At 42.9% G+C, this 72,089-nt stretch overlaps 1 protein-coding gene and 1 long non-coding RNA gene across 3 annotated transcripts; both read right to left on the reverse strand.

Moving 5' to 3' along the window:
* Positions 1 to 1,383: 1,383 nt before the first annotated feature.
* LOC119935593 lies at positions 1,384 to 8,575 on the reverse strand. The gene is made up of 3 exons (XR_005453389.1): positions 8,498 to 8,575; positions 1,958 to 2,058; positions 1,384 to 1,460 (listed from the first exon to the last, which is right to left on the reverse strand). It is a non-coding gene; the product is annotated as an uncharacterized LOC119935593 (long non-coding RNA).
* A 23,816-nt stretch (positions 8,576 to 32,391) lies between these two features.
* On the reverse strand, positions 32,392 to 47,379 carry LOC119935866 (glycophorin-A-like). Of its 2 annotated transcripts, XM_038755417.1 has the most exons (7): positions 47,327 to 47,379; positions 42,787 to 42,888; positions 39,538 to 39,570; positions 37,493 to 37,575; positions 35,323 to 35,401; positions 33,662 to 33,700; positions 32,392 to 32,741 (listed from the first exon to the last, which is right to left on the reverse strand). In XM_038755417.1, the coding sequence occupies exons 1-6, from the start codon at positions 47,361 to 47,363 to the stop codon at positions 33,663 to 33,665; spliced, it is 372 nt and encodes a 123-aa protein (XP_038611345.1). In that variant the 5' UTR covers positions 47,364 to 47,379; the 3' UTR covers positions 32,392 to 32,741; position 33,662. The 2 variants fall into 2 exon arrangements, with proteins under 2 accessions (XP_038611345.1, XP_038611346.1); XM_038755418.1 differs by lacking the exon at positions 33,662 to 33,700 and having other exon boundaries at positions 32,705 to 32,741.
* Positions 47,380 to 72,089: the final 24,710 nt, after the last annotated feature.

Below are 72,089 nucleotides of genomic sequence, written 5' to 3' on the forward strand. Positions count from 1 at the left end.
GAATCCCAGATAGATGCAAACTAGAAGACCTAGGAAATGCAGTGAGGATTTTTCCAATGCCGAAATGTGGTGGGATACATTCCTCCCCACCGCCCACCAGGATTCTCCATTTTCATTCGTAGTAATGACAGCACATAATGTAATCACAGGATTTATGATGGGTACAATCTAAATGTATAGACATCATCCTTAGTACAGTGCTCTGCACACAGTAAGCACTCAATACGATTGAATGAATGAAATGGCCATGGTCAACTAATTAAATGGGCAGCTACCCTCCCTTCTGAGTACATGCTTATACCCTCAAAGCTAGTCATTTAAAATAAGAAATAATCCCTATTAAAATGGCTCATAAGATATAGCTAGCAGAGCTAGAGAAGCAGCGTGGCTCAGTGGAAAGAGCATGGGCTTGGGAGTCAGAGGTCATGGGTTCTAATCCTGACTGCGCCAATTATTGTCTGTGTGACTTTGGGCAAGTCACTTCACTTCTCTGTGCCTCAGTTGCCTCATCTGTAAAATGGGGATTAAAACTGTGAGCCCCACATGGGACAATCTGATCACCTTGTATCCCTCCAGCGCTTAGAACAGTGCTTTGTACATAAGTGCTTAACAAATACCATCATTATTATTATTGTTATTACACCTAAAAAAAATTGTGAAGATTTTTCGATATACCAAAAATGACCTAGTTTCTGTTCAAGGAAAACTGCATGTTTATAGTGGAAAGTGTTTAAAAGAAGCTATCTGGAGAACCTGAAGGACCCTCCCTTTTTTTCCCACTCTTTCCCTCTCTCCCCAGCCCCCCAATCCACTCCTCCTACCCCTACAAGTATTTGTTTTATCCTGGGATGGGCAGATTTACTGCAACCCCAGCTGTAAATGGCTGGTTACCCCCATCCACCACAAGTGCCTCCCTGGCACTCTCTGGAGGGCAGAACTTTCTCAAGCTCTTTCTGCCCCAAACCTTTTTCCTTTGTGTAATCCAAAAAAAAAAAAGTAATTTTAAATTAATTTCATTCTAAGGTCATTAATGTGATTTATATAGTAAAATAGTGCAGGACAATTTCTAGTCCAGATTCCTTTGGCATTTTGCTACTATTTCTATAATTTCATTAAAGATATAGAACGAATAAATATCCTTGTTATTGTAACACTAGGTAAAAGTTGAGATTTTACATATATTTAGACCAAGGAATGTAGAAATTGAAGTTTCTGTGGTGCTTTCTTTCCGAATATGTGCATTCACTGGATTTTTCCTCGTTAGAAGCCGATAGAAAATAAACCACAAAGCTTTACAAATTTTGTAAGATGACATGTAAAAAGGTACATTCGTGACCCTCGGTGGTTATGCAAACATCCCTAAGACTATGCCGTGGTTTTTCTCTTGTCTTACGTTGTCGAGTCGTTTTCAACCCCCAGCGACTCCATGGACGCGTCTCTCCCGGAACGCCCACCTCCATCTGCAGTGTATCCATAAAATTTTCTTGGTTAAAAATATGGAAGTGGTTTACCATTGCCGCCTTCTGCGCAGGCAACTTGAGTCTCCGCCCTCGACTCTTTCCCATGCACAGAGAGTTTCGACTTGTAGCTGATTGCCTTCCACTCGCTAGCCACTGGCCAAGCTAGGATGGAATGGGTATGCCTCTTCTTAACTCTTCCCTTCTCCCATAGTGAAGACTGGTGGAGTCCTGGAAACTCTCCCAGTGCCATCCTGAGAGGGTTTGCTGTAGATTTACCTTACAGTCAATTCTCACCACTAAGTCTTCCCACCATTGCCCCCTAAAACAACACTGCATTAGGAAATCGCTATACTAACACTTGAATTCCTTTTTTAACAAGGTAAACTATGCATTCTCTAAATAACACAATGATCAAGCAGGCATTCAGCCATAAGGGACAGGTCCAGTTGTCTGTCTCAGATGACGCAGGTCATGCATTTGTAGGGTCAAGTAAGCACCGTAGTTTTCCAGTCAGTCTTCCAGTTTCCAACAGAATCAGCCTCATTATCTTAGCTGAGCTCTTCCTTGGATATTAAAGCATCTTTTATGTTTGAGTTTTCTGCACAAAAAGTAGGAAGAAATAAGAAAGCATCGTAAGTCTTAGATTTAAACAGGATAACGAACAAATGTTTTGTGTGTGTGTGTGTGTGTGTGTGTCTAAAAGTTTCATCATCATCAATCGTATTTATTGAGCTTACTATGTGCAGAGCACTGAACTAAGCGCTTGGGAAGTACAGATTGGCAACATATAGAGACAGTCCCTACCCAACAGTGGGCTCACAGTCTAGAAGGGGGAGACAGAGAACAAAACCAAACATATTAACAAAATAAATAGAATAGATATGTACAAGTAAAAGTTGTACAAGTAACAAGTCCTGTTATGGGCAGGGATGATTTTTACCAACTCTCTCCTCCTGTACTTCCTACATTGATCTGTACACAGTAAACACTCGATAAATATGACTGATAGAAACCAGCGCAAATGAAATTAATCTCTTCTTCTGGATTTGGCTGGAGAATGAACCTCTTGCTGGGCTGGCAGCAGTCTGTAGACCAAATCTTGCCTCTCGCTGTCCTAGACCCTTCTCTATGGGTGGCTGCGGTTGGGGTTTCTAATCCTTGGAAGCTGATCGAACAGGGCTTTGCTTTACTGTTTCAGCAGAGCAGGTTTCAGCTCTAGCTGGCAACTTTCATTTGAGCCTGCACTTTGGCTGGGCAGCTTGCAGACTTGTGGAAACCCTTAGTATCATATTTGGATTGAATTCACAAATCAGTATGGCCTCTTATTAAACTTGATCAGGTAAATGGAGTAGGGAGGGATTGAATAACTTCACCCCAGGCCGAGAGGGGGTCAGATATCAAATATACCCAACCTAGGATAGAGGGGAGATGAAATATAAAAACATGCATTGAACCATCTGCTGAAGGCTCTAGGGAATAAGTACGAGTCCTGTAGAAATTAGATGTGAGCCAAATGAAAATGAGGCAGTAATAATAATAGTATTAAGTGCTTACTATGTGCTAAACAGTGCACTGAGAACTGAGGTGGAAAGAGGCTACTTGATTGGATGCCATCCCTGTCCCATAGAGCTAACACTGTAAGGCTGTAGACTTATATTTAAAAATCTCTTCTATTTTCTGTGTGTATAGTTTACATGGGAATTGGTTTACATGAGAAGCACCGTGGCTCAGTGGAAAGAACACGGGCTTTGGAGTCAGAGGTCATGGGTTCAAATCCCAGCTCTGCCAACTGTCAGCTGTGTGACTTTGGGCAAGTCTCTTAACTTCCCTGTGCCTGTTACCTCATCTGTAAAATGGGGATTAAAACTGTGAGCCCCCTGTGGGACACTCTGATCACCTTGTAACCTCCCCAGCACTGAGAACAGTGCTTTGAACATAGTAAGCACTTAACAAATACCATTATTATTATTATGGTTGTGTTTGCATCCTAACGTGCTCAATACACACTATTGATTGATGGGATGTAGGCAGGTACTGTGCCTTCCAGGTGGAGATAATGAGAGAGGAGCAGGAGGTGAGGATGAGGGAGAAAGGAAGTGGCTGGGTTGTTTGTCTGGAGGTCAGCAATGCAAGTGCATAGAATTGTGTGCTCCAGAACCAAGAGTTGAGGGTTTGTGAATAGCTGTTTGGGGGGCACTGAAGAACGGCTATTTTTTTTTTTTTAAAGAAACAAACAAAAAAACCTCTCCCTCTAAACAGTGGTTTCTCCTAGCCTAGGTCTTTGCCTTCTTGCAGCTGACAATTGACTGTCTGTTAATGCTATCTTAGGTAAACCCACAAGTTTTAGGAAAAAAACCCGAATCCTCAAGTAACCTACTGGTATGACTGCCCAGGAACCCCTTTACGCTTCAGCTAAACGTGAATTTTGCCAGCAGGTTTCAGCTCTGGCTGGAATCTGTTTCATTTGAGCCTGCACTTTGGCTGTGCAGTTTGCAGACATGTGTATGCCCCTAGGCAGTTCAGGAACAGCTCAAGTGACAGCTGCTTCCCAGTACCACCACTCCCCTCCTGGCACCATCAGCGGGGCTGGACTCTGAAAGCTGTAGATTTCCACAAAGAACCTTCTTGTGTGCTTTTTTGCTGCCACTACATTACATAACCCGTAATGTAACCTGCATCTTTTGCTTTTGGGTCAGCAAAGGAGCAATGAACACTCTTTACTACTGCTCATGGCCACCCCAATTCCAATTCCAAATGGTGCTCTTCAAAGGAGATTCTAATCAGGAATGAAGATAATCTACCAAGAAGTTCTTTCCAGAAATTCACCTTGCCCAGTGCTGACTAGTTTTGATTTTTTTTTTCTCCTTCTCCTTAATAGAGGCACCACAATGCCTTTAAAGCCCATCCCTTTAGGAGAAAAAGACCACAAATGTGTATAGAGATTTCAGATAGGTTATTAACTGATAATGGACTTTCTGGGTCACCGATAGAGAACCAGCAGTAACATAAAACATTCGATGCGGCTTAGTGGAAAGAGCACGGGCTTGGCAATCAGAGGTCGTAGGTTCTAATACTGGCTCTGCCACTTGTCTGCTGTGTGACCTTGGGCAACTCACTTAACTTCTCTGTGCCTCAGGTAACTCATCTTTAAATTGGGAATTAAGACTGTGAGCCCCATGTGGGACAACCTGATTACCTTGTATCTGCCCCAGCACTTAGAACAATGTGTGGCACATAGAGCTCTGCAAATACCATCTTCATCATCATCATTATTATTGTTATTATTCACTATTGCTTCTTCCCCAGAACAGAAGGAAATGGAGGGAGCTATTTCCTAACTTGGATTCTTTTGGTTTCAACAGAACTTAAAAGAAGGCTTGGGTCCTATGAGGATTTGGGTGAAATGCTGAATTAATTGTTATTCAAATGAAAACAAAAAAGTATCATCACCATGAATCCTCTTGGCTTAAGCCCCAAGAATGTAAATGGCAAAAATAGAAATGTACACTGCTTAGGCCTGTTGCGTTCTGTCACCTTAGAGAGAGTTCTGGCACCAATGATGATAAAGCCAAACATGCCTTCTACATACTCAATAACTGTTTTTTTAATCTTTGGTTCCTAATTTTTGTTTGCATCTGTATTCCTAAACAAATGTTTTAATAATAAAATAGTTGCATAGACAATGTGCTGACCAATTATTATCAGAAACACTGGCTACTCACAGAAATAGCTTAGTCATTAAGTAGGAGTTAGTATTGAAGAAATGCAACATTGAGAGCATAAACAATATTGTTACTAGTCAGTCCAGTGATCCACTGAGCCTAGTATACTATTTCTGATAATGGCACCAAAGTAAAATGAAGAAACAAAGTGGTTGTTGATTTCTTGTATTCCAAGGAGCAGTGTGGCTTAGTGAAAAGAGTGTGGCCCTGGGAATCAAAAGTCTGGGTCTCTATTTGTTGTTGAATTGCACACAATAAGTGCTCGATAAATATGATTGAAAGAATGAATCAGTGGTATTTGAGTGCTTACTGAAGGCAGAGCACTGTTCTAAGTGCATGGGAGAGTACAATACAGCAGAGTTGGTAGAGACATTCCCTGCCCACAAGGATTTACACTTGTTGCATGCAAAATGATCCCTGATCATTGCTCTGCATAGTAAGTGAGATGCACACATGATTCGGACGGTCTCAGAATGGTCAGACACCACACCTTGGGCGGTGATCAGTGTCAGATCCCGAAGACACTTTTTAGGTTACATTTATACCCAAACAGTAACCCCCCTTCTTGCCCCTCCCCTATATGCACTTTTCATTCATTCAATCATATTTGTTGAGCACTTTGTGCAGAGCACTGTACTAAGCACTTGGGAGAGTATACAATTATAAACACATTACCTGCCCACAACAAGATTACAGTCTAGCAGGGGAGGCAGACATTAATATGAATAAATAAATTACAGATATACATAAGTGCTGTGGAGCTGGGAAGGGGGATAAATGAAGGAAGCAAATAAGGGCAAAGCAGAAGGGAGTTGGGGGGAAAAAATGATAAAAGCCTAGTCAGAGAGGGCCTCTTGGAGGAGATGTGCCTTCAATAAGACTTTGAAGCAGGGGGAGAGTAAGTGTTGGATATGTGGAGGGAGAGAGATCTGCAGTGAGATAAACAAGACTGAGGTACAATGAGAAGGTGAGCGTTAGAGGAGTGAGGTGTGTGGGCTGGGTTGTAGCAGGAGAGTAGTGAGGGGAGGGTAGGAGTGGGCAAGGTGATAAACGATGAAGAAGGGTTCTAATCCTGGTTTTGGTAATCGTCTTCTGTATGACCTTGGACACATCACTTAATGTATTTTTGCCTCAGTTTCCTTATCTGTAAAATGGAGAATAAACACCTGTTCTCCCTCTTACTTACATTATGGGACAGGGATATACCAAATCCAACGGCTCCTACTCTGTTTTAATCCTCCTCGAACTTTCAGCTGCCTTTGACACTGTGGACCGCCCCCTTCTCCTCAACACGCTACCCAACTCTCCTGGTTCTCCTCTTATCTCTCCAGCAGTTTATTCTCAGTCTCCTTTGCAGGCTGCTCCTCCCCCTCCCATCCCTTTACTGTAGGGGTTCCTCAAGGGTCAGTTCTTGGTCCCCTTCTGTTCTCTATCTACACTCACTCCCTTGGTGAACTCATTCGCTCCCACGGCTTCAACTATCATCTCTACGCTGATGACACCCAAATCTACATCTCTGCCCCTGCTCGCTCTCCCTCCCTCCAGGCTCATGTCTTCCCCTACCTTCAGGACATCTCCACCTGGATGTCTGCCCGCCATCTAAAACTCAATATGTCCAAGACTGAACTCCTTATCTTCCCTCCCAAACCCTGGCCTCTCCCTGACTTTCCCATCACTATAGACAGCACTACCATCCTTCCTGTCTCACAAGCCGGCAACCTTGGTGTCATCCTCGACTCTGCTCTCTCGTTCACCCCTCACATCCAATCCGTCACCAAATTCTGCTGGTCTCACCTCTGCAACATTGCCAAGATCCACCCTCTCCTTTCCATTCAAACCGCTACCCTGCTGGTTCAATCTCTCATCCTATCCTGACAGGATTACTGCATCAGCCTCCTCTGATCTCCCATCCTCCTGTCTCTTCCCACTTCAGTCTATACTTCATGCTGCTGCCCAGATCATCTTTGTGCAGAAACGTTCTGGGCATGTTACTCCCCTTCTCAAAAATCTCCAGTGGCTACCAGTCAAACTACGCATCAGGCAAAATCTCCTCACTCTCGGCTTCAAGGCTGTCCATCACCTCGCCCCCTCCTACCTCACCTCCCTTCTTTCCTTCTCCAGCCCAGCCCGCACCCTCTGCTCCTCTGCCACTAACCTCCTCACTGTGCCTCATTCTCGCCTGTCCCGCCATCAACCCCCACCCCACGTCCTCCCCCTGGCCTGGAATGCTCTCCCTCTGCCCATCCGCCAAGTTAGCTCTCTTCCTCCCTTCAAAGCCCTACTGAGAGCTCACCTCCTCCAGGAGGCCTTCCCAGACTGAGCCCCCTCTTTTCTCTCCCCCTCCCCATCCCCCCGCCTTACCTCCTTCCCCTCCCCACAGCACCTGTATATAAGTTTGTACAGATTTATTAATCTATTTTACTTGTACATATTTACTATTCTATTTACTTTGTTAATGATGTGCATCTAGCTTTACTTCTATTTATTCTGATGACTTGACACCTATCCACATGTTTTGTTGTCTGTCTCCCCCCTTCTAGACTGTGAGCCCGTTGTTGGGTAGGGACTGTCTCTCTATGTTGCCAACTTGTACTTACTAAGTGCTTAGTACAATGCTCTGCACACAGTAAGCGCTCAATAAATACAATTGAATGAATGAATATGTCCAAGCTGATTAATTTTTACCTACCCCAGTGCTTAGAACTGTGCTTGACACCAGTGCTTAATAAATACCATAATACTCCCTCTTCTCTTCACCTCCCCATACCCCGCCAAGCCAGCTAGAGCTGTTGAACCCTAAAGAAATTTGTGAGAGCCAGGCTCAGACCGAGAGAGCCTAAATGGTGTGGTTTTTCATATTTGGGTTCAAATTTTTATTCAGCAGTGGGTTCATTTCTTTGTATTAGGAAGAACAGCATAAAGAGCTATACTCTCAATGAAGCATCCCTGGTTTATATTGCATGGAATTAAATGGGTCTATGGAGTAACAGCACATAAAAATAAATACAAAATATGCCTGAGCTGTAGAGAGAGCTTTTGGTTTCCTATGGGCCTCAATATTCAGATTAAGTGGAGGAGGCTTGTAGCCATTGCGTGAATATAATAGGGGCAGCGAGGGCAGCGAACTGTTTGTATGTGTGTGTCTGTCTCCACTCTGCTCAGAAGCACCTGGAAGAGGAGGTAGAAAGTGGGTGTGCAGGGAATGTTCTGTATTTCTTGTTTGCTGAGCTATGATAATTCAATTAGAAATGTGAATTTGGGAGAATAACATTGAGGAAAATATATACTGCACCCTACTAAAAGTTGTAGGCTTACCTTTGTCACTCGCTGGACAACGCAGAAAATCAGGAGGATGACACCAATGATACCAAATTCCACAGCATAAATAATGACTGCTGTCACTAAATAGAAGGCACACAGAGCTCACAGTGAGTTACAAAGAAGTGAAATGAGTAGAACTGCAGAGCAGTGATAGAAGAGCATTAGCACATCGTGATTTTCTCCAAGGGGGCAGAAGAAGAAGCACACTCAAAATTTAAATGCTTAAAAGGCCCGATTGATTCTTTAAGCAGTGTGGCTCAGTGGGAAGAGTATGGGCTTGGGAGTCAGAGGTCATGGGTTCAAATTCCGGCTCTGCCACTTGTCTGTTGTGTGACTTTGGGCAAGTCACTTAATTTCTCTGTGCCTCAGTTAGCTCATCTGTAAAATGGGGGCAGACTGTGAGCCCCATGTGGGACAACCTGATCACCATGTATCCCCCTAGCACTTAGAAGAGTGCTTCGTACATAGTAAGTGCTTAACAAATACCATTATTATTATTATTATTATTATGTATTGTTCAAATATTAAAATGTCATAGATAATAATAAACCAAAATTTTTTCAACATAGAAAGGACTCTTTATATTATGGGAGGGAAGCAAAGAAATTCTGCAGTTCCAAGGCCCAATATGTCCCCTCTGTATCTTCATTATGAGGGGAGTTTCCACTGCTATCATTATTATTATTGCAAATAAGCATTTACCATGAGCCCCTGTATTCAGTTGTCAGATTAGAGAGACATGGTTATGTCTACAAAACAGAATTGTTTCTGGGTTTAAATCCATTCAGGTCAAAAAGCCACTGACAGGAAAGAATGACTGGAGGGATTATGCTTATCTTGATTTTTTACATTGACCGAATTATTCAGATAGTGGCTGGACCCTTCACTTGACTCTTGAGTTTACAATAGGCAAACCAAAGAATTTAAAAGTGTCTCGGGCAGATTGCTTCTACCATGTAATCATTTTAACCATCCTGCTCTGTTATTTTTTAACCCAATCCAAAGGAGGGAGCAATAACCAACATTTCTTAATGCAATTGAGTCTTGTCCATTTTGGGCTCCCAGACGCAAGGCAGGTGACTGTGGGATGATTTCTTCATGCACATTTCCTGATTGGCCTAGGCATTTACAGTGACGGATCATGTCAAGAGGTGCTGATAGTTCTGCCATCTCTCTCCTTCCTCTCTCCTTCATTCCCCCGTTTCCATCCCTGTTCCCCCACTCCCTCCACTCTACTGCTGCTCTTCTCAGACTCTGAGGATGGCCCTAGATCACCCAGCCGGGCAGCAAGTTGAGGTCCCAGATTTGTAACATGATGTTGGAGAGGGAGACACCAAGTCTGAGAAACTCTGTCAAGTAAGGGAAACACCAGGGTTCCTAGAGCAGGAGTGGAGTTGATGCTTGGGATGAGGTCCTTCTTACATTTTATGGTATGTATATAGCATTGGAGAGACACCAGACAGACAGCATTGGCTTCACACTAGACAGAGACTGATTGTTCGCTATAAATACCACCAATTTATTGATAGGCACTAAGAATTTTTGGATTGCTCCATGTGGCAGTGGTATCACATCTTTCTTTTCTTTTCAATAAAGTACTTATAAAGTACTTATAAAAAGAGTTGTCATTTCATTCATTCAATTGTATTGAGCGCTCACTGTGTGCAGAGCACTGTACTAAGCGCTTGGGAAGTACAAGTTGGCAACATATAGAGGCGGTCCCCACCCAACAGTGGGCTCACAATCTAGAAGGGGGAGACAGAGAACAAAACAAACCATATTAACAGAATAAAATAAATAGAATAAATATGTACAAGCAAAATAGAGTAATAAATACGTACAAACATATATACATATATACAGGTGTTGTGCTGTCCACTTTAGACCAGACTTATATTGGCTCGGCCTAAGACTGGGTGAACCAAGTGAAGAGTTTTTAAATTATTTTAATTTGCTCCAAGTAAACAACTGAACTTTGCAAATTCTAGCCCCAAGGGTGTGGTCTTTTTAGTGAAACTATCTCATTAGCCCACCTAAGTCAGCAAATTGATGATAAACCCAGCCTCAATGCAGATGGGAAAATAGGAGGAGCCAACGGAGATAGAATGTTGTTCCTGAATATCAGCAAGGAATATGGAATACTGACTCTGCCTCAGAACCCAAATAACCACCAGACTCTAGGGGCCTTTGGAAATTTATTCCTACTTTAAAGTCACTCCTTGGCCAATCAGGAAGTTACTTCTTTCAGGCAAGTGCATGGCATTCCATACAATTTCTGTTCTTTAGAGTTAGCAACAAAAAAGAGAAACTAGGGAGCAAAGTGGGGCTGTTGCGAGGTTGGAAAGTCTACATGAAACGGTTGGCATACCTGGTCCTGTGAACATGTGGTCCATTTCAGGCTCTGTTGATGGGTGTGGGGGGAGGGAAGGAGGAAAAGGACAGAGTTAGAAGATTGTTACTCTCTGTAATTAGAATATTTCGGGTTTCTTTCAGGTGAAGAAAAGATAACAGGAGAATGTTACTTTTGTCAGTGCAGTGCTTAGTACAGTCCCCTGAGCACAGTAGGTTCTTAATAAATACCATTATTACTACTAGGTCATGGGAAGCAGCATGTCTTAATGGAAGGAGCATGGGCCTGGGAGTTGGAGGAGTTGAGTTTCAATCCCAGCTCAGCCACACACCTGCTGTGTGACTTTGGCAAGTCACTTGACTTCTCTGTGCTGCAGTTCCCTCATCTGAAAGTTAGGGATCCAGTATGTGGTCTCCCTCCTACTTAAACTGTGAGCCCCAAGTATGACCTGATTATAATAATAATAATGGTATTTGTTAAGGGCTTAACTATGTTCCAGGCACTGTACTAAGCTCTGGGGTTGATAGAAGCAAATCGGATTGGACCTAGTCCCTGTCCCATGTGGGGCTCACAGTCTCAATCCCCATTTTACAGATGAGGTAACTGAGGCCCAGAGAATTGAAGAGACTTGCCTGAGGTCACACAGCAGACAAGTGGCCAAGCCGGTATTAGAACCCATGACCTTCTGATTCCCAGGCCCATGCTTTATCCACTACGCCATGCTGCTTCTCCTTCTTGTATTCAGTAAGTGCTTGGCTCATAGTAAGCACTTAAATGTCTTTATTGGTAATCAGAAAATCTGTACTATTTCTGGCTATATTGTTCTTTCTCCTTCTCCCACTATTCATAGATAACTTTTGTCTGTCCGTTCAACCGATGGGTTATGCATTCTGGAGGGCAATGATCATGTCAGATTTCTGTTGTACTCTGTGCTGAATACAGTGTTTCCCACTTAATTGCTCAATAAATACCACTGATGATGAAGGCCAAGCTGCAGAATAGAGGAGTTCTTTGTGACAATTTTCCCCTCCTGACACCCTCCCTCACTAGACGGTAAGCTCCTTGAGGGCTGGACTCATGTCTTCTAACTCTTTTATTTTTCCAAGCCCATAGTACAGTGCTCTGTACAGAGTAAGTGCCCAACAAAAACTATCAACTAAGTGATCCCCATACCCTCAGGATCTAAACATCCCCTTCTGGAGCAACCAACCACCAAAATCACCTTTCCTACCACTATGGCCTCCTGCTCTAGGACTTTGAGGTGAGGTATGCACACTTCCATACATGTTACATATAGGTGTATCAAAATCCCAACTCCCATGAGAACATCCAAGAGAACTGGATGGTTAAAAGATCTGATGAAGGACCCATTCAAGTCCCCACATGAAATCTTTAAGCAGCCATGCAGTCATTTCAAGAGGAAATAGAAGATTCATGGACAGGAGCTCAAAGGCATATTTGGCTGATGTAAACTTTATCATGCACATTAACAAGGGGTTGCAGGAATGTGATGTCATTGGGAGTTTACCACCTGAAACATCACTGCTTCCTCATATAACAATAATAATGGAATTTATTAAGTGCTTACTATGTGCAAAGCACTGTTCTAAGCACTTGGGAGGTTACAAGGTGATCAGGTTGTCCCACGGGGGGGCTCACAGTCTTAATCCCCATTTTACAGATGAGGTAACTGAGGCACAGTGAAGTTAAGTGACTTGCCCAAAGTCACACAGCTGACAATTGGCGGAGCTGGCATTTGAACCCATTTCCACTGATTCCAAAGCCCGTGCTCTTTCCACTGAGCCACACTGCTCTGGATTTGGACAGCTGTGGTGAGGACGCAAAAAGGAGTAGACTGGCCAAGGGCACAGCAAATGGGTACGGGGAGGCGACTTCTCAGCCAAGGTGGCGGTCAGCTCATGAGTGCAGAAAGCAGGGCAGGAACAACCCCAGGTGCTAGATGTGGCAACTGTAGCCCCAAACCAAAGGTTCTTTCCTGTAGGACCCAGGGCCAAAGAGACTGCTCATTACGCGTTGGCCTTCTCTGTCACCCTGACCCACCCTCACTGTTAGTAATGCATAAAACGTGAAGGAAAATAACAACCACATTCTACAAATACACTCCCTCCCCCCTTCCCCTCTCATTGAATATCCTTTATCTGCTCTTGTGGCCCTTGTCCTGGAAACTCCCCCAAACCAGAGGGCAAAACTTACATTCTATCTCATCATCTTCTGGGGTTCTTTGCAATCAGAACTTGAGTTGTGGTATACCCAAATGAAATGATCATCCAGCTCATAGCTTTTATATTAAAAAGGGAGAAGCAAGCCACAAGGCTCTCTAGAACTAGTGCCCTTTAGTAATGTCTGTCCCCAGCATATGAATGGTTCCGACATGGCATTGGGGTTGACTCCTGTGTGCATTATTTCCATGATGTAGCAATAATAATAATGGCATTCATTAAGCGCTTACTATGTGCAAAGCACTGTTCTAAGTGCTTGGGAGGTTACAAGGTGATCAGGTTGTCCCACGGGGGGCTCACAGTCTTAATTCCCATTTTACAGATGAGGTAACTGAGGCACAGAGAAATTGTGACTTGTCCAAAGTCACACAGCTGACAATTGGCGGAGCTGGGATTTGAACTCATGACCTCTGACTCCAAAGCCCGTGCTCCTTCCACTGAGCCACGCTGCTTCTCAACTTATATCTGCCCCAATGCTTAAAGCCGTGTTCACTGAATACCATAACAATTTTACTAATAAAATGATTTACAAAAGGCCTGGGAATGAATTCTTGAGCCATGGAGGCCTTTAATCTCAATACTGGGGGAGAGGAAGAGGACCTTGAGTGCTAGTAGACCACGTTAGTGTTTCCTGGGAAGTCTTCTACTGGACTGCTTGAAGGAAGACATGTATCTTGTCATTTATTGACCAAACCTCCTTCCACAAATATGCATTTTATAGAGTCTTTCTCCTTCTCTTTTTTTCTCTTTCTCCTCTCTCTCTCTCTCATGCACGCACATGCACATACCTCAACCTGTTTGACAATTCTTAGCTTTAGCAGCCAACAAAGAAGAAAATTCATATATACTTTGGATGGCAGGGGTAAGAGGGAGCTTTGGGAGCGAGGGAGGTAGGAATACATGGGAAAGTTCCAAGGGCAAGTATAGGGAAGGAACCCTTAGGTGTTGCAGTAAGGAAGAACTCTTGGAAAGCTAGTTTTGTGAAAGGGATGAGGATCGGAGGGCAGCACGTTGCTAAGATTCTGCTCATTTTAGCAGTTCAGCGGATACCCTGACACAAATCATTCACAAACAAGTTCATCAAGAAGATCAAACCTCCTCCTGGTGCAGGCCTGATTACAGGTGAGCTCATTTGCTTTCGGGTTGTCGTAGGAGCAGGTGCAGTTCTGGATAATGTGCCAGGAAGGTTGGAAACATGCCCTGGGAAAAACAAAGGAAGATGATCCAAAAGGTATCACAGGGGTGTCATTCTGCATACTGCTAAAACTGTACTGGGCCCCACTAGAAACCAAAAGAAAGGGAATATGAATGAGAGACAAAGAAGAGCTGTGAGCACAACAGTGTAGGGGTGCCTAATTCTCATCATTTGTGTTTTCCCAGTACTTACAACAGCATTTTGCATATGGTAGAGCCATAATACATATTATTACTACTAATTCTGATGAAAATAGGATGAAATTATTTTCCTCACACATGTAGGGGAAAGACATACAAGGGCCAGACTTACACCTGTTGTAAAGTGTGAATAATTGTATTGAATACATTTGCAAGCTCTCATAAATGTATGTTCCAACTAGGATTTTTTTTTTCCAGTAATGATGCTAATGATAAAAACTGTGGTGTTTGGTAGGCATAATGTGCCAAGTGAAGGGGTGGATGCAAAGTTGTCTGATTGGGTGCATTCTCTGTCCCACAAGGGCTCAGTTGAAGTGGGAGGGAGAGCAGGTATTTCAACCCCATTTTACAGCTGAGATACCGAAAAATTAAGTGACTTGCCACAACTCCCACAACAGGCAAGTGGCGGAGCAGGGATTAGAACCCAAGGCTCTAGACTGTGAGCTAGTTGTGGGCAGGAAATGGGTCTGCCAACTCTGTTACATTGTACTCTTCCAAGCACACAGTAAGTGTTCAATAAATGAGATTGATTTTTTTTTCCATTAGGCCCTGATGGTTTGTACATTTTTGTGTATGATTGGCTTCATTTCTGTCACATATAGTTTATTTTAAGGAAAATCATTCATTGGAGATGCTCCTAATGCATACATTTGGAATATAATAATAATAATGATGGCATTTGTTAAGCGTTTACTATGTACAAAGCACTGACTGAATATGTTTGTCAAACAGTGGTGTTTATTGAGGGCTTACTCCATGCTGCTCAGATTTGTTTTTCTAAAAATAAGATCAGTCCACATTTCCCCACTCTTCAAGAATCTCCAGGGGCTGTCCATCCACCTCCACGTCAAACAGAAACTCCTTACCATCGGCTTTAAAGCCCTCAATCATTTTGCCCCTGCCTATCTTAACACACTGATTTCCTCCCACAAACCACACTGTTCACTTTGCTCCTTGAACACTCACCTACTCACTGTACTTCAGCCTCATCTGACCCCTCACCCGCGCCCTGGCCCGGAACTCTCACCCTTTATGTCCAACAGACGATCCTCATCCCCATCTTCAAAGCTTATTAAAATCCCATGTCCTCCAAGAAGCTTTTCTGGACTAAGCCCTTATTTCCTCTACTCTCTCTCCCTTGTGCATTAGCCTTTACGCTGGACCTGTACCTTTTGTTCACCCCACGCTCAGTCCCACAGCACTTATGTACATATCTGTAATTCATTTTAATGTCTGTCTCCCACTGTAGACTGCAGTGTCCTTATGGGTAGGGAAATGTCTACCAACTCGGTTATATTGTATTCCCCCAAGCACAGGTCATCCTGTACCAACCCCAGCGTTTCATATAATGGTTGGAACCTAGTAAGCCCTTAAATACCCTTATCATTATCATTATTATAGTATTATGAGAGACTATGCTGTTGTGGAAAAAAATACATGGCCTTATCACTACTGACAAAATGTTAGAAAATCCAGCAAAAGAAAGGTTCAATTATTAAGGCTGGAAAGTTGCCATACAGGTTAGCATAGACCACTGTTTATCTTCACACCTAATTTTTTATTACTAGCACTTACTGAACATCTGCAAAATCACACTGTACTAGGGAATTGGAAATATACGAAGAATGTATAAATTGAAGGCACTCAGCCCACAAGAAGTTAAAGGCTAGTAGGAGAACAAATAAACATAAGTGTATCACTGGGCAATGTTTTGCTGCCTCAATCTCTCTTTCTCTTTTTCCATTAGATTAGAAACTTCTCCAATAGATCATAAGCTCCCTGAGGGTAGGGATTGTGTCTACCAATTGTATTGTACTATACTCTCTCATGAGGAGCAGTGTGGCTTAGTGGAAAGAGCACGGGCTTGGGAGTCAGAAGTTATGGGTTCTAATCCTGCCTCTGCCACTTGTCAGCTGTGTGATTTTGGGTGTCACTTAACTTCTCTGTGCCTGTTACCTCATCTGTAAAATGGGGATTAAGACTGTGAGCCCCATGTGGGAAAACCTGATTACCTTATATCTATCCCAGTGCTTAGAACATTGCTTGGCACATAGTAAGAGCTTAACAAATACCATTATTATCATTATTATTATTAAGTGCTGTGTTGTGTTCTGCGTAAGAGTGAGTAGGGGAAATGAAGGCTTAGTCTGGAAAGGCCTCTTGGAGGAGATGCAGTTTTAATAAGGCTTTGAAGGTGGGGAGAATGATCATGTGTTGGGCATGAAGGGAGGGGATTTCCAGGCCAGAGGCAGGATTCCATTCAATCGTATATATTGAGCACTTACTGTGTGCAGAGCACTGTACTAAGCGCTTGGAAAGTACAATTCAGTAACAAATAGAGACAATCATTGGGCTCACAGTCTAGAAGGATGTGGGCAAGGGTCAGCAGTGATGTAGGTGAGATAGAGGTACAGTGAATAGGTTGGTTTTAAAGTAGTAAAGCGAACGTGAGGTAATAAAGAATAACTCTCAATAATAATGCTCAATAAATACCCTTGATTGAGTGAGGGTTTCTCTAGGACAAGCTGATGCATAACCTTTTTTTTTTTTTTCCTCAGACTTTCACTATGCTGACTCTAAATTTATCAGGCTGGATAGGTTCCCTTTCCCACATGCAGCTCACAGTCATCTAAGGAGGGAGAACAGGTATTGAATCCCCATTTTGCAGTTGAGGAAACTGAGACACAGAGAGGTAAAGTGACTTGTCCAAATTCACACAGCGGGCAAGTGGCAGAGCGGGGATTAGAACCCAGATCCTAATTTTATAGTCTAGCCCATGCTGCTATGTTATTTTTAGGCACCTCATAAAACATGCGAAGGCTCTTGGATAACTTTCAAAGACTTTAAATGGGACTTGTAGCCTGTTGGGTTGGGAGATAGATTCGATGGGTTTGAAATGGGTGGATTACCACTTGGAGCATCTCTGCAACCTCAAACAGTATACTCTGGATTAGGACAGGTGTGGTAGAGACATGAAGGAAGTAGACTGGCCAAGGGCACAGCAATATTTTTTTTTATGGTATCCGTTAAGTGCTTATTATGTGTCAGGCACTCTACTAACCACTGGGTAGATATAAGGTAATCAGAAAAGCAGCACAGCCTAGAGGATAAACCATGGGCCTGGGAGTGAGGAAAAACCTTGGTTTTAATCCCAGCCCTGCCACTTGCCTGCTGTGTGACCTTGGGCAAGTCACTTAACTTCTCTGTGCCTGTTTCAACACCTGCAAAATAAGGATTTAAGACTTGTTCTCCCCATCCTCTAAACTGTGGGGAGACCAGTATGGGACAGGGCCTGTCTGACCTGATTACGTGATATCTACCCCAGAGCTTAGAACAGTGTGTGATACATTGTAAGCACTCAACAAATACCATAACAAATATTGCAGTAATAAAGTACATTCTTTACAAAAGACCTGGGAATGAATGTGTGAGCCATGGAGGTCTTTAATCTCAAAACTGGGAGAGGATAAGAGGAGCTTAGGTGTCAATAGACCACGTTAGGGACATCTGGGAAGTATTCTACTGGGCTTCCTGAGGGAGAATCTATATCTTGTCATTTACTGAGCAAACCTCCTCCCACAAATACATATGTTTTCAGAAATATATTCACAAGGACACAATTGCGCTCTCTCTCTTTCTCTCACACCCACACACCCCTCCATCTACATGACAATTGTTTGCTTTTGCAGCTAACACAGGAAAAAAAATCCATATATATGTAGGATGGCTGGGGCAGGAGGGAGAGGAGTATTTGGAGCAAAGGAGACAGGAACTCAAAGGAAGGTTCCAAGGACAAGAAACCCTAGAAGGTGATGTGGGAAGAAAGAACATTTGGAAAACTAGTTTTATGAGAGGGGTGAGAATCCATAAGGCAGCACATTGCTAGTTTTCATGCTCGTGCTAAGCAGTTTGACAGATAGCCCGACATAGATCATTTACAAACAAATTAGTACAGAAGATCAAACCTGTTGGAGTAGTCGTGGCTTCAAACTCGGTCACGTCCCTGGTCATCATTAAATGAGGTGAAGTGAAGACTGGTATTTCTGTATCATCCTGCGTGACAACACTAGAAACTGAACCGAAGGGAATATGAATGAGAGAAAGAAGAGCCATGACACAGTGTAAGGTAGGGTGGCCTAATTCTGGCCTAATTTTTTTGTGGCACTTACGACAGCATTTTACTTAAAATAGATGCCTAAGTACTGTTAATAATGCTGGTGAAAATAGGGTGATGCTACTTTCCTCAGTCTAGTAGTGGGGAAGACTTGGAGGGTCAGGTAGAAATCTTGAATCTGTTCTATAAAGTTTGAATAGTGGTGCTGAATACATTTGCAAGCTCAAATGAATAAATTTAAATTCAAACTAGGATTTTTTTCTTAATAAAAATAATAATTGTGGTATTTGGTAAGCCCAATATGCCAAGTGCTGGGGTAGACACAAGACTATGGTTGGACACAGTCCTGTCCCATGTGGGGTTTGTGGGGTTGGAGAAAGCAGTGTGGCATAGTGGATAGGCCACAGGCCTGGGAGTCTGAAGGTCTTGGGTTCTAATCCCGTTCCTCCACTTGTCTGCTGTGTGACCTTGGGCAGTTACTTTGCTCTTCTGTGCCTCAGTTACCTCATTTGTAAAATGGGGATTAAGACTGTGAGCTCCACGTGGGACAACCTGATTACCTTGCATCTACCCCAGCACATAGAACAGTGCTTGGCACATAGCGCTTAACAAATATCATCATTATCATCATTATTATTATAAGCGCTAAGCAAATACCATTATTATTATGGGAGAAAGAATAGGTATTTAATCCCTTTACAACTATGGCATAGGAAAATTAAGTGACTTTCCAAGGCCACATGGCAGGCGAGTGGTGGAGATGGGATTAGATCAAAGATGTTGATGGTGTAACCTCATTGTGGGAAGGGAACGTTTGATCACCAACTCTTTCATACTGTTCATTCATTCAGTTGTATTTATTGAGCGCTTACTGTGTGCAGAGCACTGTAATAAGCACTTGGGAAGTACAAGTTGGCAACCTATAGAGACGGTCCCTACCCAACAACGGGCTTTTCTTCCAAGTGCTTAGAACAGTGCTCTGCACACACAACGTGCGCTCCAAAATCCCGGATATCCCGAGTCCCAGTCCTTTTTGCTTTTTCTACTCAGCCCCGTTCCTTTCCCCGCTTATGCTCAGAGCGCAATCTATGATTTTAGATTCTGATCCCATCTGAGAGGAAACAAGTGCCGGGAGAAATGTTGATTAACCTTTCAAATCCTTCAGTAGAAAATCAAAGAATGTAATATTCCTCATTTTCCCAAATCGCATGTTAAATTTTGCTGTTCTGTTAGGGGCCCTCTACGTCTTCACTGGTCACCTTCTGGTTCTCTCACAAGTGTACATCACACTTTTTGCCTCACATACATCAACGGTCAAGTCCCACCCAGCATTTTGATGCCGCTTGGTTGTTTGAGCTACTTACTGTGCACTGGTAGTAGTAATGGTAGTAGTGATAGAAATAGTATTTATTAAGCATTTACAGTGTGCAGAGCACATTAACCTACATACTGGGAAGGAATGCACAATTGGGAAGCATTGTGGTCTTAGTGGGTAGAAAGTGAGCCTAGAAATCAGGGGACCTGGGTTCTAATCCCCATTCTGCCAACTATCTGCTGTGTGACCTTGGGCAGGTCAGTTGTCTTCTCTGCGCATGTACTGTGCTGCTTGTGAGAAGTGATTCATAATCACCCTACTGTGTTGCTTTTATGTGTCTCTGGGCTACAGTCATCAATTCACAGAGGTTCTTGGGTAACTCCCAAATTATGTAGTCTGTTGATTTGGGAAATAGATCTGTCAGTTGTGTTTGAGTGTTTACTGTATGCAGAGCACTTTACTAAGCGTTTGGGAGAGTACAACACAATATAACAGGTTTGTGGATTAGAAGTGTATTTCGACTCGTTTCCAGTGGAAGATGTGAGAGAGACAGTGGCCTGATGTTTTTCTGGAATTCTTCCTCTTGCCTGCACTCCTTTTAGAATGGTCCAATGAACAGAATTCATACTCCAACCACCAAGAAGAGATAAGAAAGTCTCTGCTGTTGCCCCTTCATGGCCTCTCTTGAAGGGAAGAACATGAGAAGAAGGGCCTTAGTGGAAAGAGCTCAGGCCTGGTTGTCAGAGGACCTGACTCTCGGCACTTGACTTGCAAGGTCAGCCAGCAGCACTTCCCTTCTCAGTGCCTCAGTTTCCTCATCTATAGAATAGTGATTAATTACCTGTTCTTCTTCTTGTGTAGACTGTGAGTCCCATGAGGGATGGGGCTGGCTCTAATCTTTTTTTTTAATGGTATTCAAGTGTTTCTTATGTGCCAGGCACTGTATTGTCCTGGGGTGGATACAAATGGAAAAGGTTGGGCACAGTCCATGTCCCACATGGGGCTCACAATCTTAATTCCCATTTTACAAGTGAAGTAACTGCGACACAAAGAAGTTAAGTGACTTGCCCAAGGTTACGCTGCTGACAGTTGACCAGAAGGACTTGACAAGAGTCAATGTTCACACAGGACCCACCTAAGAACCCACAAAGCTCTTCCATATCTACAGATTTTAAGTTACCCACATTTTGGGTCACAAAACGGTGTATGCTACAAGTTTAGTTCCCCATATAACTTTTTTTAAAAATGGGAAAAGCCCATGTTCCCTGTCATTTATTTTGAGGACAACTATTGTTCATCATATTCCCTTTCAAATTGAAAATGTCGCCACTCCATTACTCTTGGGACCAATAGAAACATAGATATAAAGCAGATATGTTAACATTTTAAAATCTGCATTAAAAGAAGAATGTATTCTACTCTTCAAGGAACACTGCAAAAGCAGTGATCATTGAATGTTAGATGATTCGGAAATTTAGGGTACAAAATTTGGAATTGAAGAAAATGAAGGCTGATGTAATATTTAAATATTTTTCACAGGATTTAAAATATGAAGATTCTGTCTGCCTATTTCTCCTATCTGCCTTTCTTCATCCTTAATCAATTTTCTCATTACAGAAAATTTTATACTTTTTTTTCCTATGTGTTAATAATAAATTAAGATATTTTAACAAGAAAATGTTATTGTGTACACATTTGGTGATTTAATGATTAAGGAATTGTAGCCTAAATTACATTTAATACCATCTTTCGTGGACCTTTTCTACCAAATTACTCATTAGAGAATAGTATTTCCTCTTTTGTGCCTGCCTTATGGAATTCGCCTTTGGAATCTGAGTAGCACGTAATTTAGGAAAAAGTGAAAATGGGTAATGATCTGGCAGTGCACTAGTTAAAGGTTCACTGTGACCTGTTTGCTGAAGACATTGGCATATTTTGATCATCTTTTTATTTTTAATGACTGGGCAGCATTAATGTAGAGAACCCTGTGCTTTTCCCCTTCCATTTTGGGTGCAAAATCACTAGTATTTAGTCAGCACTCACTGTATGAAAAGGACTGGGCTGGGCACTTGGTAGAGTGCACAGTTAGAAGACATGATCAAGGTTCTTACAATTTAGCGGGAGAGACTTCCCTCCTCCACGCCCCACAGCACTTGTGAATATATGTACATATTTATTATTTAATGATGTGTATATACCTATAATTCTATTGATGCCTGCCCACTTGTCTTTGTTTTGTTGTCTGCTTCTCCCCCTTCTAGACTGCGAGCCCGTTGGGTAGGGATTGTCTCTATTTGTTGTCTAATTGTACTTTCCAAGGGCTTAGTACAGTGCTCTCCACACAGCAAGTGCTCCATAAATATGATTGAATGAATGAATGAATAAAATAAGACAGTGGCTCAGTGGAAAGAGGATGAGCTTTGAAGTCAGAGGTCATGGGTTCTAATCCTGGCTCCGCTGCTTGTCAGCTGTGTGACTTTGGGCAAGTCCCTTAACTTCTCCGTGCTTCAGTTACCTCATCTGTAAAATGGGGATTAAGACTGTGAACCCCCCATGGGACAACCTGATCACCTTGTAACCTCCCCAGCGCTTAGAACAGTGCTTTGCACATAGTAAGCGCTTAATAAATGCCATTATTATTATAAAAATAATCACTGCGTGTTTGTTAAGCTTACTATGTGCCAGGCAGTGTACTAAGTGCCAGAGTGGATACAAGCAAATTGGGTTGGACACAGTCCCTGTCCCACATAGGGCTCACAGTCTTAATCCTCATTTTACAGATGAAGTAACTGAGGCACAGAGAAGTGAAGTGACTTGCCCAAGGTCACACAGCAGACAAGTGGCAGAGCTGGGATTAGCATCCAGGTCCTTCGGACTCCTAGGCCTGTGTTCTATACTAGGCCGGATTTGTGGATTATTGTAACACTCCACAGCTCGTGCACAAGAGCGGAGGAAGTGTACTGTGATGGTGATCCAGGGCTGTGGTTTAGTGATGCAAGATTGGTGGAGAGACAGGAGACAGAGGGAGTTGAGTTCAGGGCAGAGGCGGGGTTGAAGCTGTCTTTTTGTGCATTTAGAAATAATAGTTTGGAGACAAAATGGGATACATTTTAGAAAATTGGACAAAGTCTAAAGATCAGAAGTCTCTATGAGGAACAGGACAGATTTGTGTGGGAGAGTAGGCAGGCTGAGGAGGTTGAGGTTCATTCATTGATTCAATTATATTTACCGAGCACTTACTGTATGCAGAGCATTGTACTAAGCACTTGAGAGAGTACAATACAGCAATAAGCAGACACATTCCCTGGGAATTTTCTCTAGGTGAGGGGAAAGATTGCAGTGACTTGAGATGATGAAATTGAGCATGTATTCAAATTGGTGTGTAGGGAAGGTGGGATGGGGCGGGAGGTCAGTGGAATTAAGGAGTGAGAGGAAGCGGGCCACTGAAGGGTAGTTAGGGGCATCCATATGGACATTGAAATCATCAGGGATCAATGTGGGGATGGAAAAAGAGAGAGGAAATGTGAGAAAGGAATGAAAATGGTTCTGCAAGTTGGAGGAGGGACTTGGGGGTGGTAGTAGTTGGAGTGGGTGGTAGAGGTGGATGATATACCGGATCATCTTTGTGCAGAAACGCTCTGGGCATATTACTCCCATCCTCAAAAATCTCCAGCGGCTACCAGTCAACCTATACATCAAGCAAAAACTCCTCACTCTCGGCTTCAAGGCTGTCCATCACCTCGCCCCCTCCTACCTCACCTCCCGTCTCTCCTTCTCCAGCCCAGCCCGCACCCTCCGCTCCTCTGCCACTAACCTCCTCACTGTACCTTGTTCTCACCTGCCCTGCCGTCAACCCCTGGCCCACATCCTCCCCCTGGCCTGGAATGCCCTCCCGCTGCACAGCCACCAAGCTATCTCTCTTCCTCCCTTCAAAGCCCTACTGAGAGCTCACCTCTTCCAGTAGGCCTTCTCAGACTGAGCCCCCTTTTTTCTCTCCTCCTCCCCATCCCCGCTGCCCTACCTCCTTCCCCTCCCCACAGCACCTGTTTATATGTTTGTACAAATTTATTACTCTATTTTACTTGTACATATTTACTATTCTATTTATTTTGTTAATGATGTGCATCTAGCTTTATTTCTATTTATTCTGATGACTTGACACCTGTCCACATGTTTTGTTTGTTGTGTCTCCCCCTTCTAGACTGTGAGCCCATTGTTGGGTAGGGACCGTCTCTATATGTTGCCAACTTGTACTGCCCAAGCGCTTAGTACAGTGCTCTGCACACAGTAAGCACTCAATAAATACGATTGAATGAATGAATATAACTTTCAAAGGGAGGGAAAGAGAGAGATGGGCCAGTTGGGATGGTGCAAAAACAACATTGGGGAGCCTGAAGGAAACCAGCTTCTCCCCCTTTCCCAATAGGTCTTGGGAAATTCATTCATTCAATCGTATTTATTGAGTGCTTACTGTGTGCAGAGCACTGTACTAAGCGCTTGGGAAGTGAGAAGATGAGCTTTCCTCTGGAGAGGCTTGCAGGAAAGACAGCATTATCCAAGGCAAACCAGTTTTCAGTAATCTAGGGCAAAGGAGATCATTTCCTTATCCTGGAGTTGGGAATGGGGTTGGTGGCGGGGGTCAGTGTCCCTTCTCTATCATGTGGTCCCCATCGGATTGTGGGGGGCTGGGGGTTTTGGCATCCCTTGTCCCAGGCTCCTGGTGTGCAGAGGGTGGATTGCATTGGTGGGTCTCTTGTTTGCTGGGTTCCATGCTCCCAGAGTGTGGATGGGAAATGAAAGTGTTGGGGGAAGGAGAGAGGGTTTGTGTCCCTTCCATCTGGTGTGGTCCCAGGCCCTAGGCAGTGGGTGTGGGGATTGGTGACCCTCCCTTTGGCTTAGTCTCTACTCTCTGGCTTGCAGAGGGAGAGATGGGGGAGCCGGCATTCCGTCCCCCGGCACAGACCCAGGCCTCCAGTGTGTGAAGCAGAGGGCGTGAATGGGATGTGGAGGGGGAGATCAGTGTCCCTTCAGTCTGGCACAATCCCACGTCCCTGGTGTACAGACGGGCGGCTGGGGGAGTTGGTACCCCATTCTTCTGGCACTGTCTCTGGCCCCCACATTCATAATTCTTTAGCACATCATTCATTTTCATATTTAACTTAAAGCTACGTAGTTCAATATTAAAATTTGAAAAACAGCTTGTTGTAACAGCATCATATTCAGTACCCCAGGATAAGACGAAAAAATAGTTTTTACTTACCCACAAACAGAAGCACAAGAGCTATTGTTTTGAACATCCTCAGCTCCCAATTTAATTTCCAAAACCCAAGACAAGAATGTGTGAACTTGACTCATGGCCTGCAGAAGGAGTCTGCGCTATCTGGCCGTTCCAGCTTCTTGGGGCACTTTATCTGTCACTAGGCATCAGCAGGTCTTTTCCATTAGAGCCAGATAAACTCTTGAATAGGCTGTAAACTCGTGAGTAGGAAATGTATCTACCAACTCTGTTGTACTCTCCCAAGTGTTTAGTGTTCTTCCTTTAGACTGTAAGCTCGTTGTGGGCAGGCTCTGCACACAGTAAGTGCTCAATAAATGCTGTTGACTGCTGAAAAAGCACCATTCAAATGTTATCAATTGATTGAATAATCACAGAAGAATTTTGGTCAGCCTAGAATTTTTTAAATATCAAATGTAGCCTTCATCCCATTGAATCGTGCACACTGGAATATGAAAAGCTTGCAACTGCCTAACCAGTGTCATTTATATGTGAAACAGGAATTGAATTCTGAAAGGAGTGAGGGTGTCTCCAGCTGGGTGAGTTGGGGGGTCAGTGATTCCAGGCTGATTTAGAAAGGGAAATTTTCTGTATTGGAAAAAATGGTTCATCTTTTTTTTTTTAATGTTTTGTTCCTTTGATAATTCTACCTCCGACTGAAACCAAGTGGCTCATTGCAGTCAGGGAATATGTCTGTTTATAGTATTGTGCTCTCCCAAGCAAGTAATACAGTGCTCTGCACAAAGTTAGCGCTTAATGTGGTTGAATGAATGAAAGTAATTACATCTGTCCAGATGGGACGGGTGGTGTGACAGATGGCGTTCTCCCAGGTGTTCGTTGTCCTTGTCTTCCCGAATATTAAAGCTTTGTCTCTTTACGACGCCACCCAAGTTTTGAAGAGGTCAGCATGGGAAAAAGTGCTTTCATCAGAGCTCCCCAAACTGACAGCAGTAATGAGGTTATTATTAGAATCTTCCACCTTGGTAAAAGTATGAAACACTGTTAACCACGTAGAAAGTGAAGGTAAGTGTTGAGCCGTGTAGGCTCTCCTTGCCCACCTTCCCCAAGGAGGGTAATTCAGGTCAAAAACTCTCTTCCTTTTCCAGGATCATTTGGCCTGAGTATCTGGTTGTGGATGGTTCCTTTAGCTCTCCAATTCTCTTTCCTTGTGTGGACCTATCCTTAGTGAATGGTGATAGTTGTGGCTCCAGTACAGTTAGATCGGATTAGAATTTCATGTGGAAAATGTTTAAAAAGTGACAGTTGGAAAAGGACTGTAATAATAATTATAGTAAGTACAATCAAATCAGACACAGTCCCTGTCTCCATAGGGTTCACAATGTAAGGGGGAGGGAGAACAGGTATTTAACCCCCGTGTTATAAATAGGAAACTGAAGAATAGAGTTGTTAATACACTAGCTCAAGGTCACACAGCAAGCAAATGGAGGGGATGGAATTAAAAGCCAGGTCTCCTGACTACAGGGCCTGTGCTCTTTCCCCTAGGCCACACTGCTTTTCTGAAAAATGAATGGTGGGTAATATTATTCCTTTACCTATAGACTTATGCCAAAACATTTCCAGCTTAAGAGGGAAGTTGGTTTTCAAGCAGGTCTTGAGTTCCATAAAGCCCGCTCTTTTCTCCAAAAATGTTTATCAGGCTGAGTCAGACTCTCAGCAGGGGCACACCTTCAGAAACAGGTTTGAGGCTTCAGAACTGAAAACTCAACTTGACAAACTTTAAAACATTCTTGTTTTTGATTCCATATCCTTGGAATTAAGCATTAGGCCCTAAAGGAGCAAAGGTTGCTGCAGTGTTTTGAGATTCCCTCTTAACCAGGGACATTTCTTGCATGCTCACTTTATGCAGAGCACTGTACTAAGCATGTGGAAGAGTATAATGGAATTAGGAAGACATGCTCTGTTCTTTTAAGGATTAGAAGGGAGCAGGAACAGGGATATGAGGCTTAGTTGCGGAAGGCTGCTAGGAGGAGGTGTGATTTTTAATAGGGATTTCAAAGTGGGCAGACTGGTGGTCTGTCAGATATGAACTCTAGGTCGGAGGGAGGATGTGGGCAAGCAGGCAGTGGTGAGATAGATGAGTTTGGGGTATAGTGAGTAGGCTGGCATTAGATGAGTGAAGTGTGTGGGCTGGGATATAGTAGGAGTTTTGTGAGGTAGAAAGCAGAGAGCTGACTGAATGCATTCGTTGAGTGCCCAAGGAGCAGCTGATCCCTCCCTCTCTCCTGTTCAGCCAGCTGCACCATTTCACCTTTCTATTTTGAAGGGTGGCTGGGGGACAGAAACAAAACAAAACAAAAACCTTTCCAAAGCATATGGGAATTGAAGAAGATGTCAATCCAGGTTCCTTTTCTAGTTAAAAGTTGGAGAAGCAGCGTGGCTCAGTGGAAAGAGCACGGGCTTTGGAGTCAGAGGTCATGGGTTCAAATCCCGGCCCCACCACATGTCTGCTGTGTGACCTTGGGCAAGTCACTTAACTTCTCTGGGCCCCAGTTACCTCATCTGTAAAAGGGGATTGACTGTGAGCCCCACGTGGGACAACTTAATCACCTTGTATCCTCCCCAGCGCTTAGAACAGTGCTTTGCACATAGTAAGCGCTTAACAAATGCCATTATTATTATTAAAAGAGCAGTGAGTGGGACAAACCAATGGAGAATCCAGCTCAAAGTTCTTAAGAACCAAAATGTCTCCAGATGGCAACGGTTCTCCATTCCTACGACCTTGGGATGCTATTGAATGAGGCACTATTAAGGGGGTTTCCCCCGGCTCCCGTGGGTCCTACGACTTGTTTCTGCCCGTGGAAAGATGGGGAGGCGTGGGGAAGCAATGTTTTAACAGGAGGAATTTAACTAAGGAAGGTCTCTCAAGGCCTATCATTTGATGTGGGAAGTGAAGTTTAGCAAGCCACCCAAGTATCTTCTAGACTGTGAGCCCGTTGTTGGGTAGGGACCGTCTCTATATGTTGCCAGCTTGTACTTCCCAAGCGCTTAGTATAGTGCTCTGCACACAGTAAGCGCTCAATAAATAGGATTGAATGAATGAATGACTTGTACGAAATTCACAAGTGCACAAATTCAGAGTTCTTTAGTGACCTCTAGTGGTCCTTCTACTCTGTGATTGCAACAAAGATTGGTTCTGGATCAATCAATGATAGGTATTAATAATGATAGCATTTATTAAGCACTTACTATGTACAAAGCACTGTTCTAAGCGCTGGGGAGATTACAAGGTGATGAGGGTGTCCCACGGGGGGGCTCACAGTCTTCATCCCCATTTTCCAGATGAGGGAATTGAGGCCCAGAGAAGCGAAGCGACTTGCCCAAAGTCACACAGCTGACAAGCAGCGGAGCCGGGATTTGAACCCATGACCTCTGACTCTTTCCACTGAGCCACGCTGCTTCTCTGAACACTTTTTAAAATAATGATGGCACTTATGATGTGCTCTGCACATAGTAAGCGCTCAATAAATACGATTGATTGATTCTAAGCCGCTGGGGAGATTCCAAGGTGATGAGGGTGTCGCACGGGGGGCTCACAGTCTTTATCCCCATTTTCCAGATGAGGGAACTGAGGCCCAGAGAAGCAAAGCGACTTGCCCAAAGTCACACAGCTGACAAGCGGCGGAGCCGTGATTTGAACCCATGACCTCTGACTCTTTCCACTGAGCCACGCTGCTTCTCTGAACACTTTCTAAAATAATGATGGCACTTATTAAGTGCTTACTATGTGCAAAGCACTGTTCTAAGTGCTGGGGAGGTTACACGGTGATCAGGTTGTGCCACTGGGGGCTCACAGTCTTAATCCCCATTTTACAGATGAGGTAACTGAGGGACAGAGAAGTTAAGTGACTTGCCCAAAGTCACACAGTTGACTGGTGGCGGAGCTGGGATTTGAACTCATGACCTCTGACTCCAAAGCCCGGGGTCTTTCCACTGAGCCATGCTGCTTTTGAACACTTACTGTGGGCAGAGCACTCTACTAAGTGCTTGGTAGAGTGCAATATGACAATTAATGATCCACATGATGGTTTTGGATTAACTGAGGATTTCAGTAGTTCATGAGATTCATCTCTGCCATTTAGTAGAAATTCTCCTTGAGTTACAGTTGAATAATAGCTTTGAGTTAAGGACTTCAACTCCTTTAATTCAATTATTTTTCCCTCAATCAGAAATCCTTGCAAAACATAACCTCTTCCAGGAGGCTGTCTCCAACTCCTTGATCATGGCATCTCATTAGCCACCCTTAGCACTCTCTTTATTCATCCTTTGTTTGCCTTTTTACAGATCTTTTTTTTTTACTTTTGTTCTCATTTTATGTTTACCACTTGAGTCTCCTTGAGTTCTTTCTTAGATTATAAACCTCTCAGTGCAGGAACCAAACCTACCTTTATTGTATGCTCCCAGGCTCATACTATAGTTACTCTGTGGATGCTCGTTGTGGGCAGGGAATGTGTCTGTTCATTGTTATAGTGTACTCTCCCAAGCACTTGGTAAAGTGCTCTGAACACAATAAGCACTGAATAAATATGATTGAATGAATGCCGCTGCTGAAAGCAGAAGTGAGGGCAATGTTATATTTGCGATACCGTTGTGTGAGAAGCCTCAGTCCACTTCTGAATGAAATTATCAAAACTTTTATTATTCTTTTAAAAACATACATCATCTGATTTGTGATCCTAGCTAGAACGTTGAGCAGCATTTAGTGGTGCCTTAAATTGTTCACTCAAACTTTCAATCTAACTACAAGTATATCATTCTATGGAATACCCAATAAATTCACAAAGAATTCAAGCACAACTACTATTTATATTTAATATTAGTCACACACGGATGGAGATCGAGCCATAAATTAGACAGATGGTAACTTGGGCATCAAATGGAGCGACAGGCTGCAGGTAGGAAATGGAAACAGGAGACTGGAGACAAGAAGAGAGCATGGAGCAGCGTGGATTTGGGGTGAAAGAAGACCAGGGTTGGGGGGAGGCAGAGAACAGTCTGATGACCATAGGCTCTCCACTTAGGCAAGATGTTTTGAGGGCCAAGCAGGGGTGGGAAAACAGTTGGCAAGGTGGAGACCATGACCCAACCAGCTCCAATCTACTTCTTCCTCTTCCTCTCCCTCTGTTGTCCCATTTTATAACACGCTGGGTAAGGCCTTGCTAATAATTCCTCCACTGCTTCAGGGAGGGGGAAAAAAACCATTGCTGACCTTGAGAAACAAATTATTGCAGTACTGCTCTGAAGGAAGTAACCTCCCCAGCGCTTAGAACAGTGCTTTGCACATAGTAAGCGCTTAATAAATGCTATCATTATTGTTATTAAGCAGCATGGCCTATTGGAAAGAGCACAGGCCTGGATTAGAAGACCTGGGTTCTAGTGCAGCTCCTCCAGTTGCCAGCTGTGTGACCTTGGGTGGATCACTTCACTTCTTTGTGCCTCAGTTCCTTCCGTCTGCAAAATGGGGATTCAGTACCTGTTTTCCCTCCTACTTTGACTGTGACCTCACATGGGACATGATTATCTTGTCTCTACCCCAGTGCTTAGCACAGTTCTTGGCCCATAGTGAGCATGGTATTTAAGTGCGTACTATGTGTCAGGCACTGTAATAATAATAATAATAGTAGCATTTGTTAAGCGCTTACTAAGTGCAAAGCACTGTTCTAAGTGCTGGAGTAGATAAAAGCTAGTCAGGATAGACACAGTCCATGTCCCATATGGGGCTCACAATCTTGACCCCCATTTTACAGATGAGGAAACTGAGGCACAGAGGAGTTACATGACTTGCCCAAGATCACACAGCAGACAAGTGTTGAAGCCAGGAACAGAACCCAGGTCCTCTGACTCCATGACCTGTCTCTTTCCACTAGGCCACACTGCATGTTGTCATTATTAAAAAGGACATATTACAACCTTCATAACAGTGAAGAAATCTCTGTGAAGGAAGAGTTTAATCCCTCCTACATTGTGAGGCTCTAGTAGTTCTATCTATGCTCTGGCCTAGGCTTTGTTAGGCTACACTCTGGCTAGTCACAGGCTGAAAAGGAAGCAAGCAGAGTATCTACAGAGGCACTTGACCCCCAGTTTTATGCAAACAGGAAGATCTAGGAAAGACAGTAAGGATTTGCCAAGGCCAAGGGGTGAGAGACATTCCCCCACTGCCCGCTAAGATTCTCTATTTTTCAATTGAGGTAAATCATAATAATGAAAGAGCACAATATACCTACTGTGAGCCCTGTAATAATAGTCTAAACATCATCCCTTAGCCAAGCTCAACTAATAAAATAGGCAATTACCCTCCCTCTTAGTTGCATGCTGATACCCTTGAAGCATAAAACTTAATTATTTGAAATAAGACATAATCCCTATACAAGAACTCCTAGCTACCATAGTACCTAAGAAAAATGTGTGAATAATTTTTAATATATCAGAAATAATCCCTATACAAGGATTCCTAGCTACCATAGTACCTAAGAAAAATATTTGTGAATAATTTTTAATATATCAGAAATAATCCCTATACAAGGATTCCTAGCTACCATAGTACCCAAGAAAAATATTTGTGAATAATTTTTAATATATCAGAAGTAGTCCCTATACAAGGATTCCTAGCAATCATAGTACCTAAGAAAAATATTTGTGAATAATTTTAAATATATCAAAAATGACCAAGTTCCCATTCGAGGAAAACTGTGTGGTTATAAGCTAGCTGGAGCATCTGAAGTAACCTCCTCTGACATCCAATCCTCCCTCCACCCTCTGCTACAGGTATTTGTTATATTCTGGGGTGTACTCTAAGGCTCTCTGTACCCCAAACTTTTCTCATTTGTTTAATCCAGAAAAAAATATAATTTTAAATTTCATTCTAGGGCCATTAATGTGATTCGTTCAGTAGAATCATGCAGCTGTATTTCTTGACCAGATTCCTTTGGTATTTTATTGCTGTTCTATTTTATTTCATTTAAAATAGAGAATGAGTAAATATATCTGTTAATGTAACACCAGGTTAAAGTTGAGATTTTATATGTCTTTAGAACAAGGAATGCAGAAACTGAAGTTTCCACGGGACTTTCCCCAATGTGGGCATTCATGGGATTTCTCATCATTAGAAGGTGATAGGAAATAAATCACATAGTTTTACCAATTTTTAAGAGGACATTAAAAAAAGGTACATTTGTGACCCTCAGTAGCTACGCATCATTATGATTATGCTGTAGTTTTACCCTTACCTTCCCACCATTGCCCCCTAGAATAGCACTGCATTATGAGAGTCGATACACTAACACTTAAATTCATTTTTTTTTTAACAAGATAGGCTATGCATTCTCTAAATAATACAAAGATCAAACAGACACTCAGCTATAAAGGACAGGTCCAATTGTCTCTCAGATGAAGCAAATCATGTATCCCTTGGGGTCAAGTAAACACCAAACTTTTTTAGATAGTCTTCCAAATTTCCAACAGAATCAGCTACATTATCTTAGGTGAGTTCTTCCATGGATATTTATTGAAGCATCATTTGTCATTTACTTTTCTGGAAAAAATGGAAAAATACAATAATATTATGAATCTTAGATTAATAAGGATAATGGACAAAGTTTTTTTTTTATACTTTCGCTTCTTCCATGCTGCTACAAAGCTCTCCTCTATAGTGATCTCCAGAGCTGTGCCTTGTTGTAGAATTTGGGGAATGTAACAAAATTTTACAGTTGGAATAGTACCACTAGAATGTGATTATCCAAATCATTCTATAAAATAATATAATGGAAGAATTGGGGAATATAGTTATATAATGCAGCTCTAGATTAGTAATGGGACTCTTCCAGGAATGATTTCTATGATTTTTACAGCAAAATAAAAGCCATGCTCAGTTGCCAATACTGTCATCAGTAGCTCATTAGCACTGCAAAGAGACCCAATTGTCATTATTAAAGTTTTGGGTTTGTTTTTTTTAACAGGAGATTGACTTTAGGCTATTGCAAATAGATTCCCTGTAAGGTGATAATGACCACTAATATAAAGCATTAGAGAAATAAGTGGTAAATGCTTGAAACAAGACTTGATGCTTGAAACATTATCCCCTCGTGGGCGGGGATGATTTTTACCAATTTCTGGGACTGCTTCATACAGGGTGCTGCACATAGGAAGCACTCAATAAATATGACTGATAGACACCACTACAAATTAAATTAGTCACTTCTGTTGGATTTGGCTGGAGAATGAACCTCTTTCTGGGCTGTCTGCAGCCTGTGGACTGGATCTTGCCTCTCATTGTCCTAGGCCTTCTGTAGGGGTAGCAACTGGTGGGGTTTGCCCTGAGATTCAATCATGGAACCTGATTGAACAGGGCTTTGCTTGTTCCTCTGTTTCATTTTTTGACTGAATTCCTAAATCAGGATGATCTCATTAAATTTGAGTGCGTAAATGAGGCAGGGAGGGATTGAATAACCTCACCCTAGTCAGAGAGGTGGTCAGACACCAAATATGCGCCGCCTAGGATAGAGAGGAGATGAAATATGAAAACATGCATTGAACCATCTGCTAAAAGCACTAAAGAATAAGGACCAGACCTTTAGAAATTGGCTGTGAGCTAAATGAAAATGAGGCAGTAATAATAATATTAATAATGGTATTAAGTAGTTATTCAGTTCTAAACATTGCACTGAGAACTTGAGGTGGATAGAGGATACTCAGATCAGACGCAGTCCGTGTCCCATAGGGCTAACAGTGTAAGGCAGTAGGCTGAAAATAAATTTAAAATGTCTCTCTTCTATTTTCTGTGTGTGTAGATTCCCGTGTGTAGATACACGGGAATTGGTTTACATGGGTGTGTTTGCTGCAGTCTAGGCCTTGAGAGCAGGGGTCATGCCTACTACTTCTGATCCTTGCCTAAGTCCTTAGTACAGGGTTCTGTTCACATGTGCTCAGTGCATACTATTGATGTATAGTATACAGGGTGTGGGCAGGTGATGTGCCTTCTTGGTGGAAATAATGGGAGAGAAGCAGGAGGTGGGGATGAGAGGGAAAGGAAGTGGCTGGGTTTACTGTAGGAAGGCCAGCAAAGCAAGTGTATAGACTTTTGTATTCCGGAACCTGGAACTGTTTCTGAACGGCTTGTTTGGGAATGGCTGGAGAATAGCTCTTTAAAACAAGCAAACAAAAATTTTCTCTCCTTCCCTATACTTAGTTCTCCTAGCCTAGGTGTTTGCTTTCTTGGAACTGACATGTGACTGTCTGTTAATGCTAAAACCTGCAGTTTTTTGGAAAGGATCCCGAATCCACAAGTACCCTACTGATATGACTGTGCCCAGGAGCCCCTTTTTGCTGAAACTAAACCAGAATTTTGCTGGCAGGCTTCAGCTCTGGCCGGAAGCTGTTTGTTTAAGCCTACATTTTTGCCATGCAGTTTGCAGACATGGGCAAACCCCTAGGCTGCCCGGACACAGCTTAATTGACAGCTGCTTCCCAGGACCACCACTCCCCTCCTGGCCCCATCAGCCGGCCTGGACTCTGAAAGCTACGGATATCCATAAAAAACCTTCTCGTGTGTCTTTTTGCTGCTATTACATTACTTAACCCAAGTAATGTAACCTGCATTTGTTGCCTCTGGGTCAGGAAAGGGGTAACCACCATTCTTTACCACTGCTGATGGCCACCCTATTTCCAAAGCGTTATCCCTTCTGTCAGTCACATTTATTGAGCATTTATTATGTGCAAAGTACTGTAGAAAGCACTTGGGAGAGCACAATACAATAGATACATTCCCTGCCCACAATGAGCTTACAGTCAAGAAATGATTTTACAATCTGGTGCTCTCTGCAGGAGATTCTAATCAGGAATGGATAATCTACTAAATCCTTTCCAGTAATTCACCTTGCTCAGTGCAGACTACTTTGAATTTTTTTTCCTCTTTCTCCTTAATAGAGGCCTTTTAAAGTCCATCCCTTTAGGACAAAAAGGCCACAAATGTGTATAGATATTTTTGATCACAGATAGGCCAATGCTTCTCAATAATGGGGTTTCTGGGTCACTAGTAATGATCCAGCAGTAACACAAAATACTCACTACTACCTTTTCCCACCGGCAGAAGGAAATAGCGGAGTCCATTCCCTTACCTGGATTTTGTGATTCAACAGAATTTAAAGGAGAGCCTGGGTCCCCTGAGGTTGTGGGCTGGACATTGAAGGATTTTTTCTGCCAATGAAAACAGAAAAATGGTATTACCACTAGTCCTTGGGATTTAAGTCCTTGGAACATAATTGACAAAAATAGAAGCTTGCATTGCTTAGGCCTTTTGCTTTCTGTTACCTTAAATAGTGTTCTACCACCAATGGTCATAAAGCCAAATATGCCTGCTACATACTCAATAAGTGTTAATTTTATTTTTTAATCTTTGACAGATCCTGTTTTCTGTTTGCATATGGAGTCCTAAGCAATGCTTAAATAATGGAAACATAGGCAATGTGATGACCAATTATTATCAAAAACAGTGGCTACTCACTGAAATAACTTAGGAATTAAGTGGATATTGGAACTGAAGAAATAATTAAATAATTGCAACATTGAGAACATAAGCAATATTATTACTGGTCAGTCCAGTGGTCCGTTGAGTCTAGTATTCTGTCTCTGATAATGGTACCACAATATAGTGAAGGTCATGGATTTCTTGTCATCCAAGGAGCAGCATAGTCTAGTGAAAAGACTGCAATCCTGGGAATCAAGAGTCCAGGTTCTTATTAATCGGTAAAATTTATTGAGTGCTTACTGAATGCAGAGCACTGTACTAAGTGCTTGGGAGAGTACAGTACAACAGAGTTGGTAGACACATTCCCTGACCCCAAGGAGTTTACTTGCCAGCTGTGTGACTTTGGACAAGTCACTTAACTTCTCTGTGCCTCACTTCATCTGGAAAATGGGGATTAAGACTGTGAGCCCCACGTGGGACAACCTGATTACCTTGTATCTCCCCCAGTGCTTAGAACAGTGCTTGGCACATAGTAAGTGCTTAACAAATACCATCATTAATAATTAATTGGGCAAGTCACTCAATGTCCCTTTGGATCAGTTTCCTCATCTGTAAAATGGGGACTAAACACAGATTCTCCCTCCTTCTTAGATTGCGGGCTAGGAATGTGTCCAACCTGATTAACTTTTACTTCCCCAGTGCTTGTAACAGGGGTTTACACAAAGTAAGTGCTTAATAAACACTATAATAGTTCCTCTTCTCTTTGCCTCATCCCCACCCCCACCACAGTCCTGCCAAGACACCTGAAGCCGTTGAAACCTGAAGAATTCCGTGAAAAAGCCAGGATAGGTCTAGGTGTGATTTTTCATATTTATGTTCAGGTTTTTATTCTGCAGTGGGTTCATCTTTGTATTAGAGCAGCAAAAAGAATTATAATCTCATAGAAACATCCCTGGTTTATTTTGCATGGCACTAAATGGGTATGTGGAGTAGCAGTAGCATATGAAAATAAGTACAAAATAGGTCTGGGCTACAGAGAGAGAGCTTGTGGTTGCCTGTAGGCCTCAGTATTTAGACGAAATGGAGGAGGCTTTACTCCTAGCCATTGTGTGAACATAATTGGCGTAGCAGGTGTGGGTGTGTGTGTCCAACTTTCCTCACTGTACCTCGTTCTCACCTGTCCCGCCATCGACCCCTGGCCCACATCCTCCTGCTGGCCTGGAATACCCTCCCTCCACACATCCGCCAAGCTAGCTCTCTTCCTCCCTTCAAAGCCTTACTGAGAGCTTGTCTCCTCCAGGAGGCCTTCCCAGACTGAGCCCCCTTTTTCCTCTCCTGCTCCCCATCCCCCCCCACCCTACCTCCTTCCCCTCCCCACAGCACCTGTATATATGTCTGTACAGATTTATTACTCTATTTTACTTGTACATATTTACTATTCTATTTATTTTAATGATGTGTATCTAGCTTTATTTCTACTTATTCTGATGACTTGACACCTGTCCACATGTTTTATTTGTTGTCTGTCTTCCCCTTCTAGACTGTGAGCCCGTTGTTGGGTAGAGACTATATATATTGCCAACTTGTACTTCCCAAGCGCTTAGTACAGTGCTCTGCACACAGTAAGTGCTCAATAAATATGATTGAATGAATGAACTTTCCTCAGAAGCACATGGAAGGGGAGGTAGAAAGTGGGTGTGCAGGGGATGGTCTGTGTTTCTTGTTCATTGAGCTATGACATTTCAACTGGAAATGTGACTTTGGGAGAATATCTCATACCCTACTAAGGTATCATACCCTACTAAAAGTTGCAGTCTTACCTTCACCACTTTTATGACAAAAGCAATGAGGAGGATGACACCGATGATACCACATACCACAGCATAAATAACGACTGCTGTCACTAAAGAGAAAGCACACAGAGCACAGGATGAGTTGCAGAGAAGTGAAATGATTGGAACTGCAGAGCCGTGCTAGAACAGGTTCAGTACATGAGCACTTCATGATTTCCTTTAAAAGGACATTAAAAGAATCACATTCCAATTTTAAATGCTTAAACTGCCCAGTTGATTCTTCTTCTTATAATATATTGTTCAAATGTTAAAATTCTATAGGTAATAGTCGGCAATTTTGTCAACGCAGAATGGAATCTTCATATTATAGGAGTGAAACGGAGTAACCATGCAATTCTAAAGCCCCCTCTGTATCTCCATTATGAGGGAACTCCCACTGATAATATTATTATTATTATTGTTGGTGCATCTAAGTATTTTTCATTTGCTTTGAGCTAGGAGAGATATTCCATTAATGAATCAGGCAGAAATGGCCATGTCTACAATGCGAGGCAGTCGGAAACAGTTTAGAAGTGTCTTGGCAGTTTGTTCCTACAGTATAATCATTTTAGCTATCCTGGTTTGTGTGGTTTTTTTTGTTTTTTTTTTCAAGACTTCTCAACCCAATCCAAACTAGGGAGCAATAAGGTTTCTTAAAGCAATTGAGCTCCTCTGTATCTTCATTGAGGGAACGCCCACTGATAATATTATTATTATTACTATTGGTGCATCTAAGTATTTTTCATGTGCTTTGAGCTAGGAGAGATATTCCATTAATGAATCAGGCAGAAATGGCTATGTCTACAATGCAGGGCAGTAGGAAACACTTTAGAAGTGTCTTGGCAGTTTGTTCCTACAGTATAATCATTTTAGCTATCCTGGTTTGTGTGTTTTTTTTTTTTTTTTTCAAGATTTCTCAACCCAATCCAAACTAGGGAGCAATAAGATTTCTTAAAGCAATTGAGCTTTGCCCATCTTGGGCTCCTGGAGGTGAGGCAGGTGGCCACGGGTTGATTCCTTCATGCATATTTCCTGATTGTTCCGGGCATTTACAATGACAGATCATGTCTAGAGGTGCTGACGTTTCTGTCGTCTCTCCCCTCCTTCTCTCCTTCCTTCCCCTATCCCTTCCCTGTCCCCCCACCTCCCTCCACTCTACTGCTGCTCTTAGACTCTGGGAATGGCCCTAGGTCACCCAGCCCGGCAGCAAGCTGAGGTCCCAGATTTGTAACACAACGTTGGAAAGGGAGACACCAAGTCTGAGATACTCTGACAATAAGGGAAATATGATGATACCAGAGTTCCTAGAGCAGGAGTGGAATTGGTGCTTGGGATGAGGTCCTTCTTACATTTTATGGTATTTATATAGCATTGGAGAAACACTAGACAGAGACAGCATTGTTCAGTATAAATACCACCGATTTATTGATAGGCACTCAGCATTTTGGGATTGCTTCATATGGCAGTGTTACCAAATCTTTTTTTAGAATAGTGTACTTAGAAAAACCACAGTTGTCCACATTAGACCTGACTTACATTGGCTCAGCCCAAGACTAGGTGAACCAAGTGAAGAGTTCTAGATTATTTTAATTTGCTCCAAGAAAACTGCTGAGCTTTGCAAATTTTAGCCCCAAGGGAGTGGTTTTTGAAACTATCTCATTAGCCCTCCTAAATCAGCGAATTGATGAGAAAATTGACAATCCTCCTCTTGGTGTACTATAAACCCAGCCTCAACGGGGGAATAGGAGGAGCCTACTGAGATAGAATGTTGTCCCTGAATATCAGCAAGGAATACGGAATTCTGACTCTGCCCCAGAACCCAAATAACCATCGGACTCAAGGGGCCTTAGGAAATTATTCCTACTTTAAAGTTACTCCATGGCCAATCAGGAAGTTACTACTTTAAGGCATGTAAATAGCATACTGTACAATTTCTGTTCTTTAAAATTAGCAACAACAAAGACAACCTAGGGAACAAAGAAAAGGGAGGTTGTTTGCAAGGTTGGAAAGTCTACATGAAACTGTTGGCATACCTGGTCCTGTGAACACGTGGTCCATTTCAGGCCCTGTTGATGGGGGGGGGGAAAGGACAGAGTTAGAAGAATGTTACTCTTTGTAATTAGAATAGTTCAGATCTGTTCCAGTTAAAGAAAAGGGAAGAATGTTACTCTTAGTACAATGCTCTCCACATGGTAGGTACTTAATAAATACCTTTATTTCTACTAGATCATGGGAAGCAGCATGTCTTAATGGAAAGAGCATGGGACTGGAAGTCAGAGGACGTGGGTTTCAATCCCGGCACAGCCACATACCTGCTGTGTGACTTTGGCAAGTCCCTTGACTTCTCTGTGTCTCAGTTCAGTCATCTGAAAATCAGGGATCCAATACCTCATCTCCCTCCTACTTCAGTTGTGAGCCCCATGTGGAGCCTGATTACCTTGTATCTACCCCAGCACTTAGTATAGTGCTTGGCACATAATAAGCACTTAACAAATACCACTACTTGTAATTATAAAATTTGTACTATTTCCTGCTATAGAGGTCTTTCTCCTTCTTCTACTATTTATAGATAATTTTTTGTCTATCTGTTCATCCATTGGGTTACACATTTCTGGAGGGCAATGATCACATGTCAGATTTCTGTTGTACTCTCCAAAGTGCCGAGTTCGGTGGTTCCCACTTAGAAGGTGCTGAACAAATGCCATTGATGGTGACGGAGGGCAAGCTGCTGAGCAAAGGAGCTCTAAGAGGGGCAGTTTCCCCACCAAATGCCCTCCCTCAGTAGATGCTAAGTTCCTTCAGGGCCGGGCTAATGTTTTCCAACTCTGTTGTACTCTCCCAGTTGCAGTACAGTGCTCAACAAAATAGTATTAGACCCTCAGGATCTGGACATCCCCTTCTGGAGCTCACTTAACCACCAAAGTCACCTTCCCTACCACCATAGCCTCTTGCCCTAGGACTTTGATCTGATCCCATAGGGAAGCTTCCTCCTCTTTTTATTCTGGTTTTACTGAATTCATGGTCTTTCAGCATCCCTCCCACTCATGACTACTGCCTTGTAGAAGTGAGTGTTGTTTTTACATCAAGGGTTAACTCTCCTGAATTGCCACTGTCTTCATCAACAGTATTTATTGAGTTCTTACTTTATGCAGAGCACTGTACTAAGCTCTTGGGAAAGTACAGAGTTGTTGAGACACCTTCCCTGTCCACATTGAGTACCATCAACATGCTTCGTTGGTGAGCACCGGCTGTATACACATTTACATACATGTTAAAACACCTATGTGTATAAAAATCCCAACTCCCTACCAAGAGAGGTAGATTGTTAAAAAGATCCGACCAAAGGCCTATTCAAGTCCCTGTCTGAAATTTTCAAGCAGCCATGCAACCGCTTTCATCAACCATTTTGAGAGGATGTAGAAGATTGACAAACAGGAGCCCAAGACATATTTGCCTGATGTAAACTTCTTGTGAGCATTAACAAGGGGTTGCAGGAGTGTGCTGTCCGTGAGGCGTTTGCCATCCGAAGCATCTCTGCTACCTCAAATGATATGCTCTGGATTTGGACAGCTGTGGTGAGGACATGAAAGGGAGTAGACTGGCCAAGGGCACAGAAAGCAGGTACGGGGAGGCAACTCTACAGCCAAGGTGGCAGTGAACCCATGAGTGAAGGAGCCAGGGCAGGAACAAAGCCAGATGTTAGATATGGCAGCTATAGCCACAAATCAAAGGGTTTTTTTCCTGTGGGACCTAGGGCCTGGTTATGCATTGGCCTCCTCTGTCACCCTCACCCACCCTCACTGATAGTCATACGTTAAACATGAAGGAAAATAACTACATTCTACCACATCTCCCTGTTGAATCTCTTTTATATGCTCTTGTGGCCTGTGCCCTGAAAATTCCCCCTAACTGGAGGGCAAAACTTCCATTCAATCTCATCATCTTCTGGGGTTCTTTGCATCTAGAACTTGTGTTGTGGGGTACCCAGATGAAGTGATCATCCAGTCATAGCTTTTGTATTAAAAAAGCACAAGCAGGCCACAACACTCGCTAGAACTAGAGCCCTTTAGTAGTACTTGACTCCAGTGGAGACGATGAAGTGTTCAGACATGGCTTTGAGTTTGACTCCTGTGTGCACTATTTCTATAAGGCAGGGGGGAGGCCTAGTGGGAGGAGCTTTGGCTGGGAGTCAGAGGACCTGGATTCTAATCCCAGTCCCACCACCTGCCTGCTGTGTGATCTTGGGCAAGACACAACATCTTTGTGCCTCAGTTTTCTCATCTGTAAAATGGGGATTCAATACTTGTTCTCCCCATCTTCTAAACTGGGAGTCTTGTGTGGGACGGGGACTGTGTCTGACCTGATTAACTTATATCTGTCCTAGTGCTTAGAAAAGTGTTTGACACTATGTAAGCACTCAACAAATACCATAACAAATATCATAATAATAAAGTATTTACAAAAGGCTTGGGAATGAAGGCTTAAGCCATGGAGGCTTTAATCTCAATACTGGGAGAGAGGCAGAGGAATTTAGGTGCCAGTAGACCTTGTTAGTGATGTCTTGGGAGTTCTCTCCTGGAATTCCAGTGGAAAGATCTGTATCTTCCCATTTATTGAGCAAACCTCCTCCCACAAATACATATATTGATAGTGTGTGTCTATTTTTGTGTGTCTCTATCATGCACACACACCTCCACCTGCATAAGTTTTTTATGGCATTTAAGTGCTTACTATGTGCCAGGCACTGTACTAAGCACTTGGGTAGATATAACTTAGTGAGGTTGGACACAATCCCTGTCTCTCGTGGGGATCACAGTCTTAATTCTCATTTTACAGATGAGGGAACTGAGGCACAGGAAAGTGAAGGGGCTTGCCCAAGGTCACACAGCAGATAAGCGATGGAGCTGGGATTAGAACCCAGGTCCTTCTGATGCCCAGGTCCATGCTCTATCAACTGGGCCATGCTGTTTCCCTTAGTTTTAGTTTTTAATTAGCTATAGCAGCCAACACAGGGAAAAAAAGTGTACATATGTTGGATGTCAGGAACAAGAGGGAGAGTAGTTTTGGGAGACAGGAAGACATGGAAATTTTCCAAGGGCAAGTGCACAGGAGGAATCCAAGAAGGAGATGAGAGAAGAAAGCACAGTTTGAAAGGCAGTTTTCTGAGAGTCGCAAGGATTTGGAAGGCAACATGTTGCTAGGATTACTGCTCTTTCTAAGCAGTTTGGCTGATAGTTCAGCATAATAGATCATTCACAAACAAGGGGTAGAGAAAATCAAACCTCTAGGTGCATGAGTAGGTGGGGTTCCAGACAGGGTCTTTGTTTCATCAGTTGTCTGACTAGTAGGTGGGATTGTCGATTGTGCAAGGGTGGATACAAGCCCTAGGAAAAAGATGGGGGGGAAGGTGATCAAAAAAGGTGTCACAAGGTGCCATTCTGCATGCAGCTGAAACCGTACTGGGCCACACTAGAAACCAAACTAAAGGGAATATTAATGAAAGAAAAAAGATCCATGAGCACCGCATGAGGTAGGGCTGCCTAATTTTAACAGTGTATTTTTTTTATGGTGCTTACTACACCATTTTGCTTGTAGTAGATACTTAAATACGATCAGGCAAAAACTCCTCACCCTGGGCTTCAAGGCTCTCCATCACCTCGCCCCCTCCAACCTCACCTCCCTTCTCTCCTTCTCCAGCCCAGCCCTCACCCTCCGCTCCTCTGCCGCTAATCTCCTCACCGTGCTTCATTCTCGCCTGTCCCGCCATCAACCCCCGGCCCACATCCTCCCCCGGCCTGGAATGTCCTCCCTCCGCACATCCACCAAGCTCGCTCTCTTCCTCCCTTCAAGGCCCTACTGAGAGCTCACCTCCTCCAGGAGGCCTTCCCAGACTGAGCCCCCCCCCCACCCCCCGCCTTACCTCCTTTCCCTCCCCATAGCACCTGTATACATGTTTGTACGTATTTATTACACGATTTATATATTTTATTTGTACATGTTTCTTCTATTTATTTTATTTTGTTAATATGTTTTGTTTTCTTCTCTGTCTCCCCCTTCTAGACTGTGAGCCCACTGTTGGGTAGGGACCGTCACTATATGTTGCCAACTTGTACTTGTCAAACGCTTAATACAGTGCTCTGCACACAATAAGCACTCAATAAATACGACTGAATGAATGAATGGTGAAAATAGCCTGAAACTAATTCCTTTAGACTAGTAGTGGGAAGACTTACAGGGTTAGCCTGAAATTCTGCATCTGTTTTATAAAGTGCAAATGATGGTACTGAATACATTTGTAAACCCAAGTGAATAAATTCCCGCTAGGATTTTTTTTTCTTAATTAAAATAATAATTGTGGCTTTTGGTAAGCTCAATATGCCAAATGCTTGGATAGATACCAGACTATCTGATTGGATGCAGTCCCTGTCCCACGTGGGGCTCATGGGAGGGAGAACAGGTACTTAATCCCTATATAACAGCTGAGATGCAGAAAAGTTAATTGATTGTCCAAGGATGCATAACAGGTGGAGCTGGGATTAGACCAATGGTATTGATGGGGTGAACTTGTTGCATCTCATTAACTTGGTTGCATTGTACTTTTCCAAGTGTGTAGCACAGTGCTCCGCACATATAGCATGCACTCAAAAATCCCCAGTCTCGTGCTCTTTGCACTAGGACCCATTGCTTTCCCCTCATACTCTGGGCTTTCATCTTTGATTTTAGATTCTGACCACATTTGAGGGGTGACAAGTGCAGGGAGAAAGAACTTTGAAATCCAGCCAGTGAGGGAGCTGGAGTGGCCATTGATGGCCCCCATAAATACCAGACAGAGGTATGTGGCAACTGAATATATTTGCAAACTCACATGAATACATATATCCTTATCTCCTCCAAGAGACATTCCTTAACCCTGCCTTTCCTCTTCTCCCACTCCTTTTTATGTCACCCTGACTTGCTTCCTTTGTTCATCCACCCCTCCTAACCCCACAGTACTTACGTAGGTATCTGTAATTTATTTATTTACATTAATGCCTGTCTCCTCTGCTCTAAATTCTAGGCTTGTTTTGGGCGGGGAATATGAATGTGACAGTTTCTTGTTATATTATAAGCTTCCAAGCACTGAGAACAGTGCTCTGCATACAGTACTAAGTCCGATTGAATGAATTGAACAAATTGATTCATAATCACCCCGATGTGGTGTTTTTACATGCCTCTGGACTAGAGAAATTAACATGCAAAGGCTCTTGCATAACTCTTGAAGACTTTTGGTGGGGCTTGTAGCCTGTTGGGTTTGGAGATGGATCGATGAATTAGAAGTGTATTCTGACAAAGTTTCCAATGATGTTCTGAAGGAATTCTTTCCTCCTGCACTGCCTATGGAATGGTCTGACAGAGTCTGTGCTGCAGACACCAGGAAGAGATCATTAAAAATCACTGCTATTGCCCTTTCATAGCCTCTGTTGAAATGAAGGACATGAGAAGCAGAGGAGCCCAGTGGAAAGAGCTCTATCCGGGTTGTCAGGGGATTTGATTCTGCCTCTTGCTGTTGGCTGACCTCAGGCAAATCACTTACCTTCTCTATGCCTCAGTTTCCTCATCTATAAATTGGGGATTAAATACCTGTTCTCCTGTGAACCCCATGTGGTAATGGGACTGTGTCAGATCTCAGTACCTTGTATCTATCCCAGCACTTAATAATAATAATAATAATGTTGGTATTAAGCACTTACTATGTGCCAAGCACTGTTCTAAGCGCTGGGGTAGATACAAGGTAATCAGGTTATCCCATGTGGGGCTCACAGTCTTCATCCCCATTTTACAGATGAGGGAACTGAGGCCCAGAGAAGTGAAGTGACTTGCCCAAGGTCACACAGCTGACAAGTGGCGGAGCTGGGATTAGAACTCATGACCTCTGGCCCCCCAGCCCATGCTCTTTCCACTGAGCCACACTGCTTCTCACTTAGTACAGCGCTTGGCTCATAGTAATCACTTAACAAATACCACAATGCCTTCTATTGTTTTTAGCATGGACTCGGCAATGTGGTCAATCCAGATTATCCATATTATATGAGAAGCAGCTTGGCTCAGTGGCAAGAGCACAGGCTTGGGAGTCAAAGGTCATGGGTTCTAATCTTGCCTCTGCCACTTATCAGCTGTGTGACTTTGGGCAAGTCACTTCACTTCCCTGTGCCTCAGTCACCTCATCTGGATTACAACTCTGAGCCCCATGTAGGACAACCTGATTACTTTGTATCTACCCCAGTGCTAGAACAGTGCTTGGTACATAGTAAGTGTTTAACAAATACCATCATTTCTTCTAGACTGTGAGCCCATTGCTGGGCAGGGTTTGTCTCTATTTGTTGCCAAATTGTACTTTCCAAGTGCTTAGTACAGTGATCTGCATCCAGTAAGCGCTCAATAAATTTGATTGAATGAATCTCCTTTGCACCTCTTCCTTAGCTGCTTCATTTGCCTTGCTAGTTTCACTACTAATTACTAATTGTATTGTACTCTCCCAAGGTCATAATACAATGCTCTTCATGCAGTAAGCATTCACTTCTCTGTCCCTTCACTTCCATATCAAAAAAAAAAAACCTCCTTCATCATCGATTTGAAACACTCAATCAGCTCACCCCCTCCTACCTGTCTTCACTGATCTACTACTGCAGCCCTATAACACCAACTTAACTCACTGAGTCCTGATCTTGTCTATCCCATGTTCTTCCCAAACCCTGGGACGTTCTCACCCTCCATATATGCCAGACTACCACGCTCTCCACCTTCAAAGCATTGTTCAGGTCAAATCTCCTGAAGAAACTTTTCCTGATTAAGCTCTTTTCCCTGATTCCTTCTCCCCTCTGTATTGTTCATGCACTTGGATCTGTGACCTTTGGGCATTTGATATTCACTCCATCCTCAACCCCACAGTACTTATGAACAGATCTTTAAATTATATATCATACATTATTTATATTGTTTGTTTTCCCCTCTAGGCTGTAAACTCACTGGGCAGGGAATGTGTCTGCCAACTCTGTACTGTACTCTCCCAAGCTCTTAGTACAGTGCTCTATACCTAGTAAGCACTCAATAAATGCCATTGATGAGGATGATGATGATGATGGTGAATGGACTGGTTGGCGGCACAGTTGGCTCACTTGTTGAAATTTGTTTCGAAAGAAATTAAGGTGCCTCGGCTAGCATTATTAAAAAATTGTAATTTAAATTCAGCTAGTTTCTCCCCAAACCTATCAAAAACAAATGCATGAAGAGAAAGAAAAATCCCCTAACATTATTACTGGAGGATTTTCAAACACTTTTAAAAAAATATATAATCCCCCTCTTCTCCCCACTGCCCAGGATACTCTGTCTAACAGGCTCTCTCAAAAACAACTCCATTCTTTTAAGCTCTGAGCCTTTCCCTCCAATTTGTAATGTGCTTTATCTCATTACAAAAAGAATTTATAGTAGAAACAATTGTGTATATGTACGTACACACACACACACACATACATACATGCATACTTTTCAAATGCTACTATTAGTTAATTTTATATATATATATATATATATATATATAATTAGGTCATTATGTTTACCCAAGTATATTATTTTATTTGGAATTGATGAGCATTATTATTGAAAGCAAGCTGATTACATATGTTTTTTAAGGCTTAGTAATTTACATTAATAGTTTTTTTAGCATGACTCATTTACATATTTTACTTAAAGTTATTTGGTTCAAGGTTAAATCTTGGGGAACAGCTTAAAGTAATAGCATCACATTCAATACTCCAGGATAAGATGAAAAAAGCTTTTACTTACTCAAAAGCAGAAACACAAGAACTTGTCTTTCGAACATCCTCAGCTCCTAATTTTATTTCCAAAACCCAGAACAAGAATGTGTGACCGTGACTCGCAGCCTCCAGGAGCAGTCTACGCTATCTGGCCGTTCCAGCTTTTTGGGACGCTTATCTGTCACTAGACATTAGTAGGTCTTTTGAGAAATGGCACACAGTATTTTTGTTGACCTGCGCTTTTTAAAAATATCAAATGTAGCCTTCATACCAGTGAACTGTGAACACTGGAACGTGACAAGCTTGCTACATTAAAAGCTCCATCCACTGTCTCAAGTTCCTTTCCTCCAATTCTCTCCTTGACCCCTTCCAATCTGGCTTCTGTCCCCTTCACGCCACAGAAACTGCCCTCTCAAAGGTCACCAGTGATCTCCTTCTTAGACAAATCCAACGGTCTCTACTCCATCATAATCCTCCTCACAGTCTAAGCTGGCTCCAATACTGTCGACAACCCCCTTGTCCTGGAAACATTACCCAACCTTGTCTTCAATGACACTGTCCTCTCCTGGTTCCCCTCCTATCTCTCTGGCCGCTCATTCTCAGTTCCTTTCGTGGGCTCCTCCTCCTCTGCCTCCCATCCCCTAATTGTGGGTGTCCCTCAAGATTCCATTCTGTGTCCCCTTCTATTCTCCATTTACTTCCACTCTCTTGGAGAACTCATTCTCTTCCATGGCTTTAGCTGCCACCTCTATTTGGATGATACCCAAATCTACATCTCTATCCATAATATTCACTCATTCAATAGAATTTATTGAGCACTTATTGGTGCAGAGCACAGTACTAAGCACTTGGGAAGTACAAATCGGCAACATATAGAGACGGTCCCTACTCAACACTGGGCTCACAGTCTCTCTCCCTTCAGTCTCTCATTTCTTCCTGCCTTCGAGACATCTCTACTTGGGTGTCCTCCCTTCACCTCAAGTTTAATATGCCTAAAAAAGACCTTCTTATCTTCCCACCCAAACCCTTGCTGTGGGTAGGGAACATGCTTATCAACCCTTTTGGATTGTCCCCTTCTAAATGCTTGATTGACAGAGAAGTTGTCTCTCACCCAAAATCATGCACAGAAGGCAGGTGGCAAAAATGGGATTAGAAACTAGGTCTGCTGACTCTCAGGCTCATGCTCTTCCCCCTAGGGCAAACTACTTTTCTGAAAAATGAAAGTTGGGTAATACTATTCTTTTACCTATAGACACGTCAGAGCAACTCCATGCCGGGCTCCTGGCATAACTCGATAAGGCAGGTGGACCCAGTATAAGTGGGGAGTTGAGTTTCAAGAAAGTTTTGAGTTCCGTAAAGTCTCCAAAAATGTTTATCAGACTGAGGCAGGCAGTCTGAGGCAGACAGTGTTAAGAAGGGGCACACCCTCAGAACCAGCTTTGTGGCTTCAGAACTGAAAGCCGAACTTGACAAACTCTAAAGAGTTCTTGTTCCTGACTGCATATTCTTGAAATTGAGCATCAGGCCCAACCGGAGCATAGGTTGCTACAGTCCTTGAAATTCCCCGTTAGGAACATTTCTTGAGTGCTTACTTTATGCAGAGAGAAGCAGCATGGCACAATGGATAGAGCAAGGGCCTGGGAGTTGGAAGGTCATGGGTTCTAATCCTGGCTCTATCACTTGTCTGCTGTGTGACCTTGGGCAAGTCACTTAAATTCTCTGTGCCTCAGTTACTTCATCTGTAAAATGGGGATCGAGACTGTGAGCCCCATGTGGGACAGGGACCGTGTCAAACCTAATTTACTTGTATCCACCCCAGTGGCTGGCACATAGTAAGCACCTAACAAATATTATTATTATTATTATTTTTATTATTATAATTAAGCACCTGGAAGAGTATAATAATCATGATCCATGCCTTCAAGGAGCTTAGCAGGGGAGGTAGACATTAAATAAGTTACAGGTAGAGAGAATCAGAGAGATTCCTGAAGAAAACCCAGGAATCTGGCCCAATCCATCAGTGGCATTTGTTGAACGCTTACTGTATGTAAAGCACAGTACTAAGTGCTTTTGGAGCATTCAATACAACAGAGTTGGCAGATATGTTCCGTACCCTCTAGGAGTTAGAAAGACCTGGGTTCTAATCCCAATTCTTCTACTCATCTGCTGAGTGACCTTGGGGGAGTCACTTAACTTCTGTGCCTTAGTTACCTCACCTGTAAAATAATAATAATAATAATGGCATTTATTAAGCACTTACTATGTGCAAAGCACTGCTGTAAGTGCTGGGATCAAGACTGTGAGCCTTGTATGGGACATGGACTGTGTCCAATCTGATTAACTTGTATCTACATACCTGGCACATAGTAAGCACTTAGCAAGTACCATTAAAAATAAAAAGGAGCTTTCAGACTAGATGAGGACCCAGACAAAATAAATTATGTATATGTACATAATGGCTGTGTAGCTGAGGGCAGGATAAACATAAAGATAAATATAAAGAGCACAGATTCAAATGCATAGGTGATGCAGGAAGGAGCAGGAGTAGAGGAAATGAGGGCTTAGATGGGAAAGGCCCCTTGGAGGAGTTGGGATTTTAATAACTCTTTGAAGGTGGGGAGACTTGTGGTCCGTCAGTTTGGATGGGGAGGGAGCTCCAGGCTGGGAGGGGAGATGGGCAAGGGTTCAAATGAGATTGAGGTGCAGGCTGGGTTGTAGTAGGAGATCACTGAGATAAGGTAGGAGGGGGAGAGATGATTGAATGCCCAAGTAATAATAATAATAATGATGGTACTTAAGTGCTTACTATGTGCCAAGCACTCTTCTAAGTGCTGGGTTAAGTACAAGGTAATCAGGTTGTCCTACTTAGGGACAGAGGCACAGAGAAGTTAAGTGACTTGCCCAAAATCACACAGCAGACAAGGGGCAGAGTAACCACCGGTTCTTCCCTCTCTCCTTTCAATTTGCCCAGCAGCACCACCTTGCCTTTCTGTCTTGAAGGGTGGCTGGGGGACAGAAGAATAAAAAATCTCCCATCACACATGGGAATTGAAGGGACACGTTGACCTGGGGCCCTTCTCTGGATTGAAGAGTACTAAATTGGATAGAACAGTGAAGGCAGCTTTTTACATACCCTGATGGCAACAATTCTCTATTTTTTTTTCTTTTAATGGTATTTAAATGCTTACTGTGGGCCAAGCACTGTACTAAGCGCTGGGGTAGATACAAGATAATCAGGGTGGATACAGCCCATGTCCCACCTGGAGCTCGCAATCTTAATCACCATTTTACAGATGACGTAACTGAGGCAAAGAGAAGTTAAATGACTTGCCCAATGTCCCACCGCAGACAAGGGGCAGAGCTGGGATGAGAGCCCAGGTTCCTCTGGCTCCCAGGCCGGTGTGCTATCCAGCAGGCCACACTGCTGCTCTATTTCCACGACCTTGGGGTGTAGTGGAACCAGGCATCATGAAAGGGTAGTCCCCTGTCTCCCATGGGTCCTGCAACTCTCCCCGAACTGGAATGAATCAACTGGGTCCCCGTGATTTTATGCAGAAACTTTAAATTGGTGCCATGAAGCCAGTATGACTTTGGGGCCAGCCATCCTCCTGTTTGGCAAATCCCTCTAAGATTGGCTGTCTTGGAGCCGGCTTGTCTGGATGGCTTCCTGAGTGTATTTGGGTTCAGCCCTGCTCGTGAAGAGGAGGTGGTGTGGGGAAGCAATGTTTTAACAGGTGATGGAGAAAGGTTGCCCGAAGCCTATCATTTGTTGAGGGAGTCATGGTGTAGCAGGCCACCCGTGCATCAGTCCCTGTACTAAGTTCAGAAGCTTCCACATCAGTAACCTTCCTGAGTGATTGAGAGTTCTCTAGAGGTTCATCTTCTCTAGTATTGCAGCAAAGATGATGGTTCTGGAAACTCCTGGAGTATCCGCTCAAAATCCTTCCTGCTGTTCCTCCCACCCCCACCTCCCTCTGTCCCCCCCGATCAGGTTAGGTGACTGAGGATGTGTATGTACCTGTTCAGGTAGGGGCAGCGAGGCTTCTTTAAGAACAAACTAAAAACCTTGTCATTTATTTTCACAGCTAAGAGCTCCCTACTTCCTCTTGCCTATTTATTGTGTGCCGCTCATTTCCCTCATTAATAAAGGGGCCCAAAAGACAGAGCTCATTTCTCTGGGAGAATAGAGGCTTCCCGAATGGCTGACCACACCCTCCTTTGGAGTCTTACTGCTGCACAAAGTGAGAGAGGGTTAGTTGGCCTCCTGAGGGCCTGCAGGATGTGGTTTGATGTCCTTAAAGTTGTAAAGAGTCTGGACAAGGTGAACATGGAATTGTTAACTAAATCCCACAACACCAGGCTGAGGCGGCACCATTGAAGCTGGATGGTGGCTTCAAGAAAAATGGCATTTAATGGCATTTATTAAGCGCTTACTATGAGAACTATTATGTTTCCCTGCATGCAATATTCCATATGACATCATCTGGAATTCTGTTCAAACCCCTGAACGTACAGTGTTTTCTCAGAGTCGCCTTGCTCCAGACCTATTGAGTTCCCCACATGGAGACCTGCTCACAGTGGCTTCACTTCCAACTTGGGCTGGGCGCTTTAAAATTTCTATTAATAATAACTGTGGCCTTAGTGAAGCGCTTACTATATTTCATGCACTGTATTAAGATCTAGGGTAGATACAATAATATTGATAGTATTTATTAAGCGCTTACTATGTACAAAGCACTGTTCTAAGTGCTGGGGAGGTTACAAGGTGATCAGGTTGTCCCACGGTGGGCTCACAGTCTTCATCCCCATTTTACAGATGAGGGAACTGAGGCCCAGAGAAGTGAAGTGACTTGCCCAAAGTCACACAGCTGACAATTGGCAGAGCCGGGATTTGAACCCATGACCTCTGACTCCAAAGCCCGGGCTCTTTTCCACTGAGCCACGCTGCTTCTCTGGTCTTAGATTACACGCCAGTTGCGTGACCTTGGGTAAATCCCTTAACTACTCTGTGCCTGTACATGGATGGCAATTGATAATAGTGTCCAGTATACAGATGATTGGAAGCCTGGGGAGTCACGGCAGTAGCTGTTACACTGAAGGCCATTTTGGTGTCCTGATAGGAAAAAAACCCCCAGGACAAACCAAAAAAGCACTGTCAGCACAGTGGGGAATTTCAGAAGCTCTTTCTTCGATCCTATTTGTGTCAGAACTCTAAGCAATAGTTTCAGATTTAAGGCTCTCACCCTACGAAGGGATAGTCACTGTTGCAGTCCATAGGGGAGCTAATTGGCAGCAACTCATTTTGGACATTTTGGACCTGTATATATGTATATATGTTTGTACATATTTGTTACTCTAGTTATTTATTTTACTTGTACATATCTATTCTATTTATTTTATTTTGTTAGTATGTTTGGTTTTGTTCTCTGTCTCCCCCTTTTAGACTGTGAGCCCACTGTTGGGTAGGGACTGTCTCTATATGTTGCCAACTTGTACTTCCCAAGCGCTTAGTACAGTGCTCTGCACATAGTAAGCGCTCAATAAATACGATTGATGATGATGATGACAAAAATGATCCCAAGAAAAGCGTCTCCTAGGGGTGTCATCTCATCCCTGTCCACTAGAGGTCACCAAAGGTACAGACCATTGGGGGCTGATTTGTCTTCGCGAGTCACAGAAATTCGCCTTTAATTCCCAAACTTCCTCTATGATGGAGGTTTAAGTTTTTAATGCCTTTTTCTTCTCCAGTCTACCGGGAATAAGTGACTTGGATGGGTTTCCTCTGACATTAAATACTGCCTGAAACAGACAGTCCCCCATCTATGGAGCTATTTGAAACAGATGGGCGTTTCTTGTGAATGTGATTTATTTCCTCCTCTGATACTGAAGAGCTCCTTGGCCGATACCCTGTGAATGCCAGTTCTGAGCAATGTTGTTCGAGACAGAACCACAGAACACCCAGCAGAAGCACACCCCGTTTCAAGTGAAACAGCATGGACCATTTCAAGGAAAAAAACCGTGTGCCTTGACTGGTTCCATGTGTGGGGTGTGTAGGCTTCAATGAAGCAGAACATTCAAGAACACCGACTGCATCTTTTGAGTCACAGACCACATTACCTTTTAGCATGTTAATGATTCTGCATTTTTAGAATTCATGCAGCAGACCAAATCCTCCAGAGCCCAAGGTTGGGGATAGCCAGGAAATATTCTGAAACCAGATTAGGAGCCTGCCAAAATGCAATGAGAATGTCTTTCTGAAACAGATTAATCCAGTAGAGATAGAAAGACGGAAAATAAAAATTACATATTTCTTAACCCTGCTAAACGTGGCGGGAAGATTGATTTCTTTTAGATGAATGATTTCTGGTATTTACTCCGGCATTCTATTGAGAAGAGTTTTTTTCTTTAAATTTGAGTCCAATTTTGAAAAAAAAAATACAAATGACTGTGATTTAACGATTGGCATCAGGCAACTCTCTTATCTTGCTGTGAAGATGATCTGAGTGTAGGTGAATTCATGCTACTCCATAAGGCCTTTCAGTATTTAGACCTTTGGGATGTCATCTAAAATGGGGACTTTGTTTCAAGCTGGAAACCTTGAAAATTTCCGGGAACGTCAACATAGTCCTTTTCGTATTCACGCCTGTTGTCACCCAGTGCCCTTCACCATTCTTTGATTTTTGTTAACTTTGAAGTGTCCAGGATACCTAGTTTACCAAATGTTTTCTTCATTCATTTAATTGTATTTATTGAGAGCTTACTGTGTGCAGAGCACCGTACTAAGCGCTTGGGAAGTGGAAAGGTAAGCAGAGGAAATCTCAGCCTTTAAAGAAGTGAAAACAACTCGTTATATATTTTCACTACTTCGTTTAAAGTAGCACATTGCTCTATTTAAAACACTTCACATCAGTGTGTTATTTATGAGGTTGTAAATATGCAGAAAAGCATAAAAGTCACATTTTCCACTGCATCTGAGGAGACAAATGTAAAAATACGTCTATTAGAAGTCTGTTTCATGTTCTGTGGGAGAGATGTGTTTAAATGGAATCTACAGATTGCTTTCGGTAATACCGTAAGAACTCTGTTGCAAGATAGCTGTTAGCTAAAAGACGTTTGTACAGGAATTTGAATATTGAGAGGCTATATGTGAACAAAAGCTATCAATGATATTGAGAGTTCTGGAATGTATGCTCATGGGATTGAAATTACCAAGGAGAGAATCTCACATCTAATATTTGTAAGGTGACACCCCCAGCTGTCAAACATTCATGATTATGATTTCCTACTCTCACTGTAGTGCAGGCTGACAAAACCTATTTTACCATGGGGAGGGATTGTGTCCAATTGTACTTTCTCAAGCACTTAGTACAGTGCTATATACACCGTTTATGTTCAATAGTACCATTGATTGATTTGAATAAATTCTTAATATCATGTGGAAAATGATAAATATGCCAACTCCAATGTTCCACACAGTGGGCAATAAATTATGTTGGTTAATTGTAGGAAGCAGCTAACTTTGGAGGGCATCATTCGCACACATGAAAATACTTATGGCTGGGTCTCTGCAGTCCCAAGACCTGAATTTGAATAACACTCCTCTGTAATCAGTTGCTTCCTCTTTAAGCACATCACTGGAGTAGCCTAAAATTAATGTTGAGGAAAGGACAGAACACATTGACCAAGAGGGCTAACAGACATGGGAGGAAAGTGGGGAAGGGGTATGATTTATGATTACAGAGACTTCATAATGGAGTATGAGACCTGCCATTAGCCACCTTAGTCTTGCCCCCAGTTGAAGCCTAGGGCCATCACATGTATCTCTGCACATAATTTCTGGTGATGATGAGGAAACCTTCTGTGAGTTTGTGCCCCTAATCTCTTTGTCACTGGTGTTTATTTAATGCTTTACTTCTATTTTATAAATTGTTTGTATCAGTGTCTGTCTCCCTGTATAGACTGTAAGCTCATTCTGGGCAGGGAACGTGCCTGCTAACTCTGTATTATACTCTCCCAAGTGCTTAGTACAGAGCTCAGCACAGGCAAAGCGCTCAATCAATACCATTGATATGTGCAGAACCCTGTACTAGGCACTTGGGAGAGTACAATGCAGTAGAGGTGGTAGACACCATCTCTGCCCCTGTAAAATAAAACAGAGAGGGGAAACATCAGAGTCTAAGGTTATTTTCATAAGTGCTCTGAGAGTGGAGGTGAGGTGAATTTCAAAGTGCTTGGCAGTTATGAATGGATGTGCAGCGGCAATGCAGGAAGGAGAGAAAATCAGCTGGGAAGATGAGAGGTTTTTAGTGAAGGTTTCCTGGAGGAGATTTGATTTCAGTAGGGAGAGAAATAGTCTGAGTATAATGATTATCTGAGGGAGAAAAATAACCTTTGCAGCACCAAATAGTTTAAGGTTCCAGATAATAATCAGGTACCTGATTTGTTCTTGGAAACTAATGCACTAGCCAGAATGGGTCGAATGGAGTCCAAGGTAATGTTGACCTATCATGAACAAGAGAGATGAAAACAGAACTTGTCTCTTCTGCCGGCTCTTCTTTAATAGTGTTGGTATTTGTTAAGCGCTTACTATGTGGCAAGCACTGTTCTAAGCGCTGGGGGGGGATACAAGGTAATCAAGGTTGCCCCACGTGGAGCTCACGGTCTTCATCCCCATTTTACAGATGAGGGAACTGAGGCACAGAGAAGTTGTGACTTGCCCAAAGTCACACAGCTGGTGGAACTGGGATTCAAACCAATGACTTCTGACTCCCAAGCTCATGCTCTTTCCACTGAGCCACGCTGCTTCTCTAATAATAATGATGGCATTTATTAAGTGCTTACTATGTGCAAAGCACTGTTCTAAGCACTGGGAAGGTTACGAGGTGATCAGGTTGTCCCACTGGGGGCTAACAGTCTTAATCCCCATTTTCCAGGTGAGGTAACTGAGGCACAGACAAGTGACTTGCCCAAAGTCACACAGCTGACAATTGGCAGAGTTGGAATTTGAACCCATGACCTCTGACTCCAAAGCCCGTGCTCTTTCCACTGAAGCCATGCAAGTATCTTTAGGTGTCTCTTAGGACTTTGTTCTGGGTCTCCTTCTCTTCTCAGTATTTACCTCCTCTCTTGGGGAGCTCATCTATGCCTTCAAATACACCTCTGTCCAGAGGACTCCTAATCCTGCCTTGGTAGCTCTGACTTCTCAGCACTCTCGCATTTCCTCCTGGTTCCAGAACTTCTCTATGTGGGTGGCTCACTGCCTCGTCAAGCTCAATATGTCCAAAACTTGAATTCTTCCCAAATCCTCTACTCCACCTAACTTTCCCATGACAGTTGAAAATACCACCACCTTCCCCATCTTTAAAGCCTGCACTTATGGCAGTATCCTTGACTTCTCCCTCTCTTTCAAACCCCATATTTGATCTGTTGCCAAATCAAGTCGGTTTTCCCTCCACATTTCCAAGATCAACTTCCTTTCCTCTTTATCCAGATGGCCACCACACCGATCCAGTCCCCTGTCATAGCCCCCCTCCTCACTGGTTTTCCTGCCTCCAGCCTTTTCTCTCTCCAGTCTATACTTCACCCCACTACCCAGATGGTTTTTTCTAAAGCATCTTTCTGCACACATCTCCCCCCTCCTCAAAAACTTCCAAAGATTGCTACTCTTTCCTCTTTGCTACCAACAGAAACTTCTGACCGCTGGCTTTGAGGCACTCAACCAGTTCACTTGCTCCTTCGTTGTCATTTTCATCTCCCGCTACACCCCAGTTTGCACGCTTCATTCCTCTGTTAATCTACTCCCTGTGCCTTGTTCTCATCTTGCCCACATCAACCTCTTACTTATCCCTCTCTCCCTGCTTGAAGTGCCCCCCTTCTTCAGATCTGGCTGTCGTAGTTCTCGCCAGATTCGAAGCCCTTTCTAAAATGGTATCTCTTCCAAAAATACATCCCCGATTCATCTCTAATCACCCCAGGTTACATCCCCACAACTGCCACTTCAGCCCCACCTAAATACTGGTTGACTCACAATCTCCCTTAGCACTCTATACATATCTTACCTACCGTATTAAGCACTGGCATATGTTCTCTTTAACTTCCTGCTGAGAATTATTTTAGTGTCTGTCTTTCCCTCTGGAGTGTACCCTTTTGGAGAGTAGGGATCATTTGTCCTTATGTTTCTTTCCCACGTGTTTAGTTTATAGTGCTCTTCACCCAGTAGGCACTCAGTAAATACCATTGATAGGTTAATAGAACCAAATTAGATTGAGGGCATCTGTAGACAGAACCACAAACTATTTCAGTTAAGGAAGTGTTCTCTCTGCAGTCCTCGAAGGACAAACAAGGCTGCCTGCTCTTATCTGATGAGGATGCTTCCAGAGCAGGCCATAAAACCCTTCAGTAATGAGGTTCTAGTTTTTGCAACTTAGATTTCATGAACAATACTGTCACCAAACATATCCTCGGAGAAATATAAGAATTTCATTCATTCAATCGTATTGAGAGCTTACTGTACTAAGCACTTGGGAAGTACAAGTTGGCAACATTATAGAGATGGTCCCTACCCAACAACAGGCTCACAGTTTAGAAGTGGGAGACAGACAACAAAACAAAGAAGAATGTTTCCTATCCTGAAAAGAGCAAAGAAGAAATGTGAATTTGAGACCTAGATTTGTCCGGCACCTCCTTATTTATCTCTAGAGCATGACTGTCTCTCAAGATGGGGTGATCCATAGGCCCGGATCGTCTGAATGTCAGAGAGACAGTAAGCATACTGCATAAACATGGAGCACAGGCCTGGGGTATGTGGGTGGATTTGCTCATTCATGAGGTGATAACTCCTTTAATTATGCACTGGCACTGAAAAGGCAGACATGATCTTGAACTTATTGTGTCTTCCAGGATGGCTCTTAGGAGCGACTACACCTATTTCCTGTTTCAAAGCGTTTAATCACAGTGAAGCACAAAGTGATAACATTTTAGCCTAGTTAGTGATGGAACTTAAGTGCTTACTAGGTATGCTGCAAGCAATGTACTAAATACGGGGGCAGTTGGAAACATAATGGATTGGACACAGTCCTGGTTCCACGTCAGGATGGATGGAGAAAGTCAACGTTGCACCTAAATCATTTCATCTCTTCATGTCTCCCACCAAAAATTCCCCTTCTTGTTTTTCTGTTTACTGGACATTCTTCTTCTGGATATCTGTTCTGATTTTCTTCCCACATGACGGAGTGCAGATGTTCCTAGAATCATCTTTGTATGAACAGGATGCTGAGAGGTGGGAAAAAGTTAGAGGGGCTGTCACTGTGAGGAGGAGAGAGGTTCCATCTGTGGGAGCCAGTGGGAGGAATCTGATGGAAAGGAATCTGGGGCCACAACCAGTGAGGAATTGGGAGATAATCTTAAAAAGATGTGCAGTGCCATTACTGGGTCAGATCCATGGTCCATCCAGGCCAGTATTCTGTCTCTGACAGTGACAACAGGATGCTTGAAGGAAGGTTGACACAACTACCCATGTGTGAGTGCAGTGTTTTTGGAGATGCCCTGTAATTCTTTCAGAATAGACTTTGCTTGAGATGTCTCTCCTCATGGGACACATTTCTTTAAATATTCAGAAATATTAATATTATAAAGGGACTGATGGGAAAGTTTAGAGGGTATGTGTTCTACCCCACACCAATTGGTCATTGACTCATAGAAGTGGAATCTTTCAGCTGGGGTACCTTGATCAATCAATCAATCGTATTTATTGAGCACTTACTGTGTGCAGAGCACTGTACTGCTTGGGAAGTACAAGTTGGCAACATATAGAGATAGTCCCTACCCAGCAGTGGACTCACAGTCTAGAAGGGGGAGACAGAGAACAAAACCAAACATATTAACAAAATAAAATAAATAGAATAGATATGTACAAGTAAAATAGAGTAATATGTACAAACATATATACATATATACAGGTGCTGCGGGGAAGGGAGGGAGGTAAGACGGGGGGGATGGAGAGGGGGATGAGGGGGAGAGGAAAGAGGGGGCTCTCCTTGATGAGATGTAGTTAACCCTTCAGGGAAAAGGCATTGACTCCCAGGCATGATAACCCACTGCTTGGTATGCTGCAGCATCTCGGACTCGGTGAAGTGCTGAGGAAGGAAGGCAATGAGTTCTAAAACTCAGCATTTTGAAAGGATGGTTCCTAGTCATTATTAAATCTGCTACCAATTGAGATAGTTAACGAGTATGCATCTCAAGTTCATTCATTCAATTGTATTTATTGAGCACTTACTGTGTGCAGATCACTGTACTAAGCGCTTGGGAAGTACAGATTGGCAACACATAGAGATGATCCCTACCCAACAATGGGCTCACAGTCTAGAAGGGACTAGTAATAATGATGGGCAATTTCCCAATAATAACAATAGTGGTATTTGGGTAGGGACTGTCTCTATATGTTGCCAACTTGTACTTCCCAAGCGCTTAGTACAATGATCTGCACACAGTAAGTGCTCAGTAAATACGATTGATTGATAGTAATAGTAACAATTGTATTTATGCCTACTGGATTCAAAGCACTGCACCAAGGGCTGGGAATTTCAAGTCCAGGACACATTCCCTGCTTGTAAGAAGCTTACACTTAAATGGGGGAGTCATAGAAGTATTTAGTGCTTATCAAATGTCCATTCAAATCCACATATACACCCAAGGGCTGAGAATAGGCATAAATAAATTCATATAAAAAGAACAAGAGGGGACTGAAAGGTAGGTCAGAATTCTAAACACTAATAGGTCAGAATTCTAAACACTGATAATTAATGACAGAAGCTTGTTGGACAAGATGGGATTTTAGGAGGGCAGGGATATGGGAGGGAAGGGAGTTCTAAACCCTGGGAATAACAGGACCCAAGGAGTCGAGGGCGGACAAGATGAGAATGAAGTGCAACCTGGAGATGAGGCTGGAAGCTGGAGAGAACCAGTGAGAAGAGCTGTAAGTGAGGTGAAAAGAGCAGGTGGAGAGCCTTGAAGCCAATGGTATGAAGCTGTGACTTGATGCAGATGGAAATGGGCAACATTGAAAGTCTTGAGATGGGGGGAAACGTGTGCTTAATGCCATCAATCAGTTAATGGTATTTATTGAGCACTTACTGTGTGCAGTGCACCACTCTTAGCGCTTAGGAGAGTACAATACAATGGAATAGGTAGATCAATCCCTTCCCAAAAGGTGCTTATGGACAAGATGGGAAGATGTGCCGGGCAGCATTCCAGGAGTACACGCTGAAGTGGGGAGAAGCTGGAGTCAGGAAGACCCTTGATGAGGCTGATACCATAGTCAAGGAAGATGGTCCCAATGATGTGTTTGTAATTACAAAGTAATTGGTTGTGTAAAAACCACCGATACACAGTAAAACAGTAATGGACAGGTTGGCATTTATCTCTGCTGGTGATGGGTGGAATCGATCTATCTCTGGCCCTCGAGGGGAAGACTAATCGCTAATCCCGTTGTTGGGTAGGGGCTGTCTCTATCTGTTGCCAAATTGTACATTCCAAACGCTTGGTACAGTGCTCTGCACGCAGTAAGCGCTCAATGAATACAATTGAATGAATGAATGAATCCCAGAGACTCACTTCACTTCTCTGGGCCTCAGTTCCCTCATCTGTAAAATGAGGATGAAGCCTGTGAGCCCCACGTGGGACAACCTGATCACCCTGTATCTATCCCAGCGCTTAGAACAGTGCTTGGCACATAGTAAGCACTTAACAAATACCACTATTATTATTATTGGGAAATTGCCCATTATCATCAGCATCAGCAGTGCATATTCCGAGGGCCGGCAATGTGCAGAGTGCTGCACTAGGGTTTGAGACACGGTCATTGCCTTGGGAATACTTACCGTCTAATGGGAGAGTCATGCAGGCGCATGAAAGTGTTCTTCCCAGCATTTCAAGGAGACCTTTGAAATTGCAAGCTTTGGTTTTGATTCTTCTGTCTTTCACTACAGGACCGATGGCATCTTGTACATGTGGTCCGATCTGCAGCTTTTGGCAGTGTTTGCGGTCTGTAGAGCCCGAGTGTCAGAAAGCTAGGGGAGCTTTCTTTTGCCCCAAGGGGATACTAGATAAAACTTTACCATACTACTGTTAAATTCCGACACCATCCAGCTGTTTTGAAGCTGATGCAAAATCATTTTAAGTATTTATAGCTGTCAGACAGTGAGGTTCAGGTAAAGATAGTTATGACAGACTATAAATATTTAGGCATCAGACCTAGGAGAGCACTCACCTGTGACCATTGGAGTTGTTAAGACTCACACACTGCTACAACTCACAGGTGACAAGAAAAGTACTGCTCTCCAAAGCATCTCCTCTGGGGTGATGTTGACATTACGAATCTTGGAAACTCAGCACAGTTAATTGGCACAGTAACGTTCTTCCCAGCAGAATTGCTTTGGAGAAAAGGAGGCCAATAAGTGACTAAATCACTTTGGAATGCCGAGTCCAAGGGCTTGGAGAGTGGCATAAAATGGCTAAGCAGGCTGCTTTGGCACCAATGCAGAAGTTACTGATTTAGGTACTATTTTCCACGCTCTGATATGCACTCCTCGTCCATGGGAATACTAGAGCATAGAACACATGGGATGGAAGTCAAACTCAGGGTATTCAGCACCCACCCCTTTCTCAAATTCTTCATGTGTATACCTGACTAATTCAGATATAAATTATATAAATATGATAATATATAGTTGAATTACAATGAGTTTGATTAATTCCAGGCTAAAGAGGAGCTTTGAAACATGCAGGAAATCAGGACGGGCTTTAGAAATTGGGTAGTCCATTTTAAAACAAGTTTCCTCTTCCCTGCCTCTCTCTCCAATTGTCTTTTTGCTTTTCATGAGTTTTATTGCCAGTTTCAAAATCTGCTTAGCATAACCCAGTTTCCCTCAGAGAGTCACGTAAGGAAGAGGAATAGCTGAAGTTACTCATCTCTTTGAACCTGAAAGACACGTAGGGGGGAGGTGGCAGGAATATTTCCTCAACCAAGTGATGTAATAATAATAATGACATTTATTAAGTGCTTACTATGTGCAAAGCGCTGTTCTAAGCACTGGCTTTGCACATAGTAAGCGCTTAACAAATGCCATCATCATTATTATTATTATTACAAGGTGATCAGGTTGTCCCATGGGGGGCTCACAGTCTTAATCCCCATTTTACAGATGAGGTAACTGTGGCACAGAGAAGTTAAGTGACTTGCCCAAAGTCACACAGCGACAATTGGCAGACTGGGGATTTGAACCCATGACCTCTGACTTCAAAGCCCATGCTCTTTCCACTGAGCCATGCTGCTTCTCACACTACTGTAGTCCTTTAGTTTTGACCAGAAGGATGTCATGGTAAGACCTGGCCTAATGGAAAGAGCACAGGTCTGCGAGTCAGAGGACCTGGGTTCTAATCCTGGCTCTGTCAAATGTTTGCTGTGGGACCATAGGCAAGCCACTCACCTTCTCTGTGCCGCAGTTGTCCTGTTCTCCTTTCTACTTACTGTGAGCCCCATGCGGTACAGGGACTGTGTCCAACCTGATTCTCTTGTATCTACCCCAGAGCTTCCAACAGTATTAGACACTTAGTAAGTGCTTTACAAATACATAAAAATACATAAAAAAGAGATGAGGCCAATGAGAGATTTGGAAGAGTGGAGACAGTGGGTGTATTAAGCCTTTTTGAGAAGTTTAGTCGAAAGGAAGGGGATGGGTGATTGCTCGAGGACATGATAGGGTGTAACAATGGATCTTTAAGCAGAGGGATTATGGGCGTATCTGAAGACTCATAAGAAGGAGTGGAAGAACAAGTTAAAGAGGGGAGAAGGGCAGGAAAGCTCTCAAGAAGTCACTTTCTGGGGCATCATTGAGCCAATCACAGGGCATCATGGCAACCCAGACTGTGACTTTTCTTTCTTTTTTTGGAGCTGTTTCAAGCCTGTTCCCATATCAGCTCTGCCTACCATACTGGGCCAGCCTGGTCAAATCCTTCAGTCCTTCCCCTGACTGGCCTCTGTGATTTTGAGAAACAGCATAGCCTGGAAAAGGCCCCTATCTAGGAGTCAGAGGACCTGGGTTCTAATCCCAGCTCTGCCACTTGCCTGCTGTATTCCCTTGAGAGAGTCACTTCACTTCTCTGTGCCCTAGTTTCCTTCTCTGTAAAATGGGGATTCAATATATGTTCACCCTCCCTCTTAGACTGGGAGTCACAAGTGGGACAGGGACAGTGTCTGATCTGATTATCCTGTCTACTCCAGTGCTTGACATAGTAAGCACTTAACACATATCACAGTTATTATTTTATAAGCATCATTATCGTCACCGCCAGACAATTCCCTCTCTCTTATTCCATTGCCCTTGAAGAGATCCCCTTCCCTTTCTTCCCCCCCAGATCTGGCGTAAGAATGGTTGTTTTGTCACTGTTCTGTTCTGAAACTAGTGGGATGGGGAGGGGTACCTGCATTTCCTGACATTGCATGCATTATTTGATCGAACTTTCCCTTGTATCGGGAAAAGGGATGCTGAGTTTGCAAATGCCCCCAGGATGTGTCTAGTGAGGCTATCATCTTGGCTCAGATGAGCTCCAGGGAGAGAGGGTTTAGTATGCCCTTCTGGTTCATAAACAGGAAGCTAAGTGGAGACAGGAGGAATGAACTTGAAGTCCAAAGGTTTGAATTCCGTTTGAAATTCAAAACCCGGAGGCCGATGAAACCCCTCCCAGCCTTCACTAGTTCAGTGGTAAAGTGGGAGATAAATCACAGCTGTTAATTCAAACAGCAACTAGCTGCAAAGATTTAGTGCTGGCAGTGTCTTTTTTGGAACAGAAGGAGAAAAGAAAAAGGCAAAGTGTATGCCAGTAGTCACTCCAAAAGCAGACACTGTGGTCAAATAAAGAAAAGGAGGAATGAGGCATCCAGTCGTGGTCTAATGCAAAACTGTGTCCAATGCACAATTTGCCAAAGAGTGACTCTGTGCGCCCCTTGACCCACCCCACCTTTCCTACACAGGGCCATCTCCAGCACCTTTCTTAGCAGGTCTCCATGCTGGTGTTAATTTCCCACCCCACTCATGAAACACCCAACCACTCAGGTGGGCAAGAGTTTGCCAACATCAGGCCAGAAAGAACGTATGTTTGAGTGTGACTATATGGCCAGGGCTTATTGCTTCAAGGAAGAGGGCCACAGCTCTCCTAAGCTAAGGACTAGGTGTCTTCAACTCTGCCATACTCTTGCAGTAGGTTCCAGCTCTTCATCATCATCATCAATCGTATTTATTGAGCGCTTACTGTGTGCAGAGCACTGTACTAAGCGCTTGGGAAGTACAAGTTGGCAACATATAGAGACAGTCCCTACCCAACAGTGGGCTCACAGTCTAAAAGGGGGAGACAGAGAACAAAAACAAGCATACTAACAAAATAAAATAAATAGAATAGATATGTACAAGTAAAATAGAGTAACAAATATGTACAAACATATATACACTAATATAGTTAAGCTACATTTTAAAACATTTCACGTAGAGCATGCACACTCACCCACAGCCACTTAAAGCCTCTTCCTGCCTCATCGACTCCCATCAGAACGTTCTGTTGGCAGTACTTGCCCCTGCCTTCCGATCCAAGGCTATCATGAGGAATAATGTAATGATCTTTGAAATATTCCCAGCATAAGGAGCTCCTGTCGGAGAATTCCAAACCCTCTGATGTTAAAATGTTGGCCACATTGCTGTGGGTTCACATAGGTCGTGTCCAGTTCCCCCTCATTCCAGATTTTTAAATTTTTCTAGACCTGCAGTCCTTCGAGAAGCTATCAAATTCAAGAACATGATATAGGACCCAAGAATGATCCCAGATTTGGAAATATATCAAGGGAACTCCTTTAAGTGCAATGTTTCTCCTGTGATGACGCCTTGTCATTCTCCAGATTCAATGATTAGTCAGTCAAGTATTTATTAAGTTCCCTCAGTGGACCTTTGCATTATACTGAGCACTTGAATTTGTTTCAAAGAATGTTCTGGACTCTGCCTTATTACAGATTCCCAAGGCAGACCAGGGACCAAACAACTTAAATCCAGGTAAATATAATAATTACAAAAATGAGTTGAGGGGGAGGAGAGGAGAGGGCTAAGAGAGGATAGATTCCTGGAGGAGGTCAGGGGTTCTGAACTGAGTGAGCGATATAGGGGCGAGGAGACTGGGGTGAGGGTGGGTATAATAAGAGATAATGATCTTTGTATATTATGAAAATGCACCACACACAACAATCCTCAAATATTTTAGAGTTGGAGAACAAACCCTAACTCACATCTCTGTTCTGCTATAAAGCCCAGCTTCCAGATTAGATTGTGCTGTCTGTTCAGCTACCCAGCCAAGAACAGCCAGGCTTTTGAAACCTTATTTTCCTAGTCCCAAAACACAAAAAACAGGGCATTAAACAAATCTAAGACTTGTGATTTGGTGGAATGTCTATATTTTCCCCTCAGGAGGCAAGTAAATTCTTGATTTTACAACTTGAAAACGTTTTTTTCTTTCGGTCGATCAGCTTGAGCAGGGGATGAGGCTAGAATTTCAGGCCAGCATTTTGTGACCTGGATACAGTTTAGATGGAAGATGTAGTTACCTGGCATTGTCTTTCTCAGCCTGGATTGCGAAGCACATTCTCACTTCAGGATCTCACTAGTCCTCTTAATTTGGGGTGGGTTGCCCTTCTGTAAATCAAGCGCTTCGTACAATGCTAAGCACTTAGTACAGTGCTAAGCGCTTAGTACAGTGCTCTGCACACAGTAAGTGCTCAATAAATACAATTGACTGAAGTAGTCAGTCATGTTTAAGTGCTTACTGTGTGCAGTGCACGGTACTAAGCACTTGGAAGGGCAGAATATAACAGAGTTGGAAGACATGATGATGATGGTATTTGTTAAGCGCTTACTATGTGCCAAGCACTGTTCTAAGCACTGGAGTAGATACAAGGTAATCAGGTTGTCCCACGTGAGGCTCACAGCCTTAATCCCTGTTTTACAGATGAGGTAACTGAGGCACAGAGAAGTTAAGTGACTTGCCCAAAGTCACACAGCTGGTAAGTGGCGGAGCCAGGATTAGACATGTTCCCTGCCTGTAACGAGAGGCGATTCTGTTGACTGGAGAAAGGCTTAGCCAGAGCCCAAATTCCCTTCTCAAGTACTGGCACTGTGGATTACCGAGAACGAGACAGCAATTAATTCTGAAGCAGGGCCAGCACTATTAACTCCATAAATACGTCAGTGAAGGTATGTGTGTGCATGTGCGTGCGTTAGAATCTTTGTCTTTATGTTGGGGAACTCCCTCCCCCTTCATATTTGACAGATTCACTCATTTATTCAATCTTATTTATTGACCACCTACTGTGTGCAGAGCACTGTATTAAGTGCTTGGGAAGTACAACTTGGCAACATATAGAGACGGTCCCTACCCAACAATGGCTCACAGTCTAGAAGGGGGAGACAGACAACAAAACAGATCACCACTCTCCCCACCTTCAAAGCCTTTCTAAAATCATATCTCCTCCTCGAGACCTTTCCCAACTAAACCCTCATTTCCCCTACTCCCTCTCCTTCCTGTATGCACCTGGATCTGTATACTTTCAGTATTTGATATTTATCCCACAGCACTTATGTACAAATCCATTATTCATTTTAATGTCCTGTCCCCTACATCCCTTGCTAGATTGTAAGCTCCTTGAAGGCAGGGAACGTGTCTACCAACTCAGCTGTATTGTACTTTCCTAAGTGCTTGGTACAGTGCTCTGCATAGAGTAAGCACTCAATAAATACCATTGTTATTGATATATCATCTGTCTTTCTAATGGTGAAATCTAGTCTGGTAGCTGAGTGTGGTTGTAAAGACCACCAATGACCTAACATATGAGTAAAAAATATACTTTAAGATACTCTTCAATCACAGAATTTATTTACTAATAAGAATAATGTTTTCACATGTGTTCTCATAAAGACAAGGAATCACAATTAAGGATATTTATTAATGAAAGACCCATTTCAGTGCTTTGACTAAAAATCAGGAGAGGATAAAATAAATGAATCCTCTTCTCCCTGACCATGTCATCCTGTTACACACTTAGCACTTATGTGAATATCAGTTTATTTCTCCTATTCATCTTTTACTCTTGTTACCATTGTATGCATACAGTATGTGGTGGCCTGTCACCCAAAATGGTTGTAAGATTCCTGAGGGTAGGAATTATGTCTTCTACTTTACCAGGGTTACATCCCATAGAAGCATCCTGCACAGTTAGTGCTCATTGATTACTGTTGATGTGAAATTTATTCATGTTTCTGGATATGAATCAGGGTTTTATTTAAAACTCGGGAGTGCTTCACATCTTTTCTGGACTGTTGTTGGAGAGAGAACTCAGGAATGGTCCTAGAAATGGCAGAGTCTTTTCATGCATCTAGTTTTCTCTGCCTCTTGTCTGATTATGAAACATTTTCTTAAAATGCATTTGCAAGCAACTGGAAAATTGCTTTTGAACGTTGCAATATACAATGTCTCAAATGTTTGGTGTTATGCTAGTTTTCCATGACTCCAAAGTGCATAAACACATAGTATCATTGTTTGATGGCTACAAAGTTGTGGGTCATTGCTGCCATTGCCCTGATGAGTTGGATAGTTATACACAGATGTTTGTTTCTCTTCTTTCAACCTTCCTCATTTTTCTTTATACAAATACACAGGAAATGAATGTTGGGCTAATTCATCTTTCTGTACTGAAAATGAGAAATATAAAAATGGCATACATCCATAAATTCCCATCTATGTTTCCTAGTGGCTGATCAACCACAGCCCAAATGGCTAATATATTTTAATTTAAAATTATACTTTAATCTGCAATGGAGAGAATTTCCAAGTCAGATGAATTAACACTAATACAAGAAGCAATATCTTTTCAGCTCCTGATTCAAATGTTTTGACCAAACACAGCATTAATGGAACTTTAAATATTTCTCTACAGGAAAACACACCCACTCTATCAACCAATTACTCATTTTATTTGCTTGTCCTCAACGTACAGTAAAAACAAGACTATGATGGAAAAATCCTTTTTTCTTATTAGACTGCTGAAAAATGCCCTATTCATTACTATCTGTTTCTAATTTATCTTCCTGGAAAGGAATGCCAAATACTTGCTTTTTTTTTCTGTCTTCAGACATTGAGAATATAACCGGGATGCATAGACCAACATCAGCCCTTTTTCTCATGCTCCTAGTCAATAAATTTGATTAGGTCTCAAAGCATTCCAAGCCAGCAGCCCACAAAAGCAGGTTGAACCAATACCTTTGCCTAACTCCCTGTTCTCTCTAGACCACCAAGACTCTAGTTTGTATTTTTAAACCTGGGTTAAATTGTGGCATAACCACAAACCATTGTATGCTATTAACAGTGAGGTTCCAATGAATGACTGACAAACACAATCTTAGCACACTAAGCCTAGGTCTCTCGATGGTAAACACATGTTATTAATGAAACGTTTCTAACAGGCTCCGGCAGTTGGGAGTAGGTCTTGATTGACAAGACTGCATTTGGCTAAATGAGCTAAACAAACAGAATAAATTTTTTTTAAAAAAATATTGATTATAAGAACATGTTTCAGTGAGGCACAGAAGTATCACTTTGCAAATGTTGATTCTGAAATATGTTGCTTCTCCCCAAGCCTGGGGCTAATACTGTATTATTTTTGGAGGATTTCAAAAATGGTTCAGTTCCTTTCTCCAGGAAGTATGGCTAGTTCTAAACTTAGGCAGGAAGATTGGAGAACTTTGACAGTCCCCACTGTAACTGGGAACACTGGATTCACATCAGAAAGACTTGAGCCTTAGCTTCCTTAAAAATCATGGTGTAGATAGTGGGAGAATTCATCAGTTGCTATCAGGTTTAGTCAGAAGGAGTGATTACTGAGGTCTTAGAAATCCAAGCAAAAGGAGGGCCATTTTTTTAGACTCCTGTTTGACATAAGAAATTAGCAAATCCTGAACCAAATGAAATTGCCTCTTAGATCTCTTTGAAATAACCCAACATTTGAGACCACCAAACTCAATCCCATGATGCGTGCATTTAGTCTGATGAAACTGCAGTGCTGGTTTGCATTTTCACCCTACCTAATCACCCAGCCTAATTTAGAGAAATCAGCAAGTGGCAAAAAGACAATGTGCTGTTAATTCATTCTCTACTAAACCTTTGAAAAGTGAATTTCTTGTTGTGGATATGGAGCCAGATTCAGGGTTCTAGAAATTTTTCCACAGAACAAGAACTGAGAGCAAGTTTCTCTAGATTAAGACAAATTTGGCCTGGATTCGCAAATGTTGGGGGACTGGGTGTGGAGTGGAGTCGACAGGGAGAAGGAGCTCAATAGGGACTGTTTCGTCAGCATCCCCTCCATCAAGTCTTTCTTTCTTTCACTACTTTCCTTCATTTCCCAATTTTCCTCACACCTCATGCTTAACTTTTCTACACTCAACCCTGCTGTGTGGTTTCCCAAGATTTAATTAGCATGCTTTCTGAATGGTCATCCAATTGGTCTGGAGCTGGGTCTTGATTTTCTCATTCATCTGAAAAAGGCACATAATAATAAGCAGTCCCTGCCCCTATATTGGGCTAGGGTTAGAAATGCAGTGTGGTTTAGTGGGTAGAAAGAGCATGAGTCTGGGAGTAAAGGTTTTTAGTTCTAGCTCTGCCACAATCCTGCGAGATGACCTAAGGCAAGTCACTTAACCTCTCTGGGCCTTAATATTTCCCTTTTTACAGATAAGGAAACTAACTCCTATCTCACAGTGATGTTGGGAGTACAAAATGAGAGAAGTAATGTGAAAGCAAGCAAATGTGCTATACTCATATTATGAGACTGTTTCAAAACTGAATCATGAAGAAGTAGTCTGAATGAATTGTCAACAATACTTCCTACCCGTAACTTATCACAGAGTTCCTTAGGGAGATGTGACAGAGGTACACGAAAAAAAAATCATTGTTGTATTTGAATGCTTACTGTGTTCAGAGCACTGTACTAACCACTTGTGAGAGTACAATGAAATAGAGCTGGTAGAAATGATCCCTTACCACAAGAGCTTATAGTCTAGAGGGGGAGGCAGGCATTAAAATAAATTACTGATGGGGGAAATGGAGGAGTAGTAATAGTATTTATTAAGTGCTTACCATATGCAGAGCACTGTACTAAGTACTGTATGAGAGTGCTAGGATCTATACATAAATGCTTTGAGGCTGAGATTGGGGTAAATATTACATGCTTGGGGGGACAGATCAAAGTGCATAGATGATGCAGAGGGGAGAGTGGATAGGAGTAATGACGGCTTAGTCAGGGAAGGCCTCTAGGAGGAGATGTGATTTTTAGGGAGACTTTGGAAGTGGGGAGAATGGTGGACTGTTGAATATGAAGGAGGAGAGAGTTCTAGGCCAAAGGGAGGACATGGGTAAGGGGTTGGCTTCAGTAATAATAATGGCATTTATTAAGCACTTACTATGTGCAAAGCACTGTTCTAAGCTTCAAGACAGAGGAGATCAAGGTACAGAAAGTAGGTTGGTACTACAGGAGCAAAGTGTACAGGTGAGTTGTAGGATATCAGTGAGATAAGAAAGGTGGAAGCAAGCTGATTGAGTGTTTTAAAGTCAGTGGTAATGAGTTTGTTTTTGATATATAGGTGGATGGGCTTCCAATTCTTGAGGAGTGGGATGAGGATAATGCTAAGGTTACGGGCTTGTGAGAAAGAGCATTGTCTACAGAGATAGTAAAGTCACAGGGAGGACAGAGTTTGGGTGGGAAGGTGAGGAGTACTGTTTTGGACATGTTAAGTTTGAGGTGTTGGTGAGACATTCAAAAGAGATGTGAAAGCAGGAGGAAATGCGAAACTGCAGAGAAGAAGAGCGGTCAGGATTGAACAGGTATATTTGGGGATCATCTGCATAGAGATGGTAATTGAAGTCATGTAAGTGAATGAGTTCTTCAAGGGAGTAGGTGTAGATGGAGAATAGAAGAACTGAGCCTTGAGGAGTTCTCAAAATTAGAGGACGGGAGGCAGAGGAGGATCCAGCAAAAGACAGAGAATGAGCGGCCAGAGAGATAGTACCAGGAAAGTGTCAGTGAAGCCAAGGTTAGAGGATGTTTCTAGGAGAAGAGGGTGGTCCCTGGTGCTGAAGACAGCTGAGAGGTCGAGGAGGATTTGGATGGAGTAGGGGACATTGAAATTGACAAAAAGGAGGTGATTTTAGAGAGGACCATTTCCATGGAGTGAAGGGGACAGAATCAAGGAGAGAGTTGGAGGAAATAAAGTTGGGGCAGTATTTGTTGGCAACTTGCTCAAGGAGTTTGGAGGGGAATGGTAAGAGGGAGATTTGGTGACCTTACGGGAAGGTTTTTTTTTAAGATGGGGATACATGGGCATGTTTGAAAGCAAGGGTAAAAGAAGCATTAGAAAGTGAGTGGTTGAAATTGCGGTCAGCAAGGGAGGAAGGAAGGGGGCAAGCGTTTTGATAAGGTGAGAATGGATCGGGTCAGTCAGTCGTATTTACTGAGCACTTACTGTGTGCAGAGCACTATACCAAGCGCTTGAGAGAGAGCAGTATAACAATATAACAGACACATGTCCTGCCCACAACGAGATTATAGGCTACTAGGGGAGAGAGTTGCTAATATAAATAAATAAAATTATAGCTGTGTATATAAGTGCTGTGGGATTGGGAGGGGGAATGAATAAAGGGAGCACATC

Source organism: Tachyglossus aculeatus, chromosome 12 (assembly GCF_015852505.1).
Source record: "Tachyglossus aculeatus isolate mTacAcu1 chromosome 12, mTacAcu1.pri, whole genome shotgun sequence".
In the NCBI taxonomy this organism is placed as follows: domain Eukaryota; kingdom Metazoa; phylum Chordata; class Mammalia; order Monotremata; family Tachyglossidae; genus Tachyglossus; species Tachyglossus aculeatus.

Coding starts and splice junctions, on each gene's coding strand:
- LOC119935866 (XM_038755417.1), bottom strand. CDS start 47,363: ATGTTCGAAAGACAAGTTCTTGTGTTTCTGCTTTTGA. Junction 35,402..37,492: donor TTGTCATAAAAGTGGTGAAG/GTAAGACTGCAA, acceptor TTTCATTGGCAG/AAAAAATCCTTCAATGTCCA. Junction 33,701..35,322: donor TGTTGAATCACAAAATCCAG/GTAAGGGAATGG, acceptor TCTCTATCCTAG/GCGGCGCATATTTGGTGTCT.